At 45.9% G+C, this 57,361-nt stretch overlaps 4 protein-coding genes and 1 long non-coding RNA gene across 19 annotated transcripts; all 5 read right to left on the reverse strand.

The window, feature by feature from the left end:
- Window positions 1-691: 691 nt before the first annotated feature.
- tmem168b (transmembrane protein 168b) lies at window positions 692-8,067 on the reverse strand. Of its 2 annotated transcripts, none has more exons than XM_023810522.2 (5): window positions 7,964-8,067; window positions 5,894-7,127; window positions 4,912-5,054; window positions 3,681-3,955; window positions 692-2,752 (listed from the first exon to the last, which is right to left on the reverse strand). In XM_023810522.2, exons 2-5 carry the CDS (start codon window positions 7,031-7,033, stop codon window positions 2,205-2,207), a joined length of 2,106 nt encoding a protein of 701 aa, XP_023666290.1. In that variant the 5' UTR covers window positions 7,034-7,127; window positions 7,964-8,067; the 3' UTR covers window positions 692-2,204. The 2 variants fall into 2 exon arrangements, with proteins under 2 accessions (XP_023666290.1, XP_023666291.1); XM_023810523.2 differs by having other exon boundaries at window positions 7,923-8,050.
- Window positions 8,068-8,814: 747 nt separating this feature from the next.
- samtor (S-adenosylmethionine sensor upstream of mTORC1) lies at window positions 8,815-34,277 on the reverse strand. 11 transcript variants are annotated; one of them, XM_072710080.1, is made up of 7 exons: window positions 33,994-34,131; window positions 32,643-32,696; window positions 27,169-27,421; window positions 25,890-26,031; window positions 20,831-20,956; window positions 15,096-15,210; window positions 8,815-11,355 (listed from the first exon to the last, which is right to left on the reverse strand). In XM_072710080.1, coding segments are annotated over exons 3-7 (1,017 nt in total). In that variant the 5' UTR covers window positions 27,170-27,421; window positions 32,643-32,696; window positions 33,994-34,131; the 3' UTR covers window positions 8,815-10,722. The 11 variants fall into 11 exon arrangements, with proteins under 11 accessions (XP_072566181.1, XP_072566182.1, XP_072566183.1 ...); XM_072710081.1 differs by lacking the exon at window positions 33,994-34,131 and adding an exon at window positions 33,000-33,174; XM_072710082.1 differs by lacking the exon at window positions 27,169-27,421.
- Window positions 34,278-35,464: 1,187 nt separating this feature from the next.
- Window positions 35,465-37,054, reverse strand: LOC111843157 (uncharacterized). The gene is made up of 2 exons (XR_002838089.1): window positions 36,810-37,054; window positions 35,465-36,016 (listed from the first exon to the last, which is right to left on the reverse strand). It is a non-coding gene; the product is annotated as an uncharacterized lncRNA (long non-coding RNA).
- Window positions 37,055-44,963: 7,909 nt separating this feature from the next.
- On the reverse strand, window positions 44,964-48,933 carry LOC111843164 (probable G protein-coupled receptor 85). Of its 4 annotated transcripts, none has more exons than XM_023810505.2 (2): window positions 48,192-48,933; window positions 44,964-47,037 (listed from the first exon to the last, which is right to left on the reverse strand). In XM_023810505.2, exon 2 carries the CDS (start codon window positions 46,871-46,873, stop codon window positions 45,758-45,760), a length of 1,116 nt encoding a protein of 371 aa, XP_023666273.1. In that variant the 5' UTR covers window positions 46,874-47,037; window positions 48,192-48,933; the 3' UTR covers window positions 44,964-45,757. The 4 variants fall into 4 exon arrangements, with proteins under 4 accessions (XP_023666273.1, XP_023666276.1, XP_023666274.1 ...); XM_023810508.2 differs by lacking the exon at window positions 48,192-48,933 and adding an exon at window positions 47,483-48,177; XM_023810506.2 differs by lacking the exon at window positions 48,192-48,933 and adding an exon at window positions 47,358-47,493.
- A 152-nt stretch (window positions 48,934-49,085) lies between these two features.
- LOC111843165 (small integral membrane protein 30) lies at window positions 49,086-50,485 on the reverse strand. The gene has a single exon (XM_023810509.2). The coding sequence runs from the start codon at window positions 50,380-50,382 to the stop codon at window positions 50,194-50,196; it is 189 nt and encodes a 62-aa protein (XP_023666277.1). The 5' UTR covers window positions 50,383-50,485; the 3' UTR covers window positions 49,086-50,193.
- Between the last annotated feature and the right edge of the window lie 6,876 nt (window positions 50,486-57,361).

Below are 57,361 nucleotides of genomic sequence, written 5' to 3' on the forward strand. Positions count from 1 at the left end.
TCCTTCGTTACCACATACTGACTTCAAAGTGCTCACAGGTCGGCAAATGAATACCCTGAAACCTGATACCCAAATTACGGTAAACCTTTGTGCGTGGGAGCACCCATAGACTTACGGTCATGCTGAGGCAACTTCCTCTGGGCTGAAATGTGCCAACGCAAGCAGTTTTGGGTTTGGTACTTGCTTCTGCATAATCCTCGTGTTTAATGACGACTGATGGGTAAAGATGCCTATCGACACCTACCCTGCAACTTCACTTCCAGCCCCAATAAAGCCCCGCATGAGTGTCGAACCCACATAAGGGAGAGGATTTAATGTTGGGGAACGGCAGGATCTGTCCTAGTCTGTCGTCCAAAAAAGCAGAACTGGAAAGGGGATGTCGGACAAATAAAATGGAAAAAAAACCCTTACACTGGTAATACACTTGGGGTTAATATGTCGGGTGGGTGGGTTGGCCGACCTCATTACTGTGTCGCAATGCACTTCAGGGAGGTTTCTGAATGAGAGCGGATGGGTGGCCAGGCAGGTGTCAGGGTGGGGGGGGGGGGGGGATCAGCCTCAGCCAGAGATAACGGGGCATTTTCCACACATAATGTGCAGCAGCAGCAGCAGCAGACTCTGCGGAGTGTGAATGAGGAGGCCTTGGCAGAGCTGTCAGCTGAGCGGCTGGGCCACAAACCACCAACATGGACACTTTGCATATTGGCTATATTTTTTCCTTTCAGAAAAAAAAAACAAAAAAACACAAAAAAAAGAAAAACAGAAGTTAAGGCATTGTCAAAGAAACCAAAACATAACAAACACAAACCGAGCAGACAGTGCTTGTAGTTACAAGTATTTGCATATATAGGAATACACTTTGGCTGATCTGCATATTCAGACTGTTTCATGCATATAAGAGCCCTTGTCTTGCCCGGCGCTTACTCAAAGTGACCTGTCATTGGTGGAGAAAGAGCAGCCAACCAGATCCAGCTTAACACGAAGAACCGTCTCTAATTGGATGAATAAGATGAGAGTAAGGCCAAGGCCTGAGCGAGCTGGAGACGCGCCCTGCTGCTCAGCGTTTGTTCCTCAGGGAAGAGCAGTCATCTTGCCTTCACGCAGATGGTATCATGGGGTCAAAAGTGTCCGAATGCAACATCAGTTCTCCGTGAAGCCCTTGTCAGCTTTTTATAACTGGAAAATGCGAATCTGACTCAGGGGTTTAGTCAGTGTGAGGTTAAAGGACAAGTTCTGGGACCGGCTGCACTTGACACTGCGACGCAGAGGGAAGATGCCAGCGTCCATCAGCTTCCACCGAAGATGAGGCCAGGCAAAAGAGCAACACGGCGATGGGGAGACGGCTGACTTTCTCAGCTTCTCCATTAAGCAGATTGAGCCATAATATACCTCGAAAAAGCTGGAGGTAAAAACTATTGTTGGCCAAATGAAGATTCATGAACCACTTGCTGTATTTTCTGACCCCACTAGATGGTGCACTCTATTCAAAAAAGGGCGCCATCTAGTGGGGTCAAAAAATACAGAAACTGGTTCATGAAGCTTCATTTTGGTCAACACCAGTAAAAACCATCACTGGAATGAATTCAGAAGTTTCAATAAATTATAATATATCAGCTGTATGTGTTGACTGTATATATAGCCACCTTCAGATTAGTCACCTAGGGGGCCACGAAAGGATGTGGAAGTTAATTTGGGACGCCAGCCGCAATGTGCCGATTTGGCACTGGCTAGGAGATCTGAGGTCTAAGCATTTAGGAGTTGGCAGGTTTACAGACACATACCTAGAGTGGGGGGTTACAGCCTTACAGCCCTACCCCCCGGACAAGTGATCAAACAAAATGTAATTAAAAGAGTGGGACAAATTAAGTTGTAAGGATGTGGCTCTGAGAAGCAGATTCACTCGCTGTAGAGGTGGACATGAATGTGTGTCACGGGGCTCGGTGCATCCTTAGCCCCTCCCCCAGCTGTGTCCCAGCGAATCAGCTGCTACCGTCACAGGTGACTGGCAGCTTGGGGCTCCACTGTATACAAAGCAGGGGTCAAGAACATCAGCACCACCGAGGTATGCGCGAAACAGCAATCCAGATGTCCAATGACCTTCAGGCAGCATGCCCTGACTTGTGAGGACTGTCTCATCTTAAAGATTAGTGAGAGGGTAACAGAGTGGCTCGTGTAATTTGACTGAAGGGCTCTGGGGGGCGCCACTATGACTTGACGAGCTTGAAGCCCTGGCCTGTGTCCAGCACGGACGGGGGGAACCAGGACAGCTTGAGCCTGCGGAAGCAGCGCAGGCAGACGTTGCAGACCCAGAAAAGGTTCAGGCCGCCACACCAGTTGGCCAGGTGGACCAGTGGGAAGGTTGCACGAGGGAAGTAGGTCTTCCAGTGCTTGGTGACGTCGCTGCCCGTGGGCAGGTGCAGGGTGTAGTCGCCCCACCGCATGGACACGCCGTAGATGGCCGACACGCCGCCGCTGCCCTCCGACCAGCAGATGTCGCTCTCGGGATTGCAGTTATACTCCACCCACCGGGCGGTGAAGTCGCCGAGCTGCGGCAGCTCCGCCTCCTCCACGTCCTTCAGCCTTGTGAGCTCCGCCCCCTGCACTGCCACGTACAGCTCGTCCACCTTCCACACCTCCCGCACCCACGGCCCGGCGTTCTCGTCATCCAGGACCACGATGAGGCGCGAGCAGAAGCCTGCATTCTTCTCCTTCCACCACTCCAGCAGCTGTTCCAGGCGGAGCGTGTCGCCACCTGGCAGGACCAGACATCGCGTCAGCCTCCCCCAATGTCCCCCCCATACCTCCCCCTCTCTCTTCCCATTGCCTCCATAGCAGGCTGCATCACTAACACTTTAAAAGCATACAAATCCCTTCTCTGTTCCATCCACTTCACATGCATGGAGAAATTTTCACCGTCCCATCTCTCGTCTCATCTATTTAAACATTTAAAACATGTCTGTTTGCTCTCACTGCAAATTTCACTGAAGCCCCTCATGTTAACTACTTTCCACGGTGGTACAACAGCAGGACCTGGTGTCCTCAGAGCACACTATGTGGACTAATTCGGTGTGCAGATCGACAAATTGACAGGAAATACATCATAAAAGCCATTTACTGCCAGAGATTATATTCTAATGTTTAATTCATGTAGGTGCCCTATTAATAATAACACCCAGAAAACACGAATGTTATGCAGGACGGGACCTGCATCTAAACTGCACACACAGCTTCCATCAAACCACCCATCTCTTTTACATTATTTCAGTTTGTGTGCTCATCCTGGGCAGGGCTGCAGCGAACATGCAACGTTTCCCGTGAGGTCCAAGGCAATCTGAAGATTGCCTGCAAACAGTGTCTTTCCTCGGCAAGAAGAAGCCAGAGTTTGCAAACATGGGGAGAACACGCAAGCTCCTCACACACAGAGCCGGGACCGGGAGCTAAACCCTCAACCCTGAGCACTGATAATTATTAATCATTATTAAGGTAATGATAATTATTGGTTATATGCAATAACATGAAAGAAGAGTTATAGTCATTCAATAATGACCAGTTATGATGCTGAAAGGGGCGGGGACCACAGGGGTACAGACCCCAGCTGAAGGTTGATTGGCCCCCTCCCCTGTCACTCAGCAAATGAAAACATATGGTTGGCCCCTGTGTATGAATTCCGGCACCCTTACCGGCCAGGGCCCATTCGCCAGAGCGCAGCGAGTGGCCGCTGTAGTAGATGACGTAGGTGTCGTGCCGCGGCCCGTCGGCCGTGCGCTGCTCCATGAAGCTGCGTAGCTTGGTCTGTAGCGCGTCGGCTACCATGCCACCGGCCGAGTAGTCGCAGCCATACGTCTCGATCATGTGCTGCGAGAAGAAGCGCTGGATGTTGTTCAGCATGCCCGTGGAGCGCAGGTTCAGCTCCTGGACCAGGTCCGGGGGCAGCAGCGTCGGTTGTCCATCGAGGCTGGGGGGAGGTGCAATGACATCATCAGCAGTGTCACATGCTTTAGACTTGGACTTGGATTTATTGATCACCTTTGGGAAATTCGTTTGGTCCAGCAGCAGGTATAAAGAGGATAGAAACAATTAGAGAAAGGGGCATAAAAAATCTATGGAGATGTAAACAGGTACAAAAAAAATAATATTAACAGTTTAGAGCAGTTATATATATAATCAGGACCGAGCTGCTCACGATTGCCCCCAAGTGAGTGAGCTTAGGACACCCTGGCGTGACGGACCTCGCGGAGCATCTCGTACCGATGTCAGCATGCACGGATGACAGCTTTCTGACCGCGATCCGGGCAGATCGAGCAGCGGCGCGGAGATCAAAGGCACAGACGCTGAAGGTGAAAACGAGGGGGGGGGATCCTGCAGCCACTGCAGAATCGTCACGGCTGAAGGTCTCATTACACAGAGGAGCGCCCCCTGGAGGAGGCCGCAGTAACGGGGCACGGTGACCCCCCTCCCCCGACCAGAGACCATCCAGCCTGGAGAACCCATCGCCATGGGACTGGACTGGGCCGGCTTGCTTGCCCTGCCGGGTTTCTACTAATCCCCACGCTGACGGGGTGATCAGGTGACAGGGAAGGTGGCAGCACTTGGCGACGATGACGTGCAAAAATGAGCAGGCCTGACAGAGAACAGTATTCCATACTGAAAGAGCCCCCTTAAATATGTGCTGTCTAGGTATCCTTGGTTTGCCCGCTGACCTAAATAAACTGGATCCGGACTATTTTCAGGGAGTCAAATAGTGAAATTGAAAATAGGGCATCTAGCGGTAATAAAGAAGTCAGCTTTCCATGACAAACACTGTGCGCTGGCCTGAAAGAGAAGGGGGGAAGCGGCAGGCTCAGGCAGGCTCAGAGGTCTCCTGGCCGGGGGGGGGGTGGGCGGTCGCTCCTGGGGCCGGACGCCACGTACCTGCAGTAATTGGTGGGGATGACGACAGCGTAGCCCACGCACGTGCCCCCCAGGCAGTTTCCAAACTCGTGGAAAAGGCTGTGGGCCAGGGTCTCCAGGGGGAGAACGATGAGGAACACACTCATGAAGATCCCATTGGTGGACTGGGGGAGGGAGGGGGGAGCATGTATTATTTTAAAAAAAAACAGCAGGGGTTCTGTAGGCAACACGACAAGGGCTACGTGACATGTTTTATGCTTAATAAGCCCCTCAGAGTTCTGCCGGGGTGTTAAATTTGCACTCAGCACAGACATATAGACTGTGATATCATCTGTCCTAACAAAAGTGAACACATTTTTAAAGCCCTTATATTCTACTGAATGATTCAGTGATACGGGAAAGGGTCCATCCCCAGAGAGGAAGTGCTGGGAAAGTTACTTAGTAGTTCATTAAATCAGTAAATATGCAGCAAAAAGAGGTCAAAGATTTTAAAAATATGCATGAAACTGTGAGTGGATTTATCTGTCATAAATGAAGGTAAAATGTGTATGAGCGCTCTGATAAACACTGTCATCCCCTGCTTTGTGTTCTATTTGCGTTGGGGGGGGGGGGCTTCAGGCTCACTATAAATCGTTATGGTAGACGGATGAATGGAATCTGAGCGTCTCTGTTCGGGACTCCCAGCCCTGACCGAAGCACTTTCAGCTTGACGCTCTGTGCTTCAGAGAAAACCATAAATCCAGTCAGACCAGTACTTAGAGGCCCAGTCTTGGAAAAGGAAAGAACAGCCCTATCCAGATCTACACACATCTCAGCTGAGGATTTCTAACTCTCATTTTGGATTATATATATATTTTTTTTTTCCTAGTAATTTGTTGATGATAATCAAATCATTTACCAGACTGCTTGTAGCTGTACTGACGGTTATCAGCCCCGCTATGCACACACAGAAACAGGCAGGCTTGACCTCCAGCCCTGTATTGGACATAAATAAATGGCCTACCTGCCAGCTGACCGCAGCCAGGATAATCGTGGAGATCAGGCTGAAGAACACAAGGCGCTGGGAGATCAGGCAGAAGTGGCGCATTCCCCTAGACGCCATCACCCTGTCCAGGCTTCGGGTGTCGGAGCGCTGAGCAAAAAAGACCCTCTGGCAGTCGTTGAGCTTGGTGTGGAACCCCCAGAGGCTGATCACAAAGACCACGTGACAGACGAGCCAGAAGGCGCCAGAGACGACAAAGCCCGGTATCACCAGGTACCATTGGCCCAGACTGCCTAGCTTGAATCCGGCCAGAGTGAGGAACGCCAGCTCCACCAGCGTCAGCGGTAAGACTGAGAGGCGGCGCCACAACCGGCCGCAGGTCAGCAGCGGCAGCCAGCGTTCAGTGACCGACAGGCCGCTGAAGTACAAGTCCAGAAGGGGCTGGCACACCAGCCGGCCCAGGCAGCAGATCAGGCCATAGAGGTTCGGAGAGAGCTCCAGTGAGCTGAAGAGCAAGGCGGCCACCCCCACGAAGCACGCCAGGTTGGTGATGGCGAAGAAGGACTTCATCCGCAGGCTGACGATGAGCGCGGCCAGCGCCACCACCAGGAGGATGATGCTGGCCGACTTGTGAAGCAGCAGTGTGGTGCTGGCCACGGCAAAGCCCACCAGCTCCAGGAACTCGGCGGACGTGAGCAGGGCGGGCCGGAAGCGCGTGCAGCCGCACACCCGCTCCACCAGCGCCCACAGCGTCCTCAGCACCAGGCTGCTCAGTAGCAGGTAATCCGTCACCTGCTCCTTTACATCAGTCGCCAGGGACGGGCTGCTCAGGAAACAGAGCAGGCCCAGCAGGAAGCCGAACCAGAGGTGGAACAGGCTCATGCTGGCCGCCTCCATGCTGAAGTAGTAGTAGAGGATGCTGGCGATGCCGAGGACGAACAGGCCCAGGATGAAGATGACCAGGATCATGGCTTCCGCCGTCTTCTCCCAGCGCACGTAAAGGCCTAGGCATATCGCCACCAAGAGGCTGAGGCTGGACAGATAGCCGAGACATCGCACCAAGGAACTGGTGCCGACGTCACGGCTCAGCTCCTCCAGCTTCGTCATTGCTGCATAGAGACAGTGGCTGACGCAGTAGCGGAATGACCTACACATTAACATTCGAGGGTGGGTGACTCGTCACATCCGGAAAGCATCCCCTAGAGGCTCATCCACGGTATGGCGAGGCATTTGTCAAGTATGTGACTTTAGGCAGCTAGGGGAGAGACAGAGAAATCGATCAGTGTGACTCGGAAATGACGGCCAGGGATATTAATGAACCAGTCAGTAGCAGAGGAGGCAGGGGTGCCCACTGCAAAATTTCCCTAGTTGGGACCCCCCGGGGGTTAAATCTTATAGTGGGCTCCTTTTGATCACCCAAAACTCACAACAATAAAAAGTCTCCTCCCCGGGTCGACAAATTTTACGGAGGGGCAATCACTCCCCCCGAGACATATATATATATTTATATATATATAAAGCTTAGGCGGCGAAGCGGCGCTGACACCGAGCCAGCCTGCATTCGGAGAGCCTTTTGGTTAACCAACAGCCGCAGAGGCTTCTCCCGCACTGTTCTACTATGAAACTATAAACTTCGACATTGATTTGGTTATGTGACGGCGTAGTATTATATGCCAGGGTATTAGTTATTAATCCCAAACTTCAGGCGTTTTGGTCACCGAGGTAACTAGCATAAGTTCATGATACGGCAGACTTCCATCGAAACCGGTTTCTCCGTATTGTTTTACTTCCTGGTCCTTTCAACAACCAGAAATTTTCACAAAACATCTTTCATATGCCAAAATGTATCGTTTTAAACTGATATATGAAATGTCTCAATAATTTCGAGCTCGTTCCTTAGTTGCCGTTGGGAATGTAACCCAGCAGTTTAACGCCCATTGCGAATAAGACGCAATGGGGTTTTTGCAGCCAGTTTCTCTAGTTTTATTCGACATGGTTAAAGGATAAACCCTCGTATAAATATGCTGTCGGACACGTTTGTTTAATTTACCCAGAGCGGACGTACTAAAGTTTTTCAGGGGAATTCCATACTTTTTCAGTTGGAAAACTTTCTTTCCTCGTCATCCGCCATGTCTTCGTCAGGCGAGCTACGGTGGCTGGGACGGACAAACAGAGCACTGCGATAAACGCGTTTGCCAAACATGTACGCTTACAGTGCGAAAACTGTAATACATCTCTATTGAGTTATAAATTCACCGCTTTTAAGTGGAAGGTTCTCCTGTCTGTATTTTAAAAGCAACTGAGACTTAGGGAATTTGAATCATTACTGAGTAGTCTATTCATGTTCACGAACAGTTCATTTATGGCGTCTGAATTACCGCTTCTCAGAAAGGATTAACTACTTCCCTTTTACCCAGAATAAAAGGTAAGAGTTTGATATGTGGTGTACTTAAAGAAAAAAAATAATTGTAGAGAAGTGTTTATTAATGGAGCTGCAGTCTTTCCCAATGCAATATAAGATTTGTATGTTACTACTGAGGCGCTCTCCTGGGAGGTGAACGATCCCTGGCCACTTCATTACATCCCATCATAAACACCCACCCCATGTTGTGTGTCTACAATGCAGATGCTCTCTAAGAAACATTGTTCATTGTTTTTATCTCACAAGTTCTTATTAACAGGAATTACGAAAGAGATGTTTGTTTATGGTCAGGAACCGTGTGGCCTCACTTACTAGGGGAAACGGGAGGTGTCATTCTACTCACCTAGAAAACAGGCACACAGAGGTCATCTTCGTTTGAGAACTGTGTGCATTTCACAGCCTCAAGAAATGAATTTGGATTGTGCAATCACTAATTATTAACATGTCTACTACCCCCTACGTCTTCGCCAAAGATGCATCTGATGTGAACCACTCAGAGACAATAAACCACACAGTATCATGCATTCACAGTCATTTATAAAAAGAAGAAACACTGAATACTACAAGCACATCTGTGCCCTGCGGTAGTCACAGTCTCTTACGCATGGAGCTCATGCACATAGTGAAACCAAACAGGAACCTTAATACAAAGTAATGTGAATGAAACCCTTCCTCGAGCATCTCTATAAAACCACTCCCAGTCTAGACAGCCCCATCCCCAGGAAACAGAAGGCATTACATCGTGAAATGTCCTCATCATTCAAAACACATCCATCCATCCATCCATCCATCCATAAGTGAGCCAAAGTCCAACAGATGAGCCCCAGATGAGAAAACCACTTAAATGGGCGCATTTGCGTGAGTAAACTGTCCGGTCGAGCAGTCCACCAGAATCCGTACAGAGGAAACTCGGATTAATCCGGAGAAACACTGCAGGCTTGAAAGGCACGTTACAGAATGGCCTGATTGTTAACGTCAAATCGTCGCAAGTGACTTCAGATCACATCAGGCCATTTCCTCTTATTACACTCGTGTCATATTTTTCAATCCCTACAAAGGGGGAGAAGGCTAAACATCACAGACCAGTACACACACGCACACAAAGTTTCAGAGTTTTGTGGTAATATCGGAACAAGTGCAAAACACGTTAACAACAACTTAGCTAGTGTCATTAAGGACAATAACAAAACTAACCTACAACTTTGCAGTACTCTGTACTTCTTTAAGGTCACAACAAGCTTTCGCTGAAATGCACTTCAAAACAAAATTAGCTATCACTGAGACCAGACTGAATATTAGTGCAAAACCTCACTGAGGTAAAAAGTATTTCAAAGAAGTACGAGACACTGACGCCGTGACACAGCGCCGTCCGCAGAAAAGCATTCAGGTTGGGAAAAAAGAACATTTTGGTTGATAAGTCGTCCTGCATGAAAATGCAGTTGAAGATTTTCAAAAGCATTAAATGTTGATATGGATAACCATCACTACACAATAGTCAAGAGTTACAGTATTCGGAGATATGATTGAAACGAGTTTATCGGCAAGACGTTCTTTCGAAAAACAGGCAAAAGACGTCAAGAAATGATCATAGTTTATAGCTAACTTCATTTTAAAGATTTCTTTGTTACCTAAAGCTACACATTTGATTCATCCAGTGGAACGGCCTGGAAAAAACAATTGATCAAAATTGGAATGCTTCGATTCTTCTGTGCCTTGCCAAGTCACTACAAAAAAAGTCCAAATCATTAAAGAAACAACAAAAAACAAAATCACTGTTTCTGAAACCTATCTGGCAGCTAAAAGGTATCGCATTTTTTTTAAAAAAGCCTGTAAAACGGCCAACACCATTTTGTTCAAAAGCAAACAGCCCGACGGCGTCTGTCAAGAAAAATTCAACAGAGTGAGAGGCCACAAGCGCGACTTTGCTGAGAAGTCGAGGACCACCCCTCCCTGGGTCGCCGCTACCTTCCTACGTTAGATCCCCGCTTCGGGGGCTCATGGGAAAAAGGCAAGAATGGGGGGGGGGGTGGCTTCAGTTTTTTGGCTTTTAGGCAGCAGATGCCCGTCAGCAATCTGGGTCACACATACATTTTCCACATCACTAACTTTCGTACAAAGGCTTTTTCTTTTTTTTTTTTCCTTCCTGAAATTGAAAAGAAGATAATAATAACACAGAGGAGACTAATTCTCTACCAGACAGAAGGGATCCACCTTCCTTTTAAAAAGCACTTTTGTCCATTTGCTTGTATGTTTATGTGAGTGTGCAGGAAGAGGAGGGGGGTGGGTCAGCCACTGCTGTAAACATCGTATCTCTTGGTACAATCTGCATCATTTTCTAAAGGACAGACTGTGGGACACGCAGCAGGTTAATTTGGCAAAGCGGCCGGGTACGAGTGGCTGAGACGTGCCCCCAGCCCCTCGCAGGGCCCTAACTGTGCAGAAGGATGGGGTCATCCAGCTCGTGGAAGGGGGCGGAGCTTGTCTGGCTCTCCCCGGAGTCTGAGTCGTAGGGCGCGTCGGGGAGCTCGTCAAAACCGCGCGCCAACTGGTCGTCCTCGAAGTCGGAGCGGCCGGGCGTGGGCACGTCCGAGAAGCCCCCCTCCTCCTCTGCGTTGTTGAAGTCCTGGGGGATGTACAGCATCTCGGGGTAGTTCTGGCTGACCAGGTCGCTGCTGGTCTCGGCCGACACCTTGCGGAAGGCCATCAGGTGCATGTGCGAGAACTTGACGTACTTGCAGCGCTTGAAGCCCAGCGACTCGACGGCCACGCGCCAGCTGCGCATCATGAGCGCGTGCCGGTTGGGCTGCGAGGAGTCTGGCGTGATCACCAGCAGCAGCCCGTGCAGAGCCAGCAGCTCGTGGGCCTTCTTGCAGCAGATCCAGCGCTGGTAGGGCGACGGGAAGTAGGACAGCAGCAGCGAGAAGACCACCACGTGGAACAGCTGCGCGGGCAGCGCGTCGATGGGGCTGCGCAGCTGCAGCAGAAAGGCGTCCACCGCGTCTGGCGCCAGCTGCAGGGGCGGCTGCAGCTGCATGTTCAGGAAGTCGCATTTGTGCACGCTCTGTGGGGACACATGGGGGTGGATATACAGGGAATTAATTGATTAATTATTGACTTAATTAAAATACAGAAGATGACAGCAAATGACATTTATTTATGTAAAACATGCTTTTGTCTAAAGCAGGGATGGGCAATCTTATCCGCAAAGGGTCAGCGTGTGTGCAGGTTTTGGAGTAACCTTCAAGTCAGCTGTTCAAACCCAGGGGTGAGGACTCTTGAGCCAATCAGTCCTCTACTTAGTCAACTAATTAGGGAGTTGATGCGAAAACCCACATACACACCGGCCCTTTGCAGATAAGATTGCCCACCCCTGGTAAAAAGTGACATATATGTGAGAGACCAGGGTCAGCCAGTACCAGAAACCAATTGGGAGTTAAGAGCCTGGCTCAAGGGCACAACGATGACATCACTCTACTAACAAGACGACTTGGACTGGCGACCTTCTGATCACAGACACAGAGTCCTAATCCACAGAGCCACACCAAATGACCAGCATCTTATTAAAGCAGGCAAGCAGTGATGTGCGATTGTGATTCTTCTGATTTCTGCATCGCTGCACCAATCACCTCAGGCTATGATTATTGATGTTTAAAGGTACAACAGCATTGCCCATCTTTGACTTGAGACCACGTGGCTACTGGTTGGTACTGCTCGGATTGGCCTGGGCACCCATCCAATCTCAGGCTGGATAGAGATTGGAGGTTCTCAGGTGGGGGGGGAGGGGGGGGGGCAGGGTAGGCTGATCTGAATGTAAAGAGTGGCGTCACGGCTTCCTGTCGGCTTACGCGCGCGTCACTAATTAGCACATGGAGCGCATCAAAGCCGAGTGTCAGATACCCCAAGATCTGTGGTGCAGTGCTGACGACAGCCAGGAGGGGGGGCCGGTGCGGTGTGGAGTCACAGGGGGAGCGAGCCGCCCACACGCGGAAACGACAGCATGCGAGCTGGCTGACGAACAGGCACACGCAGAATGCAAGGAGACCAAGTGTGTCATGAGCGCTTGCCACGCACCGTGGAACACATCTCAGCAAGGAGTGGGGGAACATGGGGGGGGGGGGGGGTTTAAAAAACACTGATTTAATTCAGGCTTTTATTAAAGTTTAATTGGATCATATTATTTGTAGGTTCTTTTGTCACTGGTCATCACTGCATTCTGAATGATGTTCCAAAAGTTACCCCGCACACTCCTGTTCTGCAGTCCATGGTGCATGTGCGCGCACGCGCACACGCACACGCACACGCACACGCACACGCACACGCACACGCACACGCACACACACACACACACAGACCTGTACCCATATCTTTATGGGGACTCTCCATTCATTCCTATGGGCAAAACCCTAATCCCAACAGTGACAACCTTAACCCCTGCCCAGCCCTAACCTTAAGCAAACAAAATACAAGTTTTTTGGCATGTTTAATTTCTTGATTGCAGTCACAGATTTTTATAAAATTGAATTTCCCTTTGTGGGGACCGAAAAAATGGTCCCAACTACGTAAAAATAACAGGTTTTTATCAAATTGTGGAGTCATTTGGTCCCCATGATGTAATGTATACCTGAACCACGCACAAACACACACACAAATGCACGCACAAACACAGAGTGCCATCTCTGGTCTGACTGTCTCAGTCCCACATTAAACCTCAGGTTTTAAGCTCAGCCGCTGCCTACAAAGTCTGTGGCTCCCAAGTCGCCTGGGACCATTGGGCGCGGTGAATGTCCCAATTTGTTTGGCCCGGGCCATTAATGAAGCGCCCCCCCCCCCCCCCACCACCAAAAAGTTTAAATATAACTCCCATTCACAGCTCATTCAAGGAGCTCATGGAGAGGATTTAAAGGAACTTAATGGGTGTTTTAAACAGACAGCAGGATTCTCCAGACAGGGAGGGCCAGGAATAGGCCAGCATTCACGCCTCGCCGGGCGCACGGAGCTCGGAGCTCAGACGGAGCAATCCGGAATGGCTCTCAGCTAAGCAATGAAAACAACCAAAGTGAATGTAAACAAAAGCAAATAATTAATTTCACACCAGAGTTGTGGAGAAGGCCACTTGTTATAGCATTAACCCAAAAAGGTCCTCCTTCTGCATTTTATACCAATTACTAATAATTAACTTTTATATTCCATGCATCCGCTTGTCCATGCATTGAAGCCGCCTGTCCTATTCACGGTCATGGGGGTCCGGAGCCGATCCCGGAGGCTACGGGCGCAAGACAGAACTTCTATATTGTCTTATTATATTAATTATTGATTTATTTTTTCTACCAAGCTAATGGCGGAATGCCTTTAAATAATATAATGCACGGATTGGAGTGCATTAACCTATTTATACCATGGTCACCGCACATTTGGTATACAAATGCATTATTTTCACGCTCATGACCCAAAAACTATTTGCAGAACTACTCTCTTCCGTCAACGATTAAGCGTTTCTGTTCATTTTAAATTGTGTTCTTCGCATAGAATTTGAAGTACTGTTAGTCAGAATTATAGATTATAATCATGCAACCATTCATTGCGGTGATTCACCCGACCAGCACTACGTGTGCAGTCATGGAAAATTAACCAACACCCTTCTGACCAATCAGATTTGAGAATTCACCACCAGAATTGTACAAGCCTGAGTGATGGATTTCAGTGAATGTCATTGTATGAGCAGGAGATACTCTGGGTCACTAACTGCACCCACTCCTGCTTATACGGCACAAGGTCAAGGTGAAGCCTGGAGCCTCTCTCTGCTTTTATGAGACATAAATAAAAGCTACAGATGTTGTCTGGCTACTACAATCCAGGGTAACTTGAGCAGGTGACCTCATTTCATCTTCCTGCATCCATCACCAGCATTCCGCCAGCGGCTGGACGCAACTGCTCAACTGCAGAACAGCACGAGTGCTGCTTTACTGCGAAAGTCCGCGGCGAAATCATTCACCTCAGCATGTGCTCTGATCACTCAGCCGGCGGGATCACACGCCTGAATTGGGCCTTGTGATCCACATGGACGTTTAGCAAAGTTACACCTCAGGAAGTCCGAGGTCTGACTGATGCTGGCTATATGATGTTCAGCCAAGAACTCAAAGGGTATCCATCCATCCGTCCATCCATCCATCCATCCGTCCATCCATCCATCCATCCATCCCCGCTTGTCCTATGTGAGGTCACAGGGGTTCGGAGCCTAATCTGGAAGCTATGAGCATGATGATGGCCTTGATCGTTATCAGCCAGTAACTTACATATGCATCAGTAGACTACATATGAAACTGATCCTGGATCAGTCAAAGTGATCACACTGTACGAGTCGGTGCCACACTTAGATTGGTGCCACACCCAATCCGAGCTCCTGCTACCCCCCTTCCAGGTTCGACTTGCTAACTTCGGTTAGCATCTGCTGGAGTGTCTCCCAGCCAAGACGCCTCACATGGTCTTCTGTCAATATTACCCAGCAGGCCGTCTCACAATACGCCCCCCCCCCACAAAGTTAAATTCAGATGTACCAACTCTACATATAACAACAGCCAGATACAACCTTTCAAATACTAAATTTCCCCTCTTAGGCAGTGGGTGATGTAATTGTATGTAACACATAATCTTCAATTATAAACGTACAGATTAAACGGACACTGGCACTTCAGTTACGTTGAATGCAAAAAAATTAAACACATCAGAGTAACAATTAATGTTCAAAAAAGCGAAGGAAAGCGATAGGGGAGGGGGAAATGAGTCCTTGAGGAAGGGCCATACTTCCACTGCAGGCACGATGTCAATGCCAACGGTGAGGAACTCGTCAAACTTCAGGAATGGGTTGAAACAACTTCCCACGTCCAGCAAGCGGATCTTCCCCGACTGCTGGTCCAACCTGTGATGGAGAAAGAGGCAGTGAAAAGCAGAGAGACCTCAGTTAGATATCGCTGTGAAGGAGATTCTTATGGAGGCTGGAGGCCATCTGAGGGCAACAGCAAACAGAAGCCCCGCCCTGTGGATACAGCAAGACTCGTGAGAGGTCAGATCCTGTCAGGGGAGGGGCTTCAGTTCAGGTCTGGACCAATGGACATCCACTCCATAAATGATGCGATTCGCTCTGGCCATCTCCATCACTGGTGCTGGGATCTCTCTGCTTGTGCCTTCCTGGTGCAGGATTTGCGAATCTGTGGTCCTTGAAATGAGTTCCCCCGGTTTCTAATGAACGGATCGATGGCTTTTTAGGCTGCACCATTTTCCCAGTATTACACCAACCTTCCACTGGTCCTTGAAAAACATAAAACCTGCTATAGTGTTTAATCGTCATTTCATACCATAAATATAAAAAATAAGAAGTATGCCATCATCATTGAGGATGTGAAGCAAAAAAAAAATAGCTGAACAAAAACAGAGAAGCCTAATTTATAAAGATCTCCTTTGACTGTAAGTCAGACTCATACCTTTAAACATACAAAAAAGATGAAGAGACAGGGGGGAAAAAAAAAACTGATAAATTCACTTGATAAGCAAAAGAGCCACATCAGAAAAGTATGAAGTGAACAGGAATGCATCCCCGTGCGTATTCACTATAAGCCTCCCTGAGGAATAAACCATTAAGACCAGTATTGGGGAAGACGGTGGCGCAACCAGAGGGTTGCAGGTTCAAGCCCCGGTTCCTCCTGATCCCATCAAAGTGTCCCTCAACAAGACAATGAACCCCAAATCGCTCCCGGTGTGCAGGTTGGCGCCTTGCATGAACGACAGCCACCGCCACTGGTGTATGAATGTGTGCGTGGTATGCGTGGGTGAATGTAAGGCATGTATTGTAAAGTGCTTTGAGTGCTCGTAGGAGTAGAAAAGCACTATATAAATGCAGTCCATTTACCATTAAGTTTTGAGGGCGGGGGGGGTTGCCATCCATGTCAATGTGGTGGTTAAAGTCTCCACCTCAGGACAAAAAGTATGACCAGTCAGAGACCTCACTACCTACCACACGCATCTGAGAGACCCAGCTGGTTTGAAAGCACACACTGCCCTTGTCACCAAAAACACCAGCTAACTTGTTTGCCTCCAAAGATCTGCCAGCAGGTATCTGTGTCGCATTCCTGGTCAGTGACCCTCACCAGGAAAGTCAGGTAGAAGTTGGATGGATGGATGGATGGATGGAAAAATCTCCCAGTCAGCTCAAAGCACTCAGGGTAATTAGGCCAAAATGCAGAAACGTGATGAACTGTCACCATGACAACCTTCACTACACTATAAGCACAATAGCTTTTAAAATGCTGCATGATTAAGCATGTCTTTAGTCATTCGTGCTTTGCGGGATGAGAAATGTCATTGGAAGCCGACAGCGATTCAGTGGCTTTGGAGGGGGGGGGGGGGGATGTGCGTAGGCAGTAAACACGGCGTGGGCGCCCAGAACAGGATCAGTGCTGCTGGAGAAACAGTCAAGGCCCCAGTTCGGGTTGTTTAAAAAAGGGGGCGCAGGATTAATGCTAATGCTGCATGTGCGAAAAACGGGCAGTAGGCGTGACGTGTGCATGTGTGAGTGTGCACGCGCACGCACGCTTTTCAATACGCTTTTCTATAGCAAAAATGACGACTGTCCATCCGCACGCCTGAACGGAAACTGCGGCATCACGAGACTTGCTCACGGTGGGACGGAAGACTGAGCCAGGTAAGGAGGGGAGGATGGAGAGGCACTTCACCTGGGTTTAATAAGATGGGGGAGGGGGATGAAGGGAAAAAAACAATTATTTTGGGTTTGGCACAAGGGGAAACACACCAGATTAACAGAAAACAGGAAATGAGGTCACAGCAACGTCTGGATGTGTGATGCAGGGCTGGCAGACGGAACAGCTTATATTTTTGGTATAAAGCACAGACGGCAGAAGGGATTCATCACCTAAAATCCAGGATATCCACCCAACCCTCACATCTACTAAACGCCCAGTCAGCAGTTTATCTGCACGGGAAGGAGGGCATCTTCAGTGTGAGAAACGTCTCTGCTGAAGCCAGAGAGAATCGCGGGCAGCCTGAGCTGGCAGGCCGTCGTCTTAACGTCTCCATCCCAGCGAGGACGGCACATAATTTGGATTCGTCGGCGGGTTTGGAAAACAGCGACAACGACAGGATCCTAACAGCACATCAAACGTTACAGCAGTGCCATCAGCAGGCGGCCAATAAAAACAGACAGGACTGATGTCAGGAAGGAGAACTGTGGTAAATAAAAAATAAGAGCTACATGTCAGTTTGCAAGCAGACTGGACGGTTACAGGACACTGAAAGCCCATGAGGTCAGCATGGGGAGGGCCTTCAAGGCCCAGAGACCCAGTTAGGAGGCTCCTCTGTTCCCTGCTGCCGGAGCGTCTCATTCTGGCTGCTGTTCACATCTGTATGAAGAACCTAAAAGCACGTTCTTCACTCCCAGTCCTCGGCCAAAGGGCGAGGGATGCCATGTTACAGTTAAAATAAGCGGCACCCAGCAGGATGTCGAACCCAGGCGTGGGGTGAACGGCTGACCTTGGACCCCCTGCAGGTTTTTTACTTTCTCCCTACTTGGGAGTTTTTGATTCCTCTCCTCTATCATCTTCTTGCTTGCTTGCTTGCTTTCTGATTTTCCCTTTTCCCTGTTTCATGCACTATTCTGCATCAATATAGTAAAGAATTCACCATACACTGACGTAAAGTGCCTTTGGAGGGGCTATCGTGAAAGGCGCTATATAAAATGAATCTGCAGCCGGCCTGAGAGACCAGTGTTCTCAACATCTCTCACTGGATCCCTGTATGGATTCTTCACGCCACTGGATTCCTACCCTAATGCAATCCAAAGACTGCCGGTGAATACCGTACGAGTCCCCGGTGAAGGACGGCACATCTTTGTAGGGCTTACTCTGCTTTACACGGTGGGAGCACCATAATCCTGACTGGGAAGCTATTTCTTGATGACATACACCTTGCAGTAAAAACCCAGCCTCATAATTCCACTCAGAATAAAAGGACACTTTTCAGCATCTGGAAACTTCCAGGGGACAGTTGGGGTTCAGAGTGTCATACACTGCGGCAGCCAATGAGGATGGATCCCACCAAAAGGGGCTTCGGACACGGAGATGGATCTCTCTCTCTAGGGCGATCATGTCGAGTCTCACGCTTATTTGCATGTTTGTACCAAAACTGTTCATTCTATATCACCATCACTTCTGGCCCTGTTGTCTGCCTTCGTCAAGAAGCTTCCAGTCACCTTCTCTGAACCGTTAGTGTCGCTCCTTCGCCTTATATAGCTGGCTGCTTATGTACACCAGGAGAGCGAGTGAGCGGGCGAGCAAATTGGATATTTCACAGCGTGTATCCGTTCACTCAGAAAAGAAACTGCTTTGTCCGACTGGTTTTCACACCTTCGGTGATTACCCCAAGATTTTTTGAAGTAAAGAAATATTAATAAATTAATTTAGAACCTGCAAGATGAATGGCAAATGCAGGGCAATAATTTGCAAAAAAAAAAAAAAAAAAACGTAATTAGTACAAAAGGTACAGAAGACAGATTTACCCTTAAATGTGTTACAAGGGTGATGAATCAGTAAATCTTTCATATACTATAATATCACAATATAGGTACAAATAATTCGTTTTGAGAGTGATGTCAGCAGTGCAGGGTGGAAGGGGGTGTAGGGAGGGGGCGTCGAGCAGCTTCATTTTCTCATAGCTGGCCCCGATAAAAATGTCAGACGCCCACCAGCGTGAGTCAGCCCGAGGCGTTGGGGAGAGACACGCATGATAAGGGAAGAGCACATCTGAGGCAGCCGTCCGAGCCGAAAACAGACGAGCAGCCCAGGTTCTCGCTAAACCGACACCTGGCTACATCGCCGGAGGAGATCCGAAAGCGGAGCGGGCCGCTCGCATCGCCCTCGTACTCCCCCTAGCCCCCGCCGCAGAGCCAATGGGGAGCCGCTGTTCTCCGAGCTGACCCTCTCGCGTGCGACACGGTCAGCCCACGGCTGAACGGCGACCTCGCCAGAGAGTGGGCGTTAGGCCCCCACCAGCAAAACAACGCTCCTCTTCCCAGGCGGCCTGAACAGAACGTTTTCAAAAGCTCAACGCTGCCATATCATTACAGAGGTGAGGACTAAACCCCCCCACAATAATTACAGGGCCAATGAAAAGGACTCTAATGTTCTTTTCGCCACTTAATGACTGATGTTCACAGGAAGGAGGGAAAAAAAAAAAGAAAGATTTCTCATTGGCCGTCGTCATGCAGCCCGATAATTTCCTCCACAAAAGCTTTGGCTGCAAATCAGCTACCGTGACCGAACAAAGAGGACGGTAAAGTCCTATTTAATATGCCCCTAGGTGAAGATTCAAGGGTACGTTAGAAGAACGTTGGGAGAACGGTGAACCAATGTAGCACACGCTATACTTCATCACAGGAAAAGTATTTATCAGAAACACATTGCAACTGGAATAACTTGGCAAGAATTGACACTAGACCCGGCGTGATCTTCGGCTATTAATGGCGTATTTTCAGTGGACGATTATGAATTGCGAATGGAATTCATAGCCCCACCCCAATTTGTTTCTTTGCATTGTGATGGGGGTGTGGACATGCCCTCCTAGAGGCACGGGGGGGGGGGGACTGCAGTGGTTCCTGAATCATAACATCACCATAGCACCAGGCACGTCGCCGGTTTCCCCACACAAATCGTAATTACTGTTCTAATGGCCGTAACGGTCGGACTCCCACCGCTCGTCCCACAGAGGCCTTCTGTCGACTCGCTCTGCTTCGGGCCGCCCTGCAGGCCGTCAGAGAGTGTTACGCACACTCACGTAGCCGGCGTCCCTCCGCGAGGCCCTCGCATGCCGGCGCCGCCCATTCGGGTCCCCGCTCAGTCAGGCAGGCACGACACGGGCAGCCTCTCCCTGCATTAGCTACGCAGCTAATGTTAGAATGGGTGTGTGCGTGCGTTTGTGTGTGTATAGGCGTACGTGTGCAGAGACGTGCACACACAGTCAGCCACAAGCCCCGAACCACCCACACGCTACAGATCCTCCATCTATTTTAATCCCGTCTGAATATTACAAAAAGAGAAGCGACACTGTCAGACCATCCCCAGGTAAACGAACGAGGGGAAATAATGGAGAACGAAAAAGAACTACAAAAGAGCTATGAAAGTTATACTATAATTTGGAAATATGTTTAATGTTAGCTCCTTTAAATACTTGATGAACTGAAAGAAAACAACACCCTTTCATCACTGCGATTTGAAGCTTCACTTCAGTTTAAAGGCACCAAGGCAAAAACTGTGCAGACAATTCAAGAATACATCAACTTTAAGCATTCTTTAAGCGCACCTGCATTTATTTTTTTTTTATTTTGAAATATTCAAGTTCCTCATTCTTGATAAACTACTAATTCCTTTCATGCCACAATAAGTTCACTACCTGTACTTTGATGAGCAAAAAAAAATATAATAATAATAATAAAAATAATCATGAAGTCAGATTGGATTTTTTTCTGGAGGTACCTGCAGGGGGCGCTGTCCTGAAGAGCCAGACTTGGAGCTGTGAGACCCAGTGCATGTTGGGCACTCCTCGCATCCTTATCCAGAGCCTTCTTCATGCCGCCATCTTGGAAATACTCCTGACAGACGCTGGCGTGTGAGGGCACATGCATTGTATCACAGAATGTAACACAGACACGCACTTCACACTTCCACATCACCAGAGGTGGAGATTTCAGGTCCAGAGAGTACAAATCCAGACCAAGATTTTGTTCCAACCATCTAGTTGAGTATAAAGAGTCACAGTGACAGAGTACTGAACTGGTTGGTTGAAACAAAATCTTTGTCTGTATTTGAACTCTCTGGACCTGAAATCTCCACTTCTAGTGACACAGCAATTCAATGCTTTCCTATCAGTTAACATATTTGCAGCTCAGTGGGCAGCACCATCGCCTCACATGTCCAGGGTTGTTTGCTCAAATCCCAGCTCTGTGCATGCGCAGTCTGCGTGGGATTCTCAGGAGGTCTTAGGAGAGCGTAACTCTCATGTCTGAAGTTTACACACTCTGCTTTTTTTCTGACATTTAATAAATCCCTTTTTACGATATCTGAGGGAGCGGCATTAACAATTAGTGACTATCAACAGAGAAGTGGCACATTTCTACGTTCCCACCGTCCTTCCATATTTCAAAGGTCACATCTCGATATACTTACTGAAGACACGCACCACTGAGACCACACGGCAAAGACTGGCATCCCCCTAACATGCTTATTATATGGCAAGACAGCGGCCTCATCAGAAACTAATGGCATCGCTGACTGTTTACGTTCAAATGAAGGCTTTTAAAAAGTTCAAATGAGAACGAGACCTTATTAGCCAATCTGGTCAATCCCCTCAGATTTCACTAATGCCGTTTTATAACGCGGCTGTTCTACGCTGATAAACCGCTTCCTCCATGGACTGGCACAGAGGTGGGGGGAGGATTGCCAGTTACACAACAGCAGTTCTCGCTATTTTCATAAGATCAATAACGCCATTATTCCCCAAGCGTTAATAATTTTTTTTTTTTTTTTTGACTTCTACACTGTTCTGCTGCATCGTGGGATGACAGCAATGCAGCCGTTTCCCGCCAGAAGGATTCGGAGAGGCCAGAAATTTTCTGGAAATCTTACGGTGAAAAGGTTTACAAGGGGGGGAAAGGAAATGTTTATACCCCGTGCCACGCGCAAGTGAGGCTAAGTTAGCTGAGATAAGGAGATTAAATGCGTGGCTAAAAGGATGGTGTAGGAAAGAGGGGTTTAGGTTTATGGGGCACTGGAGGACCTTCTGGAACAGGTGGGACCTGTTCAAGCCGGATGGGTTGCATCTGAACCGGAGGGGAACCAGTGTACTGGGAAGGCGTATTTGTAGAGTAGTTGAGGAATGTTTAAACTAGGGACTGGGGGGGCAGGGAGGTTAGTTAAGTATGTAACTGGGGGGAAACGGAAAGCCCAAAAAAATCATATTATAAGTAGGCACTGTAATAAGCCTACCCTTTGTTGTCTGTATTTAAACGCCAGGAGTATTAGGAATAAAATTCATGATTTAGAGGCTCTTATCTCATCGGACTCTTATGATATTATAGCAATAACTGAAACGTGGTTGAGTGATAAGGATGGACAAGAATATAATATGGATGGTTACACATTGTTCCGTAAAGACCGTATAGGTAAGAAGGGAGGTGGTGTTGCAGTATATGTAAAGGAAATCTTGCAGGCAAGGGAGCTTACTGATATAAGTAAAAGTACGGAAGCTATATGGGTAAAATTAGATGCTACAAACTCAAATAGCCTAATTGTTGGTGTTTGTTACAGAGCACCCAATGTAGCTGCTGAGGAAAGCAGATTGTTATACAGTGATATTAGGATTATGAGCAATAAAAATGATGTGGTAGTTATGGGTGATTTTAATCTACCGGGGATACAGTGGGACATTGTTGCTGGCTCTTCTGAAAATGAACTTGAGATGGTGGAATTAGTACAGGATTGTTTTTTTACTCAGTTTGTTAACACCCCTACCAGGGGAGATGCCATTCTTGATCTTGTTTTGTCTAATAACCAGGACAGGATTGGTAAATTAGATGTTTTAGAACCACTTGACAGTAGCGATCATAACATGGTTAAATTTGAGGTTAAGTTTAGTGCCCGAAGAGCAAAGTCCAAATCAAAAATATATAATGTTAGGAAGGCTAACTTCAATTGTATGAGATTAAAACTAGAAACCGTGAACTGGATGGAGTTAAATAACAAAACTGTTGAAGAGGCATGGGAATTTTTTAAAAGCACATTATTGCAAGTACAAGAGGACTTCATACCTGTTTCTAGCAAGAATAAATCTAGGAAATTGCAACCTAGGTGGTTTAATAGGGACATAAAGTATAAAGTAAGGAGGTAAAGGGCTTTGTTCCAGAGATGGAAAATAACTGATGATGACATAATAAAGCAAGAGTATCTAAATCTACAGGCTGAATTAAAAAATGACATTAGACGAGCTAAAAGGAATGTCGAAAGGAAGATCGCATTGGAGGCTAAGGATGACGTTAAAAGTTTCTTCCAGTATTTTAACTCTAAAAGAGCTCTAAAAGCTGAAATTACTAATCTGCAGGATAGTAAGGGTCTTATAATTGAAAACGACATTGACATAGTAAATGAGTTCAATGATAGTTTTGCACGGGTATTCACTGTCGAGGACACTAGTAACTTACCAGTTCTTATTACTAATTCAACATCGTCTATAACTAATATATATATAACTGAAGCTGATGTTTTGCAAAGCCTAGCTAAGCTCAAAATAAATAAATCACAGGGCCCTGATGGCATCTTACCTATAGTGTTAAAAGAGATGAGGGATATTATTTGCCGACCCTTAACATTACTGTTTCAAAAATCCTTATCTGAAGGTGTGGTACCTTCTGATTGGAAGCATGCCAACATAACGCCCATTTTCAAAAAAGGGGATAGAAGTAATTTGTCAAACTATAGGCCAATCAGTCTAACTTGTATAACTGGTAAAGTTATGGAGGCTATAATCAAAGAGAAAATGGTAGATTACCTGGACTCAAATAACATTTTGAGGGATAGCCAGCATGGATTTAGGAGAGGTAGATCCTGTTTAACAAATTTGTTGGAGTTTTTTGAGGAAGCTACTCAGGAAGTTGATGATAAGAAGGCCTATGATGTCATCTATTTAGATTTCCAAAAGGCTTTTGATGTTGTTCCCCACAAGAGGCTCTCACTTAAACTCAAAGCGACAGGTATTTTAGGAACTGTAGCGACTTGGATTGATAACTGGTTAACGGATAGGAAGCAGCGAGTAGTTATAAGAGGCTCGATGTCACAGTGGGCCTGCGTTCATAGTGGGGTACCGCAGGGTTCAATTTTAGGACCACTTTTGTTCCTAATTTACATAAATGATATAGACACCAATATATACAGTAAACTGGTGAAATTTGCAGATGACACCAAGGTGGGTGGTGTAGCAGATACTGAACTAGCGGCTCAGCAGCTACAGCGGGATCTTAATTTAATTAGTGACTGGGCTGACACCTGGCAGATGAAATTTAACATAGACAAATGTAAGGTACTCCATGTAGGGAGCAGAAATATAAAGTACAGGTATTTTATGGGACCTACTGAAATAAAGGTAGCTGATTATGAGAAAGACCTTGGTGTGTATGTTGATGCTTCCATGTCTCATTCTCGCCAGTGTGGGGAAGCAATAAAAAAGGCCAATAGGATGTTGGGGTACATCTCCAGGTGTGTGGAGTTTAAGTCAAGGGAGGTAATGCTAAGATTATACAATTCCTTGGTGAGACCTCACCTAGAATATTGTGTACAGGTTTGGTCACCATATCTTAAAAAGGACATAGCGGCCTTAGAAAAGGTGCAGCGTAGGGCCACAAGAATGATTCCTGGTCTTAGAGGAATGTCATACGAGGAAAGGTTATTTGAGCTAAATCTGTTCAGCCTCAAGCAAAGGAGACTGAGGGGGGACATGATCCAGGTCTATAAGATTCTAACAGGTTTGGATGCTGTTCAACCGAATAGTTACTTCAGCATTAGTTCAAATACAAGAACTCGTGGCCATAGGTGGAAATTAGCGGGAGAACATTTCAAACTGGATTTAAGGAAGCACTTCTTTACACAGCGTGTAGTCAGAGTATGGAATAGTCTTCCTGATAACGTAGTGCAAGCTGAATCCTTGGGTTCCTTTAAATCAGAGCTAGATAAGATTTTAACAACTCTGAGCTATTAGTTAAGTTCTCCCCAAGCGAGCTCGATGGGCCGAATGGCCTCCTCTCGTTTGTATAGTTCTTATGTTCTTATGTTCTTATGTTCTTATATCCTAAGAAATAAATTTCCCATTTGTCTAAGAAGTATTTAAATTCATCAGTCTTTCGGAGCAGTTTCTGCTCATTAGTGCACTTTTAGGTTTTTTTTTTTTTTTTTTGCACAATTCCCTACTAATTTGGTCTTTGGCGGGGGGGGGGGGGGGGGGCGAGGATGGCCTGCAGCTACACTCTGTCAGCTTTGCTTATAGGCCGAATCGCAAACTATAAGCACTAACTTTAATAAGCAAAAATTAAAAATAAACCTCCAGTTTGTTCTTAGCAGTCACCTCTAAAAGTACAAAACAGCCCAGTTACTATAGCCAGAATTTTTTTTTTTTTAAAAGTCACGATACAACACAGATCATACAAAGAGCAGGAAAACATGCCTTAACATATATTTATCATGTGGGAGCAGAGGGTATTAAAAACAGACGATCGTGACCTTGTTGGGACAATGAGTCCAAACATTCGAGAAAGGCAGCGGGGAGGAGGACTGCTCGGATTTCAGCCAATCAGAGACGGGGTGTGTCGCCGCCCTGATTTCAGCCAATCAGAGCCGGGGTGAGTCGCCGCCCTGATTTCAGCCAATCAGAGCCGGGGTGTGTCGCCGCCCTGATTTCAGCCAATCAGAGCCGGGGTGTGTCACTGCCTGGAGACCAGCCTGAATGCTGTTATATATTCATGGTGACCTCTCCCTCGTACCCGGTGCTCACCTGCGGCACCACTCGATGCGGCCTTCGCCTTCACAGCTCCGCGCCCAGTGGTTGTCGGCCAGGTTCTTCATCGCCACGGCGTACTCACTGAGCATCTCCTCATCCTCACAATGCTCCCGCCAGATCTTCTCAAAGTCTCCCACTATGGGAACACAAAGCCAAAACCACGTTTAGCAGAGAGGACCCATGCCTCACCCCCCCCCCCCACACCGAGCAGAAACCGCGGAAACCGTCTCCACCCCTTAGCAACGTGTGGCAGAGGCGACGTTGCCATGAAAACCCCCAGTGCGACCACCTCAGCGCCAGCATCCACATCCGAGGCGGCACCAGTGCCACCAGCAGGTGCAGAGCCCGTCCCCCAGCTTCTCAACGCCCGGCAGATGGTCCGTCCAAACTAAACTGTCGCATTTAGAAACTTCACCAGAGCACTGCGGTTCCATAAGTTGAAAAATCCTAAAATAATTTTGCACTAGAGAAGTCCTGGACCACACCTCACACATTTAGACTAACAATATACAAAACATGGACAGAATTACAAGAAGCAGCAGCTAAATAGATCCTAACATGCGAACACGCTCGGCAGTACAGGGAACGGCAGAGAAGAAACCAGAAAACCAGCCGCAATAAATAAATCTTTGAAGCCTTGATGAGATGGCGTACCAAACCGAACGGCAGTCATAGTGGGGTTATAACATTGGGGATAGCAGCTAACACAGACTTCCAGTGCTAATCCTTTGGTGAGGTACTACATCTCAGACATATCAGTAAAACACCCAGCTTTACCAACGTGTGAAAGTCACTGTAGATATCGGCTCAGATACTTACAACAAGGCAGCGTCCATGTTTTTGGAGCATACAGCAAGATGTCATATTCAAGAAAAAGCTTATTTTTAAATTATTTAACCAGAAGTGAGCACAGTTACTGGGGTAAACTCAAACGACAGTGTCCTACTTGTGTAAGTTCTTCTGTCCCGCTGGGAGTGTGTTGCTGGGCTGCCCCATGAGCCTTATACACAGAGCCAATTACAGACAGACACCCGGCGCCGGGGAACTCGGTCATGAACCTGCTGCATCATTTCAGCTCCCTAATCTTATGCTCAGCCTGATTCACGCGCCTTATTTAACTCCCCGAAGGTCACGAAAAATGTGACGAAGACACTCTACGCCCCAAAGAGTCAGAGTTGTGTGTGTAATCCAATAGCAAGCACAAAAAAGAAAAGCACACCCCCCCCCCATGAAAAACCAAACGCCAACTAGTATTTCTTCATTCTATACCTACTTGCATTGAAGAGCCACAAACATGGACAAAGGTTCTTCTCAAAACCAGATTCGCCACTCCTTTACCCAGAATTCCTGGCGCACACAGACAGACAAACGGGTGGGCAGAATCTTCCCTCACAAGTCTCCACGAGCCTCGCTCACGCCAAGTTCTTCCAGACAGGGTCCTTTCACTAAGGGTAAGACCGAGGTACCATTCCTCTGCAGGCGGCAGGAGCAGAAGAGATGAAAATGGCAGAGAGGAGTGCAGGAGTCTGACGAACAAACAGGAAAAGACTCAGAAATAAAACCAACGAAGGCAAAAGCAGGAGCAGCAGGAGCAGCAGCAGCAGCAACAACAGCTTCAGGGAGGAGAACAAACAAGCGAGGTCTTGGAGCATGAATACCGTGAAGCTATGCCAAGCAGACCAGATCATGCTTAAGTTATCATCCAATCGCGGCTTTTCCTGAAAAGGGCCACTGTGCAACGTCTTGTTTTCGTAAAGCAAGCAGTGGGGAGGGGGGGGAAATGGACTGGGAGGTCAGATTCAGTTGTGCTGGGTATAAATAAGCTCCAGTCTGTGCGATTCTCAGCGTTGATTTTAATGTTATTATTTTAACAATTTAATTTATTTTAACAGGTAGAACTGTAACGTCAACAGACGTACGAAAATGTAATTATTAAAATATTTTTGAGAAGAGAGTTTCATCTTGTATAAGCATTTTACTTTTAACGCCATACATGCAAACATCCATACAGAAAGTCTCTCTCTCTCTCTGTGTCACACACACACACACACACACTACAGGTATGCAAAAACAGTCACGAAAACATCTAGTGTTATACAAAGAGTTCACACATACATCTACGTGCAGAAGCACAGTGAAATACTGTGGAACACTGTCACACACAGGAACTGCATAAGCTAAATCAGCCAAGGGAACGGCTTATTTAAGTCAGCACAGCGAAGTCAGCAGGTCCCGAGCTGGAGTCCAGGCCTGTCACTTCAGAGTAGCTTCAACGACGGGCCGGAGTGGAGCGTGACGAGACGCCAGGGGACCGGGGCGACGCAAGGCCATGGCAACGGCCCCCCTTTCAGAGTTCACCGCATCTCAGGGAGAAACACATGGGTGGCACACGGCCCCCCCAGGACCCTGGCCAAGCTCCCGCAATCCAACCCCAAGAACCGCGGCCCGCCCCAAAGCCAACCTCAAGGGGTCTGCAAGATCACACATGCGGCAAGTCCCAGGAGAGCCGCTGCTTTCTAACGCTTCCCCATTTCCAAGCAGAAAACCTGAGTAGAAAATTCACTGAGAGGAATATTATTCAGATGTAAGAAGAATGATATCTGCCATTGGCTGAGCTGGGTGGTTACCTTATAAAGTCGGCAATATTAAAGGAGACCCCAAATTAAAAAACGGTAATAATAAGAATTATAAGTGGGCCATGTTCTTGTCTTGGGAAACAAAAAATAATCTCAGCTTTCGCTCAGCTCTCCTGAATCTGATTGGTCTTTGACAGAAAGGGAGAGTAGAATGCCTCCTTCTCTTAGGGCACCTGAGCCAATCAGGAACACCGAATACCTGGTACAGGGAGCAAAAATGTGGACTGGCATGGGGTCCCCATAGACTGGGTTGAGAAACACTGCATCAGAGAGATCCAAATTTTCCTCGTGATCAATTAAGCTCAGCTAATCTTATCTTACTGATATTTATACAGCTTGTCCCACTTGCATGTTCAATGAATTCACCCTAAACTGGCACGAATTAAGGCCATTATTAGAGGCTAACACGCTAAACCTTTCATAATGATCAGCTGCTTTCCCATTCAGGGAGATCCCTAACCTGGGCTCCCTGGAAGAGGCGCCATGGAAGGATGGATGGATGGTATTAACGCGACATTACTTCCCAGCATTGATATTCAGCATAAAAGCCACCACTTACTATTAGCCCAAGCCAATAACAACAGGTTCTAAGTGAACCGGGCATTCCCAAGGCTCTAGTGCGAATTCCGAGGTTTTAAAAAGGTTTCCTTAAGCTTTCAGAAAAATGCGCAAGCTCACATACAGAACGCTCTCTATCGGAGAAGCACATCAGCTACACCATCAATCTGACACTCTACGGGATCTTCTACAAATCGCATTAATCAAAGCGGTCAGAGGAGCTGCTGGAGGTGGCCTAGATTGCAGAAGGACAGCTACCAAAAAGAAGCTCAAAATTAGACTACATGCTTTTTTAAAAAAAATGAAATAAATAAAAAAAAAGCCAGTCACCCTGATTGAGTGCCAAACAAGTAGGACAACAGACCCTCTGAGCACCATGCAGATGGGTTAGAGCCCTTGGAATCTAGTTATCTCTGCTAAAGAGCACGACTAAGGCTTTCTATTAGATCTAATCACGAAAGATGTCATTTAAATTCATAATGCCCCCCCAGAGAGCAAACAGAACTGTTAATATTGGCTGGAGACAGAAACAGGACGCAGAACACCATAACGCAAATCCGGGTTTCCGTAATTCCGTGAACGATCCAGAACCGAGCCTTACGGCAGGCTGCGGGCATGCTGGCTTCCGTCCCGAAAGTGAGAAAGAGGGGAGACCCTCCGCTACTCTCACCCGAGGTGGTTTCTGACAGCGTCCGTGGGACTCCCCGTCACAGCAGGAATACCCACAGCACGCTCCTGCTTCGGGAAAACGCGCCCGTTCCTGCCAATGCAATCATCGTGTCAATCTGTATATGCAAATAAGGTATGCGGCATTATGGGAAGGGGACACATTCCGTTATGTTTATGCCCCTTAAATGGCTGCTCCGCACACACACACATTTACAAAAATGAGGGCCACAGCTTCCCCTGATGCCGCCTCAACCAGTCAGTCATATTGAGAAAGCGATCTTGAAATGCGCCAACGCACTGCCACACCACATAAGACCAGCCGAAATGAAAAACGGGCCGCATCAGCCACGCAAGAGACCGACTGCACCAAACGACAGTGACTTAAACAAGAATGAGCGAGAGGGACCATATTTTTATCAGGTATCAACAGTCCCTAACATCATGAAGAAATCAGCAGTCAAATGACACCGACGACAGAACGTCACCGTCGATAACATATTACAGATGTCGGATAGAGACACAGGAGGGGAATCATTTTGACTTCATTCTAAATGCAGCCACTACCCTGGCTCCACCTAATAAAAAAAGCTTCATTAGTGTATTTTATTAAGCTGAAGATTCATCTTTGCCGTACCCAAAATAAAACGGATTGCTGTGGGTGTTCGACATTAACGAGCGGCTCGGTGACGTGTTTTTCACGGCCCGAGCCCCAGAAGAGATCCGTAGCGACTCGTAAGCTTCTCCTGGAGCGAGTGATAACCTGAGTCAGGCCTTACCGCGGCTCAAGGCTTCTTATTGACAATTCGACACGAGAGGCCTGCTTTCAGGACTCAGGACAAAACACTGTAATGTAGGTCAGAAGCCTAAGAGAGAGCTGGCCTACATGTTTCTACTTTTTCACAAAAACAAAAAACAAAAGGCAGAGATTCTGCCAGCCGTGTTTTCACCACGGACACTCATTCATCAGGCTAATTGTGTCTCTTGACTCAGCGCTTAACCTCCTCAGAGCAAACAGACGCTGACAATGTTTAATCCGCGTGCCGATGGAAGGCAGAGAGCAAAAATTACTAATCGATAAAGTGCAGGTCGAAATGATAAGAACGGTGAAAAGGTTACCGTTTGATATCAAAGAAAAGACAACTGACAAGTAACAACTTAAGAGGCAGAATATCGAAATTAACTGACAGGCAGTGAGAAGGGTTCTTGTAGACCAAAGCTCACCTGAAGGCCAGGCAGCGAACGTTAGCTCCTGAGCTCCAGCTATTGCTCAATGATACATGGAGGTTTGCTGAGATGCCAAGGTACCGTTTTGAAGGCAGTTTTCACAACGACTGAGGTTTAACAGAACCCTAATCATGAATGATTAATGGGCACAAAGTCAATCGATAATATAAAATGATGGTTTGATGAAGTATTAATAATCAGCATATATGGACAACAATAAGAGCTAATTTCATCATCAGGTTAATGTCTGGACGGCTGATAACTGTACCAACGGCGAGATCATACCAAAGGTCAGAATTCCGAACATGGAATGGGCCTCACGGCGTTCCCCTTCCTCGTTAATATCCATCCCCTCGTTTACCCAGGCCGAACCTGCTACGTGTTAATCGGCGGTTCTTACGCTGTCGGCAGGAGAAGCCTACGTATGACTTTATCTCTGGAAGGTCTGAGCATAAACAAAGGCACCAGCGTTTATCCCGAGGGAGATAAATTCAGGACCTTGGGACCCGCGGCTTATCATCCGAGCGGCGCTGGCAGCTGGTCCGGCTCTGGGGACACGGTGATGCCCAGGTCGGGGTGGTGGGTGGCGTTCATACCCAGTCCCTGAGGAGGGGCTTCCACTTCTCTTAAGATCTGCTATCAGCCTCAGTCTTTCACGCTGACATTTCGCTGTGGCGTATTTCAATATTAATGTTAAAGCTTTCCGAGTCCATCTGTAATGCTCATTCTACACTTAATTGCTTCGTTATGTTCAGTCTGCTGTGCCGCATGGCTACGTCTTGTGTTAAGCGTGCTGGAAAGGAGGGTTATAAACAAGCCGAATGGAACAGCGGGCGCCCGCTGGCATCCCGGCAGGGGGTGAGTGCGGTAAACCTCCACCGCTCATAAACACACACTCCCCAATGCCCTCCCAAGCAATAAACAGCAGGTGCCCCTCTGGCTGCTCCGGTTGGCACCCCTCGGCCCGCGGGGTCATTATACCCCCCAGGAAGTGGCCCGAAAGGAAAAACACTCCGGAAAACCCATATTTTTATTTTCATCAGGTAAACAAGTAAATGATCCTGGACATGAAATGACAGCCTGGTCTGATTTTAGCCCCACCTTCCACCCATGACGTGGGATCGAGCATGTGCCCCCCCAAGGAGGGGCTCAACTCCCCCCCCCCCCCCCCAGTCAGACCGTAACGAAGTCCCAACCCCGTGGATGCATCCACCTACCTCACACAGTTAAAGTGGATTCAGTGTCAGCAGTAACACATACACTAATGGCCACCTGCTGTTCTGCATGCGAAGACCATTTTCATCCCAAGTATCCAGTTAGATAATAAAATTTTTATGTGAAATGTTAATTCCTCTCCCAACACAGAGCATGACCCCACTCTCAGAACATATGCTAAACCCAGAGATACACAGAGGTCTCCCCAAAACGATCTGAAGTATCACCGTGTTCCAAACGGCCTGACACAGCCATCGCAGGCCATCAACCCTGGAGAACCTGCAGCAAGAATTAAGAGACGATGTCACGCAGAAGCTGACCAAATTTCCAAGCACAAGTGCACGCAGTAATCTCGCCTACATTTCCCAGTATGCCATGCCATGCCAGCAGCACTGAACAGTAACCACCAGAAGAATACATGCTCTCTGGTCCTCTACGCCCTTACCTCCAAATACGCACGTGTGGTAGGTGGACTTCAGTCTGCGAGAAGCTCACACCTCTGCAAATGTCCCACAAACCCAAAATTATCATCCCTCACCACTGCAGTGTACATTCAGACATCTAACCCATTTATCTCTTTCACAAAACCATCAAAAGGTATTTTTGGCACGTTTTGGAAACCTACAGCTCAAAGGCCAATTAAGTTCTTTAATGAATATAGTTCACAAAAACGTTACTGCCAGTTTACAGAGTGACTGTAACACAGTGGGATCATTAAACTACAACCACCAACCTAAAATTCATTTCTACCTCAAATTAAGTATATATGTTTCATAATCAACAATAATAATAATGTACTTACATTAGGAAAAAGCGGTTATTTATATCAAAGTAGGTAAATAATTAACAGTGAAATGTCATCCCGGCATGATCCAAAAAAACCTCCACACGTCAACAGTTTTTTCAGGTCTGATAAAGTAATCTAACAAACCTTCTAACCAATATAGGATTATCATACTTCACGGCAGCAAATAAACTAACTAACAGCTGCTGTTGGACATTTATACATGGAGAGGAAGGGGAGGGTGTGTTTTTTGGAACCACTATGGGGTTGGGTTATATTAAAAAAATGTCTAACAGTGCAACTTGAACACGACACTTGTGTTTTCAACTAAGACCATACGAGTTCCACTACAGCTACTCGCGGCCAAAAAACCTTGTTTTACGTGCTTAGTATTGCGAATTACTGGATATCCCCCCTTTAAGTAATATGCACCATTTCTTCTTCTGCGTGCAAAATTGCGACAGTTCTGACTTCACCATGTTGTGGATATGCAAACAGATCTACATTTATGACATCTTGATGGTTTCGGTAAACCATCCTCAAGACGATAAAAGTCGGCCAAATACACGCTATTACGACAACACATAATTTGCACTGAATACAGAAATGCTTCAAATGTCAAAAAGCGGTTTGTAAGAAATGTCCGTAAGAGTTCAGAATGCCAAGTTGTTTTTTTTAGGATTTTCCAAATTTCCGTCTCGTAATTCGGCAAAATTGCAAAGCGATTATAATGTTCATATACCTGCTGCTGATCAGCCGTGCATATCTACCTCCTAGAGACCTAGACGAAGAGCTGAAACTGTCTAAAATGCATAATGAATTAACACTCGCTGATCGCAGCCAGACACCCGCATGTTACTTACGCCTTTATTTGGTTAGATTTCACATTTTGCCGGTAGATGCCAACGCAAAGCAGGGCCCCTGTTTTCGGCAAGAAATGCATCTTATTTTTAGAGGCCTAGTTAAATATCCTGCTTGTGAGCATTAGACGGCGAGTTCCTGCTTCGCTCACCTTCCCTGTATTTCCTGCGCAGCTTCCTGTGGACTCGCTTCACCAGCCCGGACAGCTTCTCCTGCTCCAGCTTGCCGCTGCGTGTGGCCGCCAGCGCGGCTCCGCGGACCGGCTGGCGATCGGCCCCTCCGTCCGAAGAGAGCACGGTGCCCGCGAGGTCCATGGTGCCGTGGCGTCGCCGCTTCCGCCACCGTGCCGGCAGGGAGGCCGCTGATTGCTCGCTCGGCGCGGCACATGGTGCTGAAGTGACGGCGCGGTAACCAATCTGCTGAATGGGGGCAGACACGGAGCGGGGAGCCGCACTGCCCAGCTCTCGTCTGCTTTTGGCAGCCGACAGTTTCTGCAAAATGCTGCTCTCCGTATTATTGTGTGCTCTTAAATGCACCGATTTAATATAGCCCGATTACGTTATATAATAACGTACTGTAATATTACCCTCCTTATCTATATCATGCAGTTTGAAATTCAATGTAAACCGATTTCTGATTTTCCATCGAACTTACTGTTTCCATATAAAAACTAGCGAATTGTTTTGGGGGGGGTGGAGGACTTCAAGGCTTTTCCACAAATCTGAGTTCCTAAAAAAGATCACGAGCATGCATCAGGCCGGCGTTTCTTTTGGGTGTATGGTGGGTTTGCTGGTGTTTGTCTGGCATCGAAACATCCTCCAAACTCGGGTGACCGGGGAAGCTGGAGTCAGGAAATCTGCGTCTGCAGAGTTTTGCGGCTCCTTACCGCAGCATGACATATGCTGTGCTCTTATGCTGGATCTCTGAGCTGAGGTCCACCGTCGTCAAGCTAAATGCCATTTTCTTCGTTCATTCTCATGCACAAGTTCAAACTAACGAGTAAATTGCTCTACTGTTTGCATTTAGCTCATAACATGAAATCACTAATGTAAGCTAGCTGTGGGCCAAATTATTTCTTAACAAAAACACATCTTTTTATAAAGGGCAGCCGGGGGTTGAAATAAGCTTCTTTGTAATCTAATGGAAGCAGAGTTTACAAATATTTATTACAAATATGTATCCATGAGCCATTTTGCAGCCTGAGAAACTAGAATCCCATTTTCTGTGCATTGTATTTATTAAATGATGTGTGTTTCTTTTCATGCTTTGCCCCAATGTTTGATACAGATAAGCAAATCATTGTGCAAATCTAAACATTATACTTATTTTTATATATTTCTTATATATATTTTTTATTGGTGTGTACATCATCACACAGAAAGACTATCTTCCAGTGGCAGATCCAACCTGAATAAAGAAATCGAGCTTATTTAATATGGAACAAATCTTATACTTGATCGTCATCTAATTTTTCATCAAGGTATCTCGTCTGTTTGCTTGTCTGTTACTGTTTTGTAGATATTGTTACATGTTCCATGTCTCATCTTGTGTTTTTGTTTGGACCCCTAAGTGAGTTCCTAACCCATTCTCATTGTGCTGTCAGGTGCAATGACAAAACAGAATTGAATCTTGTCTAAGCTTTTATTCATTTCTGAAGCAGAACCTCCCCCTACTGAAACATATTTATACTACCATCCGTCTTTGTACTGATGCTAAACAGGATGTCATATAGTTACAATGGATTTATGACCATCTATCAAGTATAATTAACAAAGCACAATTAATTTCCTGTGGGAACTACAGTATAAGCCAAAACTCAGGTTCCAGTGTATAATATGTCAGAGTTCTTTGTAGTTCCTCTATCAGACCAGATGGGATATTTAATGTACATCTGGAACGTCGGGTAAGGAGTGTGAGACATGGTAATAGTCTGAAATACACTAATCCATGTTCCGTTCAGCAGCAATCTGCGGTCCGGGCCAAAGTGTCATTTCTAAGCCTTCGGAACACAAAGTAATCAAGCCTCCATGGCTGATGTGGGGCTTCTCTCGGTGTCACTTAGCTCCATGTGACCTGCCTCTTCCAACCCAGGCTCAGGTACATCCGCATGGAGGCACAGATGGGGATGATAGGGCTGGCTGCTCCACATTAGCATAACAACGGTGTCCGCCAGGCTGTAATAGAATTAGAATTAAACCATCTTTATTTGAGTTTGGCAATGTGGCGTCCCTTAAAACACCTATAAGCATGTGAGGCTTGCCAGCTCGTTGCCCATAATGCACCACTCTCCAGCTCTGTTTGCGATTAGCATACGCCATGTCATCAGCTACATGGGGTGATCCTGGCCATCTGTGTACCCTCAGAAGCTGATGTGCGAAGAGATTTTGGCTTTTGCAATACTTTGTTTTTCTATAATTCAGTTTGTGGATTTTTATATCTATAATTCCTTCATGGACTTCAGGCAGATTTAGTTCAGTTGAGAAATGATTACAGTCACTATGCAAATAGCTAAAAGTTCAACACCGGTGTACACTCAGTATGAGTAGTATAAAACATACGTTATATACACACTAAAGTGCGTATGACATTTACAAGCATCTTTATTTTTATTTTTTTCAAAATAAAATCTAATACAAAAAATGGCACAGAAAATGTCTCCACTATAAAGAAACCCCACATTTACAACTTCACTTGCCTCAGACCTCCGACAGAGCATCCTGTAATATACTTGTATATTGATTTATTTATGTATTTTCATATGATCTCTGATGACAGCATTCCTGTGGACCAGTAAATGCTTCTAGAATCTTGGTACATTTTTACATGGACAGCATAATCAGTATAATACAGTAAAGTTTCTTGTACTTAGTCAAAAAAGAAACTGTACATTCTTGTTTTATTTGCAATGTAATAGAGGTACACAGCTGTATTAACCCAGAGACAGGTCCCACAAAAGCTATTACTCACCACAAAATCAGAAGTGGCCCTGATGGAAAAGAACAACTGCATAATAGCTGAATTTGATGTATCTGTGGGACCCTCAAAGGCAAGAAAACAGCCATCAATTGGAATGACAAAGGATGGGGTTTATGGTTATGAAATCTTATTACGTAATCGCTATCTGCAGGTCTTCTGTCTCCTGTGCTGGAAGCCGGTAGTGTCATCTGCCTGGCCTTCCCCAGTTTGGCTGACTCTGTGGATGCTTTACAGCAGGAGACCTTCAGGGGGGGGGAGGGGGGGGGGGGAAACACAGAGTACCATATAAAAAAGTAAACAGCTTGTCCTTACAGATAAATTCAGCTTGACCACTGTTGGAGTTTTTATTTCCAGAAGGGGAAGGATGCCAGTTACGGATTCGGCCTTGCCTCAGACTGTGAGCCAGGCGGCTTTGAACTGGCGTGAGGCGCACGATATTTTCACGAGCATGCCGCTAAACCCACGCGCTAGCACGTGCAAAGCACATGCATAATTCATGCGGCGTGCGGCTCAAGCCACCCGCTAATGTCAAAGCAAGGCTCCCCTGTTTGTCCTTTGCAGGAAAAAATGCTTATTTGTTATTGGTTAGGAGAGGGATGCTGACCAGGGAAATAGCAAACAGCTTAACAGGTTTATTGCTGTGCAATGTACCACAAAATGTCTCTATTACTACCTTGTTGGTACATTTTCATGGCCCTTTCCAAGAAAGTCAACTGTCTGCTATTTATTGCATATTTTTGTTTTGCTCCCTGTATTGCACTTTCGTCTTGTACTGTCTCATTTCTTATTGCACTGTTTTTGTCTGCTGCACCTGTCTCCTCCCCTGCAACTGTAGCACAAGGAACGTGACAATAAAAATGAAGCATGTACTTGACTCCCAATCAATTTACAGCATTGTGTAACCGTGCTGTTTGTCTGTAATGTAACACACTCACTATATGGACTGACCAAGTACAGGACAGGTGGCAGCTGGACATTGTGGAGCGAAGGAGACTCCACAATGTTCGTTTCGTCTGTTCGTTTGCTTCATCTGTGCCTCATCACCACTCCTGCAAGGGCGAGTTCTGCTTGTCCTCTGGATCTTAAAGCTTGATTTTGAGCCTGTTCTCCATTGCAGCCCTTTCAGGGACCTGATTCCAGTTAAAAAGGCTGTCTCCTGTTTCCATTCCTCTTCACTGTTATATTAATCCAACCTCCACTCCCAGTCCCAAATAAAGTTCCTGTTCCATCCTCTCATCCCCATGCTATGTGGTTTTCTTTACCATCCTACCCAGAGCAAGTCTTTCAAGATCAGGGTCAATTCTATGATTTTTTTAAAGGTGTGGGTGGGGACAAGAGGTGCCACAATGCATACAGAGGGGCCAACCTTATTATTAGCCAATGATTTGTTTTTCATTGGTGATTGGCAGGTAAGAGGGCACTCATGGGCCAATCAGCTTTCAACTACCCCTGTTTAACATGTATCACTGTAACATGGCAACTCTCTGCCACCCACAAAGTCCCTTGAGGGGGAAAAAGAAGCTCATGGCATATCAATCAGATATCTTGGCCCCACCTCCTCTACAATCTGATTGGTTCTCTCTCTGAACCAATCATTTTTCATTCTGCCCTCAGAACATTTTTGTGTAAGTAAAACTCCCACAAGCAAAAAAGAACCTCCCCACGTCTTTATTGTTTGGTATTAAACGCTAAAGCACATGTCTGTGGGGTCCACACAGCAGATCTATCGCTTCTGCCAATGCTGTAATATCGGCACATTATCCGCAGATCCAGAAACTCCCAAATGATACAAAAAGCTATTAACAACAGACAATCAGATTGCTATTCACTTTTCATATGACCTAAATATTCTTCTTTCATTTCTGCCGACTGGACATATTCAGAGCTACATTTTTCAAACAGCCCATCTACTCTCTTTGTCTAAGGTCATAATCTCACATACTATAGATAGACCATCCTCTCTACTCTCACACTATTTGTTATTTTAATCTTCCTTGGTTTCTGCAGCTGCTGTTAAATCCATTGATTTCATTTCAGGATTTGCTGGGTTTGCTTCTGATTTCCGTTATCTACCAGCGGGTTATCTTCTGGGTGGGGGGGGGGGGGGGATATCTACCTTAGAGTGAATGTTGGGCAGATTGAAGGAGGCACTGGCCCTTCTCTTCATGCAGTGACCCCTGCAGGCCAAGTGAGGTACATTAAAACTACAGGGGATAATACTTACAAACCCAGAAGCTTCAGCCCATTTAGCGGCACCATAAAGCTGGGGGAGGGGGGGGGGAGTATGATTCCATGGGCCCCAGAGTGAAAAAATTCGGAACATTATTTGATTGGATTGGATTAGGATGTGGGCCCAATATTTCTAACGGCACCCTTGAGCAACCTAATCCTGCAGCTACTGACCCAAGCACTGGCAAGATGACATCACTCCTTTGGGTGCCGCTGAGCTAACATGCACCACAGACTTAAAAAGTTGACATGGAAAAACAAAACAGCGCCCCCTGTGGTCTCCAATGCAAACGCACATCACTGCCTGAAGAATAAGGCACTTTAAAAGGCCACATCTGATAAATCCCCACAACTCTGTGTGATGTATCTAATGGAGACGATCACAGATTCTTTCTTCTAATCCTACATTAGAGGGAAACATCGTTAAAATATTCAGCGAAAAACCTTTGAAGCTTAATGCACAATTAGCCGCTTCAATATTACTCCTCCAAAGCCTCCTCTAAACTGAGTGTTTGGTCATTACTTGCAGAAATCGTCTCCCCATCTTCTTTTAGATATTTTTGGAAATGCGAGATAGATCATTTGCCTTCAAAGTCCCCTGTGGTAGGCATCAAGCCATCCAGATGATTCATGGAAGAACTCTGTTCCTAAGGACCTTGTGGAGCATCTGGTTATCTCCAGCTTCTGTTTCACCTCTTACCGCGTCTTTGCACGCTTTATACCTCTATTAGATGATGTAACAACTTCACGTTTGGCCAAAGAAGATTTAAATGCATAAAAATAAAAGCAACTCGGCTCCTCTGGGGACATCTGCTTATTTATTTATTTTCCTGTAGCCTGATTACAAAAGTATTTTTAAAGCCCATTTCAATAAAGGCTGCAGTTATCGCAGGAATTACAGTCCCAAGTGAACAATCTCGCTGGGACATAGGGCCTCGTTCTCCAGCATGTAAATATCCTACTTCAATGGGCAGAACTTCTATTTGAGGAAATTAGTCATTATGAAAGCAAGGTGGATTTTGTCTAATAGCTGAAAATAATAGATGACTCCATTTAACTAATAATATTTTTCTATTCCTGCACCGCAAGCTGAGATGTTTTCTCTGAGAGAGCTACATTTTTGCCTTCAATCAGAATTGCACAATAACAAGAAAGTGGAAGCGTAGGCTCGCAAACAGCCCCAGAACCACCAGCAGATCGATGACCGTTCCCCAACAGGGTACATGGTATTTCATCGAAGGAGCACAGGTAATCATATCCGCAGACCCCAGGAGCCAGCCCTTGTGGCCAGATAGCAGAGATGATTGGCTCGTGTCAGTCTGGCCACGCCTCCTCCTGGTCACATGGCCAGAGCGATGTGAAAACCCCTGATGCATTTCTCCATGTTCCTGGGGTGAGACGTACTCTGGAAAGGGTGGCGGAAGAAGCCGCGTGATACGGAGGCAGGAGAAGGTAACGGGGATGTGTTCTGAGGAGACGAGTACAACAAAGGCAGTGTAGATGAAAGAAAACAAAACAGAGCTATTTTTGACGGAAAGACAGGATAAGTACACAAAAAACAGACTACTCTTGGGTCACGGAAGGGCTTCAGCTGCAGATCGGGTTAGCCATCAATGTCTGGGTGCTCTTACTGGAGCTAAAAGAAGAGAAATCCCTTACATGATGTTTGAAGATGAGAGACAGGTGAACCGAGCGAGTGGGCTGGTCACATGACCTCCCACCCCACCCCGGATATGTCCACAGCTCCGCCCCCCAGAGATCACATAGCCTGCTATCTGTCTGCCGATTCATGCCCTCTTGTGTTTACAGCTGAGGAAGGAGTGACAGGTGTAAACCACAGAAAAAAATACCAGACCTGTTACAAACACCAGATGGTATATTTCCAAACCATCACAATATCTAAGTAAGAGAGAGGGTAACATAAAATTTTCATATACAGTGATAATATGACCATAAACGAATTTTCATGCTGTTGCTATGGACAACCAAATACATAAAATCCTAACAAAAGGTATAAACACAGGATGTAGTAATGACAGCAGTAAATAACAATAATAAAGTGTACCGCAGCGTTTCCTCTGGTGGTGAAGTTCAGGTTCTGTCGATGAAGGTTATCGGTTTTCCTTGCTTAGAAACACATTTCTTCATCGAGCACAGTGACCAGAAGGACTCTGACAATCTGCATATCATTGACCTTTCATTCCATCAATACCCCCGTGTCGTATTCAGTCAATGAAATTACAAGACGTCGATTTGGTACCTGTGAAAGGGAGAGAAACGTGAGAGGCTACAGACGCCCGAGCAGCAGGAACAGCGGCATCCCAGCACCGGCAGTTGTCATCACATCAGGCGATAAACAGCCAGACTGGAGTTCGATATGTTGAGCGATACAGATCACTCGTCCAAACTAGTGTGGAGTGGAAACTCTGCGGGAAGGTCCACCCCCCCTGCTGACACACCTGGCCTATCTGTGCTGAACTTGTAGGCTGAGCCAATACTGTCAAACAAACAATAAACCTGTTTTTGGCAGGAGAGTCCAGGAATAAAAACATTGTGCGTGTGTGTGTGTGTATGGTCCAGGTATAAGTATTCCCACAATGTGATTAAAATCCTGTTTATTTTGATGTTGTGGGGACCATTTTTAGGTCCTCACAAGCGGAAACTCAACTTTATAAAAATCTGTGACTGCAATCGAAAAACTAAAAATGCCAAAAGTCTTGTATTTTGCTTGGTCACGTCTTGTATGGTTACTTGGTTATGTGTGGTCATGGTTAGGGCTGGGTTTGGGGTTAAGGTTGTCATTGTTGGGATTAGGGTTTTGTCCATGGAAGTGAATGGACGGTCTCCACAAAGATATAAATACAGGTCTGTGTGTGTGTACATGTGTGTGTGTGTGCGTGTGTGTGTATGGCGGGGGGGGGTTGCATAGACTAAAACATCCTCAAAGTGTGGTAAAACCTGAAACTTCCTTATTTTTGGGGACATTTTTCAGGTCCCCATTTGGATATCCTCAATTTCATAAAAATCTGTGAACGCAATCAAAAAGACAGAAGTATATAGAAATGAATGGAAGATCCCCATTTAGATTGGAACGCCAACATGTGTGTGTCTGTCTGTCTATATTATAACAGGCATTAAGGATGAACACAAGGCCGACAGGTTCCTCCGGGAATCGGCTGTTTCATTTGGAGGCATTTGGAACCTGGGTCTTAGACGATTATCAGTGCACATGCATATATGAGTGTAAACATGTGTGAGTTTATCCATGGAGCGACTGAACCGGATATGCGGATTCTGCAGGGATCCCGGCAGCCTTCTGCACTGGAAGTGCCTCTGATGGCGGCGTGGGGAAGGAGCCAGCCTGGAGCATCTGCCCTGTGTCTCTGGCGCGTGATAAACAAGGAGAGATGGCCCTAATGCTTCAGTACCGATCAGGGGAAAAGGCTCTTTGTGAAATTTCACGGGCAAACGAGATAGGCCGTGTTACAGCAGCCGAATGCGGAGACGCCCGGTCTATCTTCGAGAAGTCGGCTTGGCTCGTGTCTCCAGGACCTAGAACAGTTCAGCTTCAGGGAGCCTGTATCTCGACTCGTCCAAGCTTTCCCGACGTTATCTTCCTACCCAGGTGGTGTGGCTGGCACGGCCCATGACGTGTCGTGCTGTGTGCGGCATCACAATCCGCTCCTTCCTGACAGTCATCTCCTGCTTCCTCCTCCTCCTCCTTGCATGTAGTGCCTGAAACCCAGCTGATGGCACTAATGCATCTCTGACGGATGCATTGTGAGCATCACCCTTCGAGCCATGTGACCCAGGAGGAGGCGTGGCCAGACCAATACAAGCCAATCAACATCATTATCATGCAGTCATGATGCGTACATATCCAACAGGGGCGATTTTAAAGTTTTTTTGTGGTGGGGGCATTACAGGGAACATAATTCACAATTCATACAGAGAGGCCAACCTTATCATTAGCCAATGATATGTTTTGAATTATTGACTGACAGGGGAAGGGGCATTCCTAGAGCCAATCAATGTCTTTAAGGTCTTTGGGTTAGTCAGTGATGTCATTTTCATGTCTATTTACTGGTTCTCATATTTTAAGATTGTATTTATTTCAGGTTAAATTACACATTCTGCTTAATTAATCTGACATCATGAAATTATTTGAATATTTATGTGAAGAAAAAAAAGAGAGACAGATAAAACACGTGTCTGACATAATTCTGAATCGACCAATGATGATGTTGCATTATGACAACTGAGGTAACGACTTTAGCATTGAGGGAGATGATGCTCGGAAGCCCACTGCCTGATCAAACCCACATCAGATGCCTTACTGGTTTCAGGGAATGATTGACAACTCCATAGTACTTCCTGCTGCGAGTCTCTGAGCTTAGTTTCTCACATAACTGGCAGGCACTCAAGCTAACTGTGAATAAGCACCAAAGGTCATCTTACCAGAAGTCACAGGACACCTGTTGGATGTAAGAAGAATGGGTAAAAATAGATAATATTAAAATATTTAGACTTTTACAGCGTAGCATCAGGACATTGCAGCAGTCAGCACAAAACTCTGACCTCAACCCAACAAAACATCTTTAGGTTAAACTGGAACGCAGATGTAGGACAAGATCAAGACAGTCTCCCTCAGCAGTAGCGCTGCCTAGTGCTTCAAAGATGGAGTGGAGCTCAACAGCAGCGTTTTCCCACCAGCAAATCATGAAATGTCTTCTATGATGTAGTCAGACAGTCATCAAACCCAAAAGTGGGCCAGCACTTTATTTTATTCATGTCTATACACTTCCCACAAATGGTGGGACGATACCGGGTTACGCGGGGTGTTACTGCGCATATAGAGCATTGGTGAGATTTGATTTCGAGGAATATGAATTGGTCACAACCAATCAGTGTCCTGGCATGAGGACCAATGAGAAGACATGACATTGGGGAGATGGTTACCATTCTGCTCTTTGGGACTATAGTCAATTATAGTCAAATAACATAACGTAATTGGCATGTAGGGAACATCAATCTAAACTGCAAATTCACACAAATAAGATTTTTGCATGTTTGGCTTTGCTGTCTGAACATGTGAGGGAAACATCAGCGCTATGATGGATGAAAGCTTCTCCGGCAAAGTGAAGGCTACAGATCGTGCTGCATAACAATCATGATTATCCCACTGACAGATGTAATACAGAAGATCCGTGTGGGCAAACTGGAATCTCTATTGACATAGTGACAGAAAGCCCGGTTTTCAAAATGTCAAATTTTATTTTCAAAAATGTAAGCAACAGATTACACAGGTTTCTTTTGGCAAATGCAATCTTCAAACGGCAACCCAATTCGGGACCCTCCAAATTAAAGGACGAACACACTTACACTCAAACTACCTTTAAAATACAAAAAAAGGAATAAATATCAAAATGGCCACAAGAAAAAAAAGTTAATTAAAATAATCAGTAGAGAGCAAATCTACGGAAAGTATAAACAAAACAGTGTGCCTTTGATACATGGACTTTTTTCAACGCTCTGTCCTTCTTCTTTGTTTTTTACAAGGTTTGTGCAAGATATCAAACTAAGGCTCTGGTCTTTACATGGCAAATGTCCAGCTCATAGCGACACCCCCCCCCCCCGTTTTAGGTGTACTGGGACAGAAATGGCACCTCTTTGAAAGTCAGGCCAGTGTTACTGTATTGTAGCTCAGTGATGACCCAACAGAGAGCAACAAGCTTCCAAGTCATGCTTCTCAAGCTGTTGCAAAACAGCATTGTTATTCCTAGAGCTTTCCTCAAACCAAAGGAGAAGAAAAAAAAACTTAATGATGACCATTAAGGCAAGAATACCCAGAGTTGTATCACCAAGACTGTAACTACATTTCTGTGGCAGGGCACGCAAATGGACGACTATGATACATTTAACATTTTTTTTCCATTGTTTATTTGGGTTTGTTTTCAAAAGCAATTTTTCACCTGACATCGTCGGCTCGTTTCCATATAAAAAATTGTAGAGAAAAATAATGCCAGTCAAAATGGAAATATGAATATTAAAACTACAATAAATAGATTCTAATTAAGTTGCAGTTTCAACAACACACAAAGGTAACCCTTAATACCCCATCCCACCTCCCCAAAATGAAAAGAACACTTACATTGATTTTTTTTTTTTTAATTCCTCTTGTGAAGGTATATTCCTGCAGTGTTGGTCAGAGGACACACTCCGCTCCTCCCACCGCAAATGAAACGTCTCTTGTGTAATAAAGCACTCAGCATTCTGTCTAAAACTCAACTTACTTTCTTACATCGTCACTGAGCAGTAAAAATCCTCGTTAGTCTTCTTAGTGCAACTTGGTTGGTTGTAAAACAAATCCAATAATTCCTCAGAGGTATTTGCTTTTTTTTTTTTTTTTTTAACTCACTAAATAGTCAATAAGTATCCAATGCATAAGGGGGGGTCAAGCCTTTTGGGTTGACGTTCCTGTGTAGCTGGATCCAACGGCCTTCCACAGTAACGGTTTACTAGAACATAAACGCAGGTCTTTCCACTGTCTGTACATACACGCGAACATCTCGATGTCCCTTCCAAGAAAGTTTCTTAAATCTCGTATGTCTTTATTTAAGGTGATCGATTGACAGTCCACCCTTCCGTCTGTTGAAAGAGAGAGTTGAGTAGGGAGAATAACCAGCGATCAACATGAGGAGCTAAAACTCTCATATAACACAGTAGGGTTCCCTCGGTAACCGGGATTTCCTGCAGTACAGGAGCGTGGTGCTGAAACAGCGCCTGAGCTCACGGTTGGAGAAAATGCAGATGAAGGGGTTGACACCGGCCTGGGCGAAACTCATCCACACCGCCGCCGTCAGATAGCCCCCCGGCACAGACAGGGCTCTGGCGAACACCCTCCAGTAGCACGCCACCAGGTAGGGCCCCCACAACACCAGGAAGAAGAATGTCATGATGTAGAACATCCTGCTGATGCGTTTCTCCGTCTTGAACTCGTCCAGGACCAGCAGGCGGCGCCGGCCCGCCGGGTTTGCGTTCTGCCGGATCCCCAGCAAGGTGGGCGGGGTCGGGCCCCGCCCGAAGCCCGCTAACCAGTTGGCGGCTGCCTGCCCGCTAGCCCCGGGTCCATGGAAGGTCCAGTTCTGGCTGACGGCTGGCACGAACTGTACGGGCTTCATCTTCCGTCGGTCGTGGACAAAGAAGATGAGCTTGAGGTATACCAGCTGGGTAGCCAGGAGAATGAGGGCCAGGAGAAGCATGAAGCCCAGTGAGTCGTTGGCCCGGAACGATCGGTGCTGGAAGGTGCACTGGTCTTCCTCCCGGATGAAGGAGTAGGTGCCCACGTCCAGCACGGGCGGGAAGGCCATGGCCACCGAGAGCGTCCACACCATGCAGATGACGGCCAAGCAGGTCCAGAAGGTCAGCCGCTTGGTGTAGAAGCGGTAGTGCGCGATGGCCAGGTAGCGGGTCACGCTGACGCAGAAGAGCATGAAGGCCGTGTGGAAGCAGGAGAGCACGCCCAGGAAGGCGATCACTTTGCAGGTGAGCGTGCCGTACGTCCACGCTGACCCATTTTTGACGGAGGTGAACACGAACGGGAAACAGATCGCCGACCGCAACACATCTGAGACACAGAGGTCCAGCAAAAAATAGTAAGGAGCTCTCTGTAAGCTTTTGTCTTTGATGAGCAGGATAGCGATCAGGAGGTTGCCCACCACGCCGACACCGATGATGAAACCCAGAGAGGTCAGTTTGAGGAACGTGATGAGAGGAGAGACATTCTGCAAGATGTTGTGGTCACCTGCATGGCTATAGTTCGCCATAGATGGAGGGATTATAAGATAATAGCTTCAATCAAGTTTCATGATCAAGGGGCACGGGTATATAGATCCATCAGCAGTGGTCTTTTTAAAAATACAATCCAAGCTTGAAAGCAGTCTCTCTTCTAAGGCATCCTTTGTTCTTTTGTTTCATCATACCTAAATCCCTGAAAAAGATCATCCACCAATCAGGATTTTCTCTTAGACACTGAGCTGAATTCAGTACATTTCTCAAGGTACATTAGGTACGACACGGCTGCGTAAGAATAAACCTTCTCATTCTCCTTTATTTTCTTCCTTTATACTATCGCATATTGCGTTTAAAATGGTAGACAGTTAATGCACGGCGACAACCCTGGTTCTTCACCTCGGCAGAAACCACCAAGCTTAATCCCGATCACGATAATGAACGCTCTTTTACCCTTTTGCAAAGACACGCTCGGTATTCGCCGTATATCCTTATATAACGAACAATAATTATTTTTACCCGTGTCAAAGCGTCGCTACAACGGGACGGACTTTTGATTCCCGTTGTCCTGTGCCCACAAACAGCTTAATGCTACGACGCATGAAACATTTAAACAAATGCAGCAAGAAAGCTGTTGATCACACCCAAGACCCTGCAGGTTTTGCGTTTCTAGCTGGGAGACGCGTCTTCCGGACGCCGTCGATCTTCGCGTTTCCTTGAAGCGACTGGAGCCACAGCCGCACAATTTGCCTTCAATGCTGATTTTAGCTCTCGAGTCGAGTAACTATCTCCCGTTAATAAAGCGATCCCCGACTAAAGGCGTCAGCAAGGGTTCGGGGATATAGGCTGTTATTTTAATATCTGAAAACAAAGGCGCTGCTCGTAACTGACAAAGGAAGTCATATCAAATATTAAATATTGCTTGATGCTGAATTCAGATATTTGCTTTGTGTAAGCCATATATAAATACTACATTTTATATTGATGAACATATATGATCAATTCGCTGCACTACGTATAAATGGACCTTCGTTTCTAAACTCTAATTGCAGTCCAGCTTCACGAATAAAACCAGCCCGAATCCTTATGTAAATTCATTGCCGCTCATAAAAAACGACACAAACCTAAACTATATCCAGGATGTCTAAAATTGGTTTCCTTTATCATGCAACATGATTATGGATTTCTAACTGTAAGACGCTGTTATATATACTGGGTAGCAAAAAAATGCCTCATCCGTCAAAGCAGTAAGACATTGTAAGTACGAGGTAGCTATGCGCGGACGGCAATTTGTTCCACATTTATAGGCCAATGGAATCAAAACGGCGGTGAGGATATTAATTAAATCCATACCTGTTGATTTCCCCCTTTTTGTCTCCCTGGCGGTTATCTATAATGCAGAAGTCACTTTTGCTGTATAAAAATTGCTGGCTTTTGCTGCCTGGTCTTTTTTTCCCACCGTGAATATACAGTAAATGGCAAGGTGTGCGCATGCGCACTGCTCCTATTCGCGATCCGAGCCGCAGCAGCGAGGACTCTGCCGGTAACATCTGCTCAGCGGGGGCAACGACAGCCTCACATCTTCCCCATCAATTATACAGCCCCGGCCATGTGTCACTTGTCCGGTCATTTTCCCGTGGACGCCGCGCCAAATGAGGTCAATTAATTTTGATATCCAGTCCTGAACGCGGCGGAACGGTGCGGATGCAAAGCCACGGCGCTTTTGGGGAGGAATGATGTTGGGCTGCTTACAAAATGAAGGGGGCGCTCAGCTGTATGAAATTGGCCGATTTGATTCATTCATGCATCGCAATAGTTTATCCCTCGATGGTCCATCTTAAAATATGTTTGCACCGTATAATTAGCACCAGTCTCCCTTAGATCACCTGTATTGGAAGAGAATCATATTACACACGATGTAATGTGGCTCGCAAACAAGTAACGGCTATTGGGCCCATTTTAAAGAATTATAATTAAAAAATGTAGAGGCTGCCCTGCTTTAAACCAGTTTAAGGAGCGTTTACCGCAGTGAAAAGGGTACAGAGCAAAAAATATAGCACAATGAGATCTTTAAATACCGCGGATTGTCACAAACGTTATAAACGTGTATTCGTGTGCGGCTGTACAACCATAACGGCCAATATCCACATATATTGTCATATTATGAACGACATAAGCCAACATGCCCAGTGCTTACCAGCCTGCCTTATACCATTAGCTGTGACATGCTTTTTGGTTACATTTCCATCGATGAAAGGGACTTTAATCAAATATTCTGAGGAACAATAACAGTGTCTGTAACTTAGAAAATGCGGACTGCTTGGTTAAGGGCTGGCATAGGCAAATGCAGCGTTAAGAGAATTACATTGAAATATAAAAGAAAAAAAAGATTATGAACACGATTATGTAGTCTGACAAATTACAAAGATAACTTCATAACATTATCTGAAACTTAATACGTATAGACCTAGATCGATTAATTCAGAGTATAGACAGAATCCCTGGGACATGAACTCAAATTAGTTTTCACCCGCTTAAATACAAATGCAATGGAATATAATCGTCTTACACACCTAATGGCCATTATTACGTCTTCCACTATATAAAAGGGTCTAGCAATACGGTCCATCAAACGACAAATTATTAAATTCATTCAAGGCACATTACTTTACACAAACCATTTTCTTACGAGTACTTCTTGTGGTCTTATGATAACAGATTGATGAAATTAATGAAAACCACAGTCCAAATCAGGCTGAAAAGTTTCAGTCTCCTTATAATAAAAATGTGCTTAACGGGAATATTGAGGGCTGTTCAGCGCACTTCAAGACATGTCACACCAGAAATGACCACTTGGTAAGATGCAGAACACCAGTCTTGGGTAATAACTTACAGAAAAGTGTTACATTGAAAATAAAAAGTTCACATGCATAGATGGTCATGTTTCAGAAAGAAGGAAGGAGGAGCCAGGTAAAGAGGAAGCGAGAAATAGCACAGAAAATCAAGTGTAGTCAGGAAAATACATTCGTCATTACGTTTAGTATAAGCAAAGTTCATGAACATCTGCACTTCTGAAGCACAACGCCCCTCCAAGCCGCCGCGTCAATGTCTGCTCAAATGAGGAAAAATCCTTTTTCTCCCCCGACGAGAAGCATTTTCGTTTTCAATTCGGGAAAAAAAAATCGTAGATTTGTGTGGTTTGAGAGCGATCGCACGGGTCCCCTTCTGATCCCCGTAGATGTGCGGGCGAAGAGAGTTCAGTCATTGCATCTGATCACTGCATGTGATCGAGCGTCCCCGCATCGCACGGGCTACCTGCAGCACGCAGGATCTCCGCAGAAAATACCCACAGGCCTCACAAGCCTCCGCTCCTCGACCGGGCGTACCAGCCCAAGCAAGCGCAGAAGCCCACCACCGTGATCGCCATGCCCAGTAGGATAGCCAGGGCGTCTCCGGCGTCCAGCGCCTCGGCACCGGGGATAGAGGACAGAAGGAGCAGAGCCAGCGCCAGGAAGCCTCCGCAGATTCCGGAGAAAGAAGCCATGTTGCTGCACGGAGGAGATCAGATGATGTTTCGTGACGGCGTGTCAGATGATCAGGGCGCATTTCCTGCTCTGACTTTCGGACCAATAGCGCCACTGACGCCACATGCTGAAACATTCAGTGCTTTAATCTTTCTAGGCGCTGCACGTTTCTAACCGCCGAAATGCATGTTTCTTAAAGAAACTATTTTTCAGCATTCATACGTCATTTGTAAACAGTATCGCTACATAAAAGCATCTTTAACACCCAATCTCCAGGTGAAAGTATTTCACATTCAATTAATATTAACTTAATTGTCCCATAAAACAGACTAAACTGACACTAAACAGATACCAGTATAACCTGCAGTCCTGGGGGATCATTGGACATTTGTGTTGTAAGGAAATATAGTAATCAATCTGAACAGAGATTTTTCTTTTTTTCTCAGCAGTACAGTATTGAGTGAAAAGTACTGCAATTCTGACCAAAATCTTTGGTAAAACCTGGGCAAATATAATGTATTTGTTGTCATTGTACAGGTAGCAAGTACAATAAAGTTTGTATCACTTTTGTTTTTTTTTGGATTAAGGACCTTGCTCAAGGGTAATATCATTACCAGGAATGGGGTACAAACCAGCAACCTTCTGGACACAGGCTGCTAACCCACAGAGCCTCACACCAACCACAATCCACACACTCGTCAGTACAGAATGGTGGGGGCTTTAATTCGAAGGGCCCCATCAATGAGGAACAATAAGATGGCCATTGAGAACATGCATCCCGCATTGCACTCTAGCATAATTTGTGCTGTGAAGTATTTTTAAAATTCATTTATTTGTAATTTGAATGGATACATCATTGGAGTGCTTTTTGCAACACCGTTGAGAGTGAAGTTGGGGTTTAAGCACAGTGTCAGGCCACCTATTCAGCACCCTTGGTGCACTTTGGGTGTGTTGAACCGGTGACCTTCCGATTGCAGGCACCTGACCCCTTCAGCCACCCCACCCCATATACTCTCCTTGTTTGAAAGTTCCCCCCCGGTTCTAAGGTTATTTTAAGTTCACAGTGCCCTACAGATTGTTCTGTTCGATCAAACCTCGTTCGTTCAGACCACGGTCTTGGCAGCGCCCACGACGATTCCCTGCTGCAATATAATTGGACCGGAGTCAAAACATGGAAACTTAAATACTGACCTTGTACTACAGACAGATTGTCACCCAGTCTGGTACTTCACGGGGTCCTGTGTGCACGTGTCAGATTAATAAGCAGCGCCAGGGGTGCAGGGGCGCTGGTCCCATTATGTGAGATTAATGGTGTGGGCCCACCTCACTCGACAGGCACGTGTGCCTCTGCTGGTCCCATTCGAACTGGGCCTGCTGTACAGTGTCGCTTGGAGCAGCGTCAGAGCCAGGGGGAAGCCAACCCTGACCAGGCAAATAGATTATACACCCTGAACGAATGAGTAAATAAGATTTTCATTGTAGCAACTGGACACTAGAAATGTTTAATGTATATGTTGATCGTTGCACACATATATTATATCATGTATGGCTACCAAGGGCTATCAGTTGTTTTTACCATTTTAAAGACCCCTTGTAATGATGTATTGATGACAGTGAGTAATAAAATAAATTGGTTATCATATGGTTACTACCTTGTTCATATCCAACAAATGTCATGCTGACATGGATGCACCTTAATGATGTCACTGACTCATTTCAGGCTCAGTATCTTATTCAAAGTTACAGTGGTTTAATGTCTTTTGAATTTTGAGCATGGAACCATAGCAACGATTGTCCTGTTCCTGCTACCCAAAGCCTTTTATCTGACAATGGGTTATAATGCATTTCTGCAAGTATCACCTAAAATAAACAATTTTCTTAGGAGAATTTTGCTTCGGGGGCAAAGTAGGCTGATCGATCTGAGTAAGTATTTTCAAACTGGTGATGACTAATTTTCTTGTCCCAAGTGTGGTGACCAACTTTGAAACCCAATTACTTTCATGAATTATAGTGACAGAATCATTTACCAAGTCTAAATAATACGAAAACATGCCTTCTAAAGATTAATTATCTGTTGGAATTACTTTGGTGAAAGCTTGAGGAGACGGGGTGTTTCAAAACCGTCGGGGTCTTGGGAACATCAATAATGATGTCCTGGAATAGCTTTTTGTAGTGCTGCCCAGATTATCGAAACCCCAGTAGCCTGACAGGATAGAAATACATTTTGTTTAGCATTTTTTGAAAATCCATTTAAAGCTGAAAAGCGGTGCATTGTGCTTCAGATTACACAGTACAGCACTGACAGAAAGCATTTATTAGTTAAAAGCGCCAAACTCATGATTTCCTGCACATTACTTATGCTGTGTTCCATTTACCTCGGAGGTCAGAAGTCAGAGCTGGGATTGACGTCACACACCAGTTAACCGTGTGTCAGTCGGAAAGCCATTTAGCAATACCTGGGACCTGTTTCAAAAAGCAAGATTTCTTGCTTAGCTGGATAACTTGTCAGAATTAGCTCAGACTAACTTAAATCTGACAAGTTATTCAGCTAAGTGAGAAATCATGTTTTCTGAAATGGGCTGCAGTTCTAGCCTGGATAATTGTTAGCTGTTGTTAGCAATATCATTGACTGTGTTTTGCACATATAAATACCATAGCAACACGTCCACAGATAGCGACTGGATAGTACAGTGTGTGTGACCGATTTAATGAGCCAGAAATACGACACAAGTGCTAATAAACTGTATAACACCACAGCTGTAACTTCTGTTGATAAAGGGTGCAGCCATCTTTAATTCTGAGCTAGGGGTTGTGCCGATTCCTCCCAGTTCATGAGTGGGAATCCCGACTTTAGGGGCCGTTTCCAATTTCCGAGCACCCTTCCCTTAGCATTTGCTTGTTACTGCCTTGGATAGCACCCTATGACTCTGCACAGAATGCATAGCTGGAAGATTCAATCCAATTTATTTTTATATAGCGTCTTTCACAACGGAGCTGCCCCGAGGTTCTTGACAAGAATTTGTAGAAATCCATTACTATGTCATTTACACTAAATGGTGCATGAAACTGGGAAAGAGAAAGAGGGGAACAAAGAAAGCCAGAAGGCAATCGAGGAGAGGAACCAAACGCTCTCGGGTGGGGAGAGAAAAAAACTCTGGGGGTCTGAGGTCGACTGGCTGCCCAACCCCCCCCCCCCGCATGTAAGGAAGATGGATAGAAGATCAGAAATAATATGTTTTCTTCATATGAAAATGTAATGCTAGGCTATGTTCATGAATTTATCTCACTGCGACTGGTCTGTAAGTGGTTCTGAGCCTCATGATACACCAACTCTATTTCCTCCCACTATGGGGTTTCCCTCACCTCTGTTCTAACACCGTGTTTGGAGTTGAACGCATCAGAGAGGGAATTGAACTAAAATGTCCTCGATGTTTCCTGTTAACCTTTAGCTTCTGCTGGAAACAGAGGCAGAAGGCGGGTCTCTGGTGAGCTGCAGCGAAAGGCACGTGCTCTGGTCGACGTGCCCCCACCCCCACGGAAAATGCCGGGTCATCTCTGCAGGATCTCCACCTGCTGTACTCCTGAGGCTAACTGCTACACGCCACTCAGTCACCTTCTGCAACGTCCCCCTCTGTGTCTGATGGAGGTCATGCTTACAGCGGAGCGGGGTACCCGGAATCTTCTCTCACCATCCCATTCAAGTGCAAATACTGTGAGAATTTCTGCAGTGTTGAGTACTCTAGTTAATGTCCTTAGCTTGTGTAGCAGCTATATAATTAGAATCGGCTTCATTCACCAAGTACATTACCGTTTATATGGAAATTTGTCTTGGTGTAATTCGTGATGCTCAGTATAACAGCATAAATGTTCATTTTTTGGATTATGCAAAAATATGCACAAACTACGCATGCTTAATACACAAGTACCCAGAAGTGCCATGTGAGTAAGAGAGGCTGGAGGGATTGGTTGGCTACATAGGGGGTGTCGTCATGGTGACATGGTCAACAGCCCCGGGAAAGTTACTGTGTAAAAAACGAGCGGTTCTCGTTGTAACAGACTGTTTGAATTTTCTGGAAGCAAGGGGGACGAGTCAGAGTCAATCCTGCCAATGTGCTACCGTATCCTGCAGCTGAGCTGGTTTTCAACAGAGATTGCAGCTCTGAAGATCGTTCCTGGAGTGGACAGACGTGCTGTGAAACTAGACAGTGATGGAGGATGCGAAGTTTCAGACTTTATAGAATTTTAACAAAATAGACTGGGTGACATTGGCTTGCTTGGGTGGTGCAGACAATGCAGCGTTGCAGGATTTGCATCGTAATGGGTGCTGTTGTAGCCATAATATGGATTGATGATTTCAATGGAACAACGTGAGCAATAATGCGGGTTTTGTTATATTTAAAAGTACAATGCAGTGAACGTATACAATATATGTATCATGGATAATATACTATTTAACTTTAACTGCTTTTGTTTTGTATAAGTTGCAATGAATTATCATATGTCATTGACCACTACATTATTATTTTCTTTTGTTACCTCATGGACGTAATTTGAAGTATGTTTTGTAAATATTTTTTGTTTGCGCTATTTAAGAATTTATTAAGTCATGAGCTACCGAAAGCGCGTTAAACTGCTGATTTATCTGGCCACCGCATTAGCAGTGGCTGAAAAGCAGATATCATTTCCAACACGAGTGTGGTGGAGATGGAGCTCCTTCAGCGTTTGAAGGCCTTAACCAAACAGACAGCTGCGTGATTGAATTCTGGAGGAGGGGTATGGGGGTATTTGTAGGTATTTGTGGAAGTCCGTAATCATTTCCGCTGTTTCGATGAATTTTGCTGAAGGTTGCCCCCAAGGTCCTTGTCTGCTTTGCACGTGTCGTCTCATTACCATGTCTGATAAGGTCCAGAGGGCAGTTTCACACTGACAGATGGGTCTCTGGGGGTGTATTCATTAGTGTACTGCTTAAAGCTGGAGAGAGAAGACAGCTGCTAATGAAGCGGCGGTCTGATAGGTGGGATCCCACGAGCTTATAAATCTATTGACAGATGGCACAAGTGATGTTTAACTAGAGCAGTTCACAGAGCTGAAATCCACAAGTGTGATTCCAGCATGCTTGGGATGCCCAGGTGACTTAGAAAGTCCATGTTAGAGATATTGTTAGCCCTTTATGCTAATTGTAATGCATCAAGGGAAGGGGTCTGACTAATTTACAAGTAGGAGAAAAGAAGTTTGCAAAAGTTTTCATTGTAACAAATGTAAGCACTGTGGGTCTGTAGTCATTGAGGTCACTTTTAGGGACGTCATTTTAAAGGTGTATCACATTATTAAGTATGCGATTGCTATGTCATCTTTGCCATTGAGAAAAATGTTAGCTACTGTATGAATCAAATGACACATTATTAAGATTCTCCTCCAACGGTGCATTATGACATTGTGGTGTCCATGGCGACCAAGAGTTCAGCCAGACTGGAACTGTCACGCTGCCCTCCGTATCGTGCCTCCTTCCCATACATGCCATCAAATTAGCAGCCTACGCCAGGCGTACGTGACAAGCCACTGGTTGTCATGACAACCTATCATGACACAAAATGTGGTTGGTTAAAAATAGTCAATGTCACTATCAATTAACAGAACCTGGGGAACGAAAAATGTTCCGATTATTGGCTACTGCTATCAGACTCTGTTTCTTAAGACACCCAACCTTCCCAGTAAGTCTCTTCCTGACAACCAAAGCGGTTTGGTGGGGGGGCTGGTTACTTTTGGAGCATCATTTAGAATGCGGTGAGGCACAAATGAAAAAAGATTGGCCACAAATAATTTAATGCGAAGTAATAGAACTCATAAATAAAAGTCTGACATATTTCTTTTTGTTGAGACAAAAATGCTATTTTTAGGCGAGGTAAACAATATTGATCGCTTGCTCAGTGCTGTTTCGAAATCCACCAATCAACTAATTTTTGACTGTGCAAAAAAAAAGGCAGAAGGTTCAATCTGAGTCTTTCAAAACCAAACAAGTGGACAAATGGGCATGAGTTTTTTACGATGTTTTCGAAGGGCTGAACTAACGTGACAGTAACGCCCTCGTAAAGGAAACTGTCAAATATTGATGATAAAGTAAAATACTTAGGTCTGAAAACAGTTTATGTAGGAGATTTAAACATTTGTAAAGTAAAATGTAAAATATGAAATGCATGCATGGATATTAAACCATATATTTTTAGCTGAACAACTGAATGCTTACCTAAAACGTACCCATGGCAACATGATGAGTTGGCATAGGGGATGGAGTCTGGTAATTGGCAATTGAGGAAACATACATAAAGTTAAATACTGTTGACAATGGCAAGCGTGGCTGGTTTGGTGTCGCCTGGAACTAGTATCCTCTAGTGAACCTGTAAGAACAGGAAGACACTGTTGCGACTCAGAATAGAACATAGTGCATTATTTTGAGATGTTCTGGTAACAGACAGTTCTCCTGTGGATGCACAAATTGCTGATGGACAATCTAGTCACATGATCTTAAATTGTACAGCCACATGTCCAGTCAATGGCTCAGAAACGTGTAAATTCATGCTTGCTCAGCGGGGAAACGTCACACCTCCAGGACTGAGGGGTTAATTCCCCTCCCCCCCCCTCCCTCCAACATGCTTTGCATGTGTCTCTGCGCAGATTTCCTCACGCAGTGCCAAAGCTTTTGGTTTTAGGGCTACTGGTGTCTCTGTTGTCCTTGGTGTCTGGGGGAGCCCGTGCATACAGGGAAAGGCTTCAGGCTGATTATGACGCTGCACCAGATAAGCAGTTATGGAAGATTTATGGATGAATCGACTTAATGGGTATCGTACTGAATAATCTGTTTACAGTCATGCCAGAAAGCTCCTCTGGTGGCTAAGCAGCATTCATGGCTGTTGATACATCTGCAGCTTCTTGAGTCTTGCTGGGACATTAACCCTTTCATAGCAGAAGAACAACGAGCCTCTGGATCCTGGTTAATTTGGT

Source organism: Paramormyrops kingsleyae, chromosome 3 (genome assembly GCF_048594095.1).
Source record: "Paramormyrops kingsleyae isolate MSU_618 chromosome 3, PKINGS_0.4, whole genome shotgun sequence".
Lineage (NCBI taxonomy): Eukaryota > Metazoa > Chordata > Actinopteri > Osteoglossiformes > Mormyridae > Paramormyrops > Paramormyrops kingsleyae.

Excerpts from the sequence above, each read along its gene's own strand:
- tmem168b (XM_023810522.2), bottom strand. The coding sequence starts at position 7,033 with ATGTTAATGTGTAGGTCATTCCGCTACTGCGTCAGCCACTGTCTCTAT. Across the intron at positions 5,055-5,893 it reads TGGCTGCGGTCAGCTGGCAG|TCCACCAATGGGATCTTCAT; the intron begins GTAGGCCATTTA and ends TCCCTCCCCCAG. Across the intron at positions 3,956-4,911 it reads ATCCCCACCAATTACTGCAG|CCTCGATGGACAACCGACGC; the intron begins GTACGTGGCGTC and ends ACCTCCCCCCAG.
- samtor (XM_023810409.2), bottom strand. The coding sequence starts at position 34,156 with ATGGACCTCGCGGGCACCGTGCTCTCTTCGGACGGAGGGGCCGATCGC. Across the intron at positions 20,957-25,889 it reads CGCATCGAGTGGTGCCGCAG|CGTCTGTCAGGAGTATTTCC; the intron begins GTGAGCACCGGG and ends CTCACACGCCAG. Across the intron at positions 15,211-20,830 it reads CAGGACAGCGCCCCCTGCAG|GTTGGACCAGCAGTCGGGGA; the intron begins GTACCTCCAGAA and ends TCTCCATCACAG.
- LOC111843164 (XM_023810505.2), bottom strand. The coding sequence starts at position 46,873 with ATGGCGAACTATAGCCATGCAGGTGACCACAACATCTTGCAGAATGTC.
- LOC111843165 (XM_023810509.2), bottom strand. The coding sequence starts at position 50,382 with ATGGCTTCTTTCTCCGGAATCTGCGGAGGCTTCCTGGCGCTGGCTCTG.